The following is a 72089-nucleotide window of genomic DNA, read 5'->3' as shown; positions in this document are numbered from 1 at the left end:
CCTTACTACACATAGAAGGGAATGACTTCGGTGTCCCCGGTCATTTTGGAGACACCGTAACTTTTGGTATGACAAAACCATTATGAGTATAACCAAAACCCATTACAAGTATAACAGAACCCATAACAACCACAATGAGCTATGTGCGGTGATATTTATACGAAAAATCGAGAATGTAGATAAAATATAGAGATGAAATTACTCTACACACACACACACACACACATATATATATACGGGACGGTTCAATGGACAACTATTTAGATACCTAAAAAAACACTCCAAATCTCAATCACATAGTTCCTGATCAAATTTTTATAATCCGAATCGTTCAATGTGTGTAGAATATGATTTTACGGGTGCTCGTGAGAAATTAACAAACAAAAATGACCGGAAAGTGCTTGTTTTAAGCAGTTTTTAATTGAACCGTTCATTAAAACTAAGTTAAAAACTGCTCAGATCAAGCCCTTTTCGGTCTTGTTTTTGGCTGATTTCTCGTGGGTATCCTTAAAATCACGTTCTGATCACATTGAGCGGCTCGGATCATCAAAATTTTTTTTTGAACCGTTCAATGAAAACTGCTCGGATGAAACCCTTCCCAGTCATTTTTTTTGGTGATTTCTCACGGGGACCCTTAAAATCACGTTCTGATCACTTTGAGCGGCTCGGATCATCGAAATTCAATCGGGAAGGGAAGTCCTGTATTTTAATAAAATGAAGGATCCCTCACCGGAACCTAACTCATATATATATATATATATATATATAGAGAGAGAGAGAGAGAGAGAGAGAGAGCAATTCCACAACGTACGTCCCCAACCGACTGAAACTAGCTAGAAGATAGAAAGCACATTGGGGATTAACCAATTTTGTGTGACCTTGGGGATCGTACTTTAATTTCTTGATTTTGATTATTTAATTAGTGTCAGTTTTTCATCTCAAGATCCAAATTTATATATTATATAAAAAAAATAGATGGTCAATCGTCATTATGTATCTATTCATATATGTGCATGATGTATGTATATGCACGGGCACACATTTTTCGAGCACAAGTCCATATTTATACTGGGTTTTTTTTTTTTGTTTGCCAAATGATAGAGAATTCATTTATGCTGGTAGTTGTTTGAGAAAAATGTTGGTATGCATTCCTATGATGTAAGAGTGATGGCAAACAGAGTATAGCTAGCAAGATACTTTAATGCGTTCTGAAAAAGGATGACCGCTTTTATAAGAATCGGGGAACTAATCTAGAGTTTTTAAAATATTCACTGAACCAAACGAGTGTTAAGGCCGATACAAACACTTTAATGAGAATTGAACAATGTGAGGAGAAGTTTCTATGTGAAGTCGATGGTCTAGGTTTTACACAAATAGCATAACAGTTCAAGACTTCGTGTTTATTAGTCGATCAGTAAATAATCAGTTTGACTTTCATAGGGGAAGGTTGAAGGCCAAAATACATCTTTTTCTATACATGATTATCCATTGTTCTCCCTCTCTCTCTCTCCATGTCTGCATTGTTTTTCTGTGCTGTTTTCTACCAAATTCATTCATGTGAAATTGTTGGAGGAAAATGAATTTTCCGTAAGTTTTGTGGCATCTTTTGAAGCCAAAATTTAAGTGGGAGCCCAAACATCTTTTGAAATGGATAAAATGGGTTTGTGTACCCCTAAGGGATTTAATTTTATGGAAAGAATGATCAAAATCCATTAAGAATTGAATGAGAAATTGACATTCAAAGTGGACTCCTTCCTCCGTCCCAATTTGTTTATCCAATTGTCGAAATTTGTGTCTTTTAAAAATATACTTATATCTTACATTTTATAATATATTTTTTATGATTTTGAAGATTTTGTATAATAAAATTAATTGAGATCTATCAAATAAGATTCATATTGCATTTTAAAAATATTATGAATTGAAAATTATAGGTAATTCTTTGAGAGGTCAAACGCTCTCAAAAAATCAAAAAGGAAACAAATGAAGAGTATTTGCAAATGGACTGTGCGTTGTCGTATGAGCGCGTGCCGTGGCTGCCTGGACCTGGCTGGGGCAGGGGTCGTGGTTCGTGGTCCGAATAGTGTGATCGATCTGTCTAGGCTTGGGTTTCCGTGTGTTAGTTTTTTTTGCGTAGAAACATTTGGTGTTGGATTTGGGCAATTGGTTTACTGGGCTTCCTAAATTTTGGGCCTGTTTAGCCCAAGACCTTGACTTCAACTACAGTATATATACTCCTAGAATAGCTGTATGAATTGCTCACACCAGCAAAGGAATGATTGATTTCAATTTTAGTTGGAATCACGAGGGGGTTGGGTTTTGTCCCTAAAACCTTCATATAAATATTAGGCATACAAAACTTTTTAGGAAAGTGTTGCCAGCATAAAACTTTCTTAGAGGTCAAACCTATCTCTGGCTCTTCTTGGGGTTGGAGGAGTACTGTTTTGTGGGGGAGGGATTTATACTTAGTGAAGGGACGTTGAAATGGAAGGTGGGGAATGGGGAGAGAGAGAGAGAGAGAATTAATGTTTTTGGAGATGAGTGGATTCCGAATATGGATAATCCTTTTAGGGATCTTCGAACTGAATGTGTCTTTCTCTTCGTTTAAAGTTAAGGATCTGTTTGATCTTAATTGTCGTAGCTAGCTAGGTGGAGGGAGCCTTTGCTTTCTGTTATGTTTCCTGAGGAAATGGCCCGTTCAATGCATCAAGTCTATCTGTAGTATTTTGGAAGGTAATGTACCGAATACTGGCTGTTAAGGTGCCCAGCCCGTTAAGCCAGGTATTCAAGTGGCCTCAGAATTGTCCGATGTGTGACCAGGAGGAGGAAACCATTGAGCATTTGTTTTTTTGGTGTGATGTTGCGAAGCGGTTGTGGAGGGAGGGCTTCGCATTTGGGGATTGACTTAGATGAAGGGAGTCCAGTGAGTTTTGTGGAGTGGTTTTCAGTTTGGTTGAGATCGAGAAGCTCCTAGTGCAGAAGTCATTGAGGAGTCGATTTTAATAATGTGGACCATTTGGTGTATGGGTAACAATGCTCTGTTCAATAATGTTGTGGAATCTGTGGATAATGCCTTGCATCATTTTTCATGAACATCTAGTCTTTGCAGGTGAAGAAGAGCTAAGAAAAGGCAGGAAGGTGGTTGATGATGGTGGGGTTTATGGTGCGGACCGTGCGGTTGATGGAGATGTCTTCAGAGGGGAGAATGAGGGGCAGAAGGATATCTGATGTTGGATCTCCAAGAGTGCTGCGATCGTCGACACGAGATATACTTTGCTCATTTGTTCAAGGCTTGGCCAAACCAAACAAGGCGTGTTTGTCTTTGCAATCAGCCTTGTCTGATTTTGCCCTTTTGTGTTCTTTCTTTAATATTGTCAAAATTGTTAAGGTTTTCAGGACTGTTGTTAAGGCTGCGCTGCTCACGAAAAAGCTCGGAGTGCCTTAAAATTATCTTACTCCACTGATTACTGTAATTAATTAATGGGATGATCTTAGTTTCGGGGGGAAAAAAATACCGCAAGAGCTAGCAACTCCTCCACTCGTAAAAATCATTTTCTTCCTTCTAAGTTTTCGAGTTCTTTTATGAGTTTATTTTCCTATGAGTAGGCTTGTCAATGGGTTGGATCCAATAGATCCGAATCTGATAAGACTCGAATTCGATAGTGGTAATTCGAATCCGAAAAATCCGGATCCGATCCGAAAATCTGAATCCGATCTGAAAACTTTTGTACTCAAAAAATTTTAGCAAAAAAAAAAAAATATTTTTCAAAAAATTACAATAATTTCCAATAAAAATTAAAATAATTTAAAATTAAAAAATTAAAATACAACTTCTTAAACATGTTTTTTCAAAATAAAAAATTTACTGTTTTTTTTTTTAAAAAATTAAAAAAATAAAGTTCTGATTCGAATTGATATGGATTTAATCCGATCCGATCTGTATTTGCATTACCGGATTCGGATTATCAGATCGACGTTATCGAATTAGGATTGGATATTTCGGATCGGATCCGGTCCATTGACAGACCTACCTGCGAGGGAGTCTAACAACTCAACAACGTAGTTTAGTTCATCTATACTGCTACACCATGGTGCAAACGCCATTGTTCAACCGTTTTTATCTTGGGAGCAAACGCCACCTAAATCCTTAAGCACATTCAGTGAAAGGGTGAAATTGTTTTAAAAGAAACTGTGTGAAACACGAGACTTGAGATTTGGGGGCTTTAAAGTCACTATGTACGGTTCTCAATACATTTTTTTCTATCTATTTCTTTCTACTCAAGCCTCCTTCAAAATTCAAAACGAACAATTTTTTCCTACTCTGTTAACCTTGTACTATTATTTTCCGGTTGTAGAGTTAAATAATTCTCTCTCAAACTCAGTGTTGTCATAGTCCTGCGACTAACAGTTAACTTAATTACGCGCAACATTTGACATGCAGTCGTTTGAAGTAAAAAATGATTAAATTTCCGTCTAGAAAAACTATCGAGCACCAATAATACCGATGATCTCTTCTTTTTTTTTTTATGACTACTGGAAAAATGCATTCTTCAAGAATTCACTCCACAACCCCTTGCCAAACACGTTCTATAATCTATACAGTAATTAGAATCCATAATTAAACCCATCGACCGAGCACCATAATACGCGCGAATAATCTCTGCCAGACAGGCACTTTAATCACCATTATGGAAATGAGAAGCGAAAATAATCTGATCCAGGCCTTTGTTAAATATTTTGTTTTCTTAATTAAATCCTTCGGTCTGTTGTTGATGCATCATAAATTTGAAACCTCAATCACTTGAACTTCACAATTTTTACACTATTAGCATTAGATATCAAAATGCCCAGATTAGTGAATTTGTTATTTGTGAATTTTTCTTGAAGATAATGAATATTATTGACGGTTATTTAGATTTTCGGTCAAATTTTGGGGCTAACCATTTACCTCAACAAGTGGATCTAAAAAATAGGAGTATGAAATTATGGACCGAAGTGGAAAAAAATTCAGCTAAAACGATCCTAAAACCATTAAAGATAGTGAAAAATCATCATTTTAGAACATTTTTGCTAGTTAGTTAATTTTTTAAATTCTTTTCGTCAAGATAATTTATTAATCGTAATTCAAAAGATGTGACACTAATTTGACAAAGTTTTTGTACAAAAGACAAACAGAAAATACAGCGATATTATACCATAAATTTTTGTCAATTACACACACCCTTGGTTCTGTGACCCTTTTTTTAAAAAAAAAATTGTAGTGGCATTTGACTTTTTCGAGCATTTTCAACCATGATGTCAAATTTGAAGATGCCAAAATTACGTAGAGCAAACTGACATCTCCAAATTTAGCACCAACAAACCTTCACCTCGAGAATACAAAAAATCTCTATTTTCAATCTCTATGTCAAATTTCAAGTAATTAAAGTATAAAACACATACTTTTTGAATTCTAGAAGGCCAAAAGTAAGATTTTGCATGATTAGTTAGATTCGAAGCAAAATGGTGTGAACCCAAATCTGCGTTGGATTTGACATTCCATTCGGCATAAAGGTTGAATCAAAGTAGAATGCCAAAAGTTACCATTTCTATAGTAAGTAGGATTTGAAGCCATGGGTCGTTGGGCATGCTCCGGCGTTCCAAATTAAAATTAATAAGGTGGTTGGATAGTAAAAAAAGGCAGAGCTTATTTTTTTGAACTGAAAATACATAAACCATTGACTTTTATAATTATAATAACAAGATCTAAAACATGTCCGGAGAGTTCTGATTACTAAAATGGGATCGAGCCATCGAGGAGAGACCACAAAATGCCGAACAGTAGGAACATGGGTACAGGATCCCATCCAATGAGAAACAAGATGTAATTTGGTTCCGGCGATTAGGCGAAAATTCAGAACAAACGACAAATCAATAACTCGTGTAATAAAAACTCGGAGAATTATTAATCAAACCCATTTACAGTAATAGTACTATCCTTTCATGGAAACGTTTACCTCAAAATCTCATACAGTAGTAATTGGTTGAAGAACACAACGCTTATTAGGTAACTGAATGTGTTGAAGCTGTAAACTTTCCAATTCACACCCACCGGATCTCCTCTTCCACAGATTTCCGTCGGCGGCGGCCGGTTGTTGCCGCCGTTTGACCACGGGCAACGGCGGATCCAACTCCGCCACGTTCACGGCCACATAACTCTCGCTAAGATCTCTGTAACCCATCTGTCGTTCTGATAATGACCTGCCCACGATCATCTTCTCTGCTGATCTGCCAGTGGTTGTAGTGGCAGTGGGGGTTTTCCCTGAAAAGAGCCTTATGAGCTTGTGGTACTTGATGGGTGTGGCGGCGGCGGTGGCAGCGATGGCGGTGGTGGTGGTGGTTGGGTATCCAGTGACTCGGTTGGATCGGTTGACCTGGCCCATACAGGTGACTTTTGGGGAGGAAGGGTGGCTGGAGGAGGAGGAGGGGTTGGGCGGCCGACGGCGGTGGACGTCTTTGATGGAGGTTCTTGAGCACAGCATTGGCAAGAAAGTAGTTCTTTGATGGAGATGTTGGCGATGCATATGGTTATTGTATCTGTTACCCATTTCTTCTCCTGATCTACTTGTCTGCGTGGTTGTATGCCACAAGGAGAGAGAGAGAGAGAGAGAGAGAGAGAGAGAGAGAGAGAGATGTTGGGGAAGGAGAGTGGAGTATGGGAATTGGGCGTTAATACGGACGGAGAGGGGTTGAGGTTGTCGAGGACTCAAGAAGACGCATCGCTTTGGTGATGTTTTAGAGAGAGAGAGAGAGAGTGATTTTCCAAGGAAACCACCGGAGTACTATAAAAACTACGCCTCGGAAAAATTGGACAAGGTTAAGTTACGGTTGTGTTTTTTTCTGTCAAGGTGTCGTACTACTAGACTCGGGTCTCGAAATATCTATATCTATATCTATAATAAACATTAAAAGAATCAAGGAAAAAAATCGAAATGGTCCTTGTAGTTTAGTATATGTGTCATCTTGATTCCTTCAGTTTGAATTGGCTCGATTTATACTTTATAGTTTTTATTTTGTTCTAACTTGGTCTAGTTGCTAACTGCTGTTAGCCTCCGTTAACCATAGACACAAATGAATCACTTTTTTAGTGAATTACCGAACCCTTTCTTCTATAACCTCGCAGACCTAAAGCCTTTTTCTAAAAAGAAAAACAGAGTCATTTTTTTTTCTAAAAATCGGGTTCTCTGGCCGGTGTTTTTTTTCTCTAAAATACTTGAATTATTCTTCAGATATGCAAGAGATGGTCAAACACACCTAAACTCTATGCTTGGTGAAGACTCTAAGTTTTTTTCTAAATCCCTTTTGTGGCCCGAACATGGCCGGACCTGATTCTCCTTTACACGGAGATATGTAGGTAGCTTGATAAAAGCTCGGTCTCTTTTTAAAATAAAACCCACTTCATTTTCTAAAATTCAAACATTTTTCAAAAATATCCGAACTCTTTTTATAGAACACAAAACTCCTTATTTTTTCTTTCTTTTCAAGAACCACGTCACAATCCATAGGAATCAGATAACTTATTCAGGCCCTAATCCCTCTCACTCCTTTCCCCCGAAGGCGAACGAGACACGTTTCAGTCGAAGGTAAAATCCCGGATGTGACAAATGAATAATGGAAATCGTGAAAAAATGGAGAAGGGAACAATGAGGCTCTGTGTTATGGTTCAGAGATATATTAGGGTAAGAAGAGAATGATAGATTACGATTTTAACCCTAGAAAAGGGGCCCATTTGTGTCTGTGGTTAACGGAGTTTAACGGCAGTTAGTAATTGGACCAAGTTGGAACAAAATAAAAACTACAGAGTATAAATCAAACCAATTCAAACTGCAAAGACCAAGTTGATACAAACACTAAACTACAAAAGACCATTTCTGTGTTTTTTCTCAAGAGTCAACACATGCGGTTCTTCTGCCAAATGTATTCAAGAAGGGGTTGAGGACTGGATTACAAAGTATTAGAGCATTTACACGTAGACTTGACAAAATTCCGGTGAGTTGAGTTGGGTGATGAAAGCACTATTCATATGGTAAATGGTTGTGAACAGGCGAATTTGGCTGCAGGTGTTTTTAGACTTGGAAGCCCCTTCTGCTTGATTGAAAGACATGACAGTTTTTAATTCCACACTCAAACACACACCTATTTACACACCCTTACTCACAATAGAAGTGTAGCCCGCACACATTTCACATCCAGTGTGTGTGGGTCCCACCTCCATTATGAATGGGAGTGTGTAAATAGGTGTGTGTTTAGGTGTGGAGTTAGAATTTTTGTTTTAAAATTTCTAATGAATCGCCTGTAAAATGAAGCTGATCACCTATGAAAGCTCCAAACATCCATAATTCGGATAGCTTCCCAAACGGAGAGTGTATCGTAGCCTTTATCTTTTTCGGTGTCCTACTATCATTTTTATATATCTACGTTCTCATTTGCTTATGATTTTGTATGTATATACTTTTTTTTTTCCATCCTATGCATCCTACGGTCTTACCCCTGTGTATCATTTATATTAGTTAATTATTATTCTAATGAAAAGCAACCACTGCCCATTTGGAGTTGATTAGCCTCGAATTTTATGTCCATTGTCCCACTACTGTAAATATGGGGGTATGTGTAAAATTCTCATTAAATGTATGGCAAATGCATTTGGAAATAAGTTAAGCTTTAAATTATTGTAATGTAATTGGTCAATGCTCAATAACAAACGGGAGAATCCAAAACGTCTTTCTCTCTCTAAAAAAATGGGAGCGCCTCGGACTCGGGGATCCAGCGGCTAAGGCATCACTGTTGGAACTGCAGGGCGCCAAAACGACGTCGTTTTGGCGCCAAAGGGAATGTCACCAAATTAAAGCCAAACTGAGCCAAGTAATAAATCAACCCTAGTGATGAGAAAAAAAATTATGTGTTCCAAATTTCAATCCGTTTGAATCGGTGGAAAAATTTTATTTTTCTAATCATTTTATTATAAAGGGTCATAATTAAATTTTGACTCTAGAGCTCTCGTTGATTAGCCCTAAGAAAGTCGTAGAATCAAATATCTCTTAAGGCTAATCAACGAGAGCCATAGAGTCAAAATTTAATTATGACCATTTAGGATAAAATGATTAGAAAACTAAAATCTTTCCATCGGTTCAAACGGATTGAAATTTGGAACACTTAATTTTTTAACCTCTTTATACGGTTTATATATTAAAAAATATGATTAAAAAATTAAGTGTTCCAAATTTCAATCCGTTTGAACCGGTGGAAAGATTTTAGTTTTTTGATCATTTTATCCTAAATGGTCATAATTAAATTTTGACTCTAGGGCTCTCTTTGATTAGCCCTAAGAGATATTTGATTCTGTGACTTTCTTAGGGCTAATCAACGAGAGCCCTAGAGTCAAAATTTAATTATGACCATTTAGGATAAAATGATAAAAAAACTAAAATCTTTCCACCGGTTCAAACGGATTGAAATTTGGAACACTTAATTTTTTAACCTCTTTACACAGTTTATATATTAAAAAATATGGTTAAAAATTAAGTGTTCCAAATTTCAATCCGTTTGAACCGGTGGAAAGATTTTAGTTTTTTGATCATTTTATCTTAAATGGTCGTAATTAAATTTTGACTCTAGAGCTCTCGTTGATTAGCCCTAAGAGATATTTGATTTTACAACTTTCTTAGGGCTAATCAACGAGAGCTCTAGAGTCAAAATTTAATTATGACCCTTTATAATAAAATGATTAGAAAAATAAAATCTTCCCGCCGATTCAAATGGATTGAAATTTGGAACACTTAATTTTTTAACCATATTTTTTAATATATAAACTGTGTAAAGAGGTTAAAAAATTAAGTATTCCAAATTTCAATCCGTTTGAACCGGTGGAAAGATTTTAGTTTTCTAATCATTTTATCCTAAATGGTCATAATTAAATTTTGACTCTATGGCTCTCGTTGATTAGCCCTAAGAGATATTTGATTCTACGACTTTCTTAGGGCTAATCAACGAGAGCTCTAGAGTCAAAATTTAATTATGACCATTTATAATAAAATGATTAGAAAAATAAAATCTTTCCACCGATTCAAACGGATTGAAATTTGGAACACATAATTTTTTTTCTCACCACTAAGGTTGGTTTATTACTTGGCTCAGTTCGGCTTTAATTTGGTGACATCCCCTTTGGCGCCAAAACGACGTCGTTTTGGCGCCCTGCAGTTCCAGCAGCGAGGCCTTAGCCGCTGGATCCCCGAGTCCGGAGCGCCTCTCTCTAACACTAAAATAGCCGCCACACTTTCTCTTCTCTTTCCCCTCATTCTTCTTTGGGCGGTGGGAGGGGAGGGACTAATACATGCCTTTAGATATGGTTTCTCTTTCCCCTTCTCCACCAAATCACTTGCCGTTCACCGCCGATCTGCTAGCTGCCACACCGCTTCTGGGTTTGAAGCCACGTGGTCGCCGGCTTGGGAGCTTGATCAGTAGGGGGCTAGGCAAGAGAAGGGATGCTCAATAATAGAGGGGAGTGTATTTTTTGATTTATTTCGATTTCGTCCGGTAGTTTGTTGGTCATGTGCTTGGTATTGGTTTTATTTTTTGCGAACCTAATCTCGCTAGGCGAATTTGAAATAGGGCTGCACATACTGTGTTTTGATTGCTCTCTAATAGTTTGTCCGGTCTGTGAACGCCCATTTATTCTCATGGAATTTCTTTCTGTTGTGTAGACTTTCGCCTCAAAAATTGAATACAACTTCTCACATTTGCCACAAAATAACAAACGGAAGGAGACTATTACTAAAGATTGATAGGCACATGACAAGGAACATTTACATTCAAGTCAAATGGGCAGCTGTCTATTAAAAATAGCCACTGAATTGGAATTGCTTAAACTAATGGTTACAAAGAACAGAATCAATTCCTCACCAGAAATCATACGTTACCTATCAATTTTCATCAGGAAATGATAAGAAGAAGAAGAAATGAAATGAAATGAAATTAAGCACAATTGAAGGAGGAGATAGATACGTACAAATAATTGTGAAAAAATAAATAAATTGATAGCAAAAAAAAAGTGGGATCAATTAAGTGACCCCACTTGTCTCTTAGTGGTTTCGCCCTTAATTTTTTTGGGCCCTTCCCAAGCCTTTTTTGATAATCAAAATCGTCCATTGTTTAGAACTTGTTGAAACCATCTACCACGCTAAGAATCATATTTATCACATATTTATTGATATTCTATGTTGAAAAATAAGATAAATAAATATTTAGACACTAAATCAAAACTCATTTTTTGCAACATAAATATGCTTTGAAAACATATCAGCCGTTATCTTATTAACATGATTTTTAGAGTGGTTGATCGTCTCCATCGATTAGTTTTAAAAAATGAACAATTTGATTATTGAAATGAATGTGAAAAGAAAGCCATAAAAGACCTTTGTACAGGACAGGACAGGACCATCCCCTTGCGGGGTGCGGGACTAGAGTCTAGAGAGAGGATCTCATTCAACTTTTTTGGTTTGGAGTTTGTTGGAGACTGTTGACTTTAGTGGAGAGAGGAAGGAACCGACTTTTGGATTCTTCTGCATTTTTTTAAAAATTTTTTATCAGCGATTCTTCAGCATTCGAAATGCATAAAAATATAGAGGTGTATTTAAAATTCATGAAATGCAGGGCAAAAGCATTTGGAATTAAGCAATAGCTTTAAATTACAAGAGATGCTAGAGACACATCACTCTGTATGTGAGAGGAGTGTGACAAAATGATGTGTCACTAGCATTTTGTCTTAATTACTTAACCATGATCACCAGTAATAAATGGACGGGAGGATCGAAACACTTGTTAAAGCTGGATATATATGCACATGACAAGGAACATTTTCATTTTCAAATCAAATGTTAAATTGTCTTTCCAAAATAGCCACTTCACTCATGAATTGGAAGATTAGAAGCTTAAACTAATGGTTTCAAAGAACAAAACTAAATTTCTCACCAGAAATTACACGTTAAATGTCAATTTTCACCAGGAAATTGATACGAAGAGAAGATTTTTTTTTTTTTTTTTTCACGGAAGAAGCAAATTCATTAATCAAGCCATACGGCATCTACAGATAATTGCGAATAGAGAATAGGACATACGGCAAGTACAGATTTCCACCAAAATACAGAGAAACAGAGACACAATACAAAAAAAGATTAAGAGACAAAAGTAATTTCTAGCGCCTATGCAAGAGCCAAACGCTCACTTCTTCACACCGGCAACATGGCCGGCTAACGTGGAGCTAGTACCCAGACACCACCGTCTCGGGATGGCGGAGCTCCGAATCAAAGATAACATTAAACCTGTGGAAATCAGTCACCCGATCTGGAAAAACCAGATCAGAACAAAACCACCCGGGAAGACCCACCGGGACAAAAAACCGGACCAACATCCGGACAGAAACCGGCCTCATCATCCGGACATAACCAGACAAGAGTCCGGACAAAACAAAAACGAAACACAAAATCAAAACCCTAACCTGCCGAAACACTCAAAACAACCACCGCATCACCGCTGCTACAACCACCACACCAACCACAGGAATCACGACAGCCCCTTCTGCCGCCATGCCCAATCCCAACACACCATATCCACTCACAGCATCGCCACCAACAACCCAGCAAAATCGCACCATCCACCACCCGAAACGGCCAAAGCGCCGCTAAGCAAGAGACCGGCTATCTCCAACAAGGTAGAAAGGCGGTTCACAACGGGATCCAGAAAGCCGGCGGAACAGGATACACCCAGCAGAGTATCCGGCGGGATCTTACCGGAGGGGGGAGGGGGTGGAAATGAGGAAGGTGGAGGGAAGGGGAAAAGGGAGGGGGGAACAACAGCCCACAGAGGAGAGGAGCGGCGGCAAGGGAAGGGGAGAAGAAAAATGAAGACAAAAAGAGGCGCCCGGGGGAGGAGGCAGCGCCTTCCCCCCAAGCAAGCAAACAACGGCGGCTAGGGTTTCTCTAGAAAAAGTTTAGAGAGAGAAAGAAGAGAGAAGGGAGGGTTTATTACGAAGAGAAGATCAACTAGCTATATATTCCTTGTCTGACTCATAAATGTTGGCTTCAATTCGAAACTAGGGATGACTAACAGTGCAATTTGGTTCGAGTTTTGACAATTCCAAAACTAAAAAGCAAAATTTATGACTGAAATAAAGTCGTAATTAATCTAAATCGTTGAGGCGCCGTTTCAGATGCACAATAAAAAGAACTTTAGGAAAATTAAGGTTTTTCGAACTCACATATTATGAAAATGAAAAAATAAATTTTCAATTTTTTTTGCATTGTTTAAAAGATCTCAATGAGATCTATCAAACAAGATCTATATTGGTAGGAAAATTATTTGTATAAACACGTAATTTTTGAGCTTAAAAAACCTTTATTTTCCTAAAGTTCCTTTTACTGTTCATCCGGAACACCCCCTGATTTGTTTTTATCTAAATTGGAAGTAAGCTATACAGTAGTACAAAAAACTTTTTATCTCTCCAAACTTTTTCCTCCCCCTTCCCTCCACCTCTTTCAGCGGCTAGGATTTTTCCCGGGGGTGGTGGCTGCCCCGCCTGATCATCCATATGTCAGTTTCCTCCACCCTCATCCATGTAGCTTGTGTTTCCGTTTTTCTTGACCTAGTGGTGGTCGGGTGAATGGCGGCCGATAATGCAGCTAATAAAGGGAGACGTGGTTTTTTAGGGTACTTAGTGACTAGTGAGTGTCTTTTTTCCCTATCTTTTGTTTTTCTCCCTGCTGGTTTACCTTGTTCGGTGGCTATCCCGGTCTGATTTCCCCAGATCTGGTGGGTAATGGTGGTGGGTAATAAGTTTCTTTGTTTTCGGCTGCATTTATGGTTGATCGGATTGCATCTTGCCTGCCATAGTCGTAAGGATTTGCCGATTTGGCTGTATGAAAAGCTTGCTGATATTTTGCTTCTCACAGCCATAACTTGCCGTGGCAGCGGAGGTTTGACTTGGTGTGGCGTGCTGTGTTTGTGGTTGCGAGCCAATGTCTTGGGACAGGAGCACACCGATGTGGCTCTTTGGGATGACAGATCTGTATTCTGGATTTTATCTATGCTTATTCTAGGGTTGGAGCTGAGTGTTCTTATAAGATCCTATACTACTTTTTCTGCTACTGATTCTTACGTCTAACGTTCTCGTCGGCTTGCTTTTGCAGTAGGTGTCTGCGTTTAGATTTTGATAATTTTTGTTCACTCCTTTATTTAGTGATGAAATTTGTATTGCTTTCGGGCTTTTGGTATGATATGGAATTGACCAGTTCCAAAAAGAAACTGGAAGTAAGATGTAATTATGCAAACCTAATTTGAAACAAAAACTGCAATCTTTTGTTGTTTAAGAGTTTGTTGGTGACTGTTGACTTTGGAGGAGAGAGGAAGGAACATACTGTTGGATTCTTCTGCATTCCATATGCGTGGAAACCGGAAAATACATGTTCCGTTCGGGTTGATTTGATTGGTAGTAGCTAGGAAATGAGGGCTTCAATTGCAATTATCATTGTAATGCAAATACACTAAAGGTCCCTATCCGTCTATTGAATGAAAGTCTCAAAATTTTACTGCTCCATATTTTACCCTCGCAGATGCATGGTTGGCTGCACTGGTGGTTTTTTTTTTTTCTTTTTAATTTTCTGCTGTGATGTCCCATTTGCAAATGTTTCTCCTTTTCTGGGTCTTTCTAACCCTTTTAGGTGTAGTGTATTTTTCTTTCTTTGATGTTGGTGATGTGAGTTTTGTGTAAAGTATTATACCTTGGTGGCCTTCGTAAAGAATTTGGAGTATAGGTCTTTCCTTGTAGCAGCTTATCTTCCTGATTGGCTATCTTCTCCTTGTCCAAGAATATGCTCTTTAATTGATGTACTCTCTTGATTATCAACGAAATTCCTAAACTTTTGGCAAGAAAAGAAAAGAAAAAAAATGCATGGTTGGCCGAGTGATGGCACATCAACTATATATACGTGGATGTACTTGTTTTCTTTTGATATTAATGGATTATGTTTGTGTTTTGATAAAAAAAAATTATATATAAATTCTTCTTCCGTTTTTAGGAAACTATTTCCGACTACCGGCTTATAAGTCGGAATTTTAATTGCGGAACACGATTTGGAACCCAACTTCCGAATTCATTTGATCAATTCGGCAAATTAACTTTCAAATTATTTGGTGTGGGTTGTTGGAACTGGATATTTCTGGAAATTTGAATTAGATTATATTTATATGCCAAATGGGTTGAGGTTGTGTTTGTCGCCGGGGATTGGGCTTTTGATGAATTTAACGGTGTTTGATGCAAGTTATAATGAGTTTGGATCTACCCTATATAGTAGGAAAAAAAGGGGAGATTCTTCGGTAAATTATTTTTCGAAATAAACCTGTTACTTTCTATTGCAATTCTAACTGTTCAGTTTTCTTGATCATCAGTCCGTACCCACGTTTAAGCGCCGATTTTTGAAAATATTTTTAATATGTCAATCAAACATTGGAAAATAAAAGTTTGAAACTTGTTTTCTGAAAAAATATTTTACATTGTAAAATATTTTAAATCAAAACAAACGGAGCCAAAATCTTTTTCGCCGTTAAAAAAAAAAAAAGGTTCGAACAATTCTATACACAATAGTATTCAGCAAAAGTTTGATTTTCTATTAAAATCTTTATCCAAAAAGTCCAAACCAAAATCTAATCTATATTATATAGGAATTTTAAAAATTGAAATCAGGGCTGAAGTGGGATGAATGGAGTGAGACTAAAATTTGCTCGGGAATTAAAACAAAGAGCAACAAGAGAAGAGTATTAGGAGTCTTATCTCTCAGCTTCGATTACTTCTTGCTCTCTCCTAGTAGTGCAGGGTCAGTTTAAGTTTCTGGTTGGTTTTTTCTTTCTAGAAACTTGGGTTTATGCACTGGCCGGCACTACCAGTTTATGTTATGGGTCTTAAAAAAAAAATAAAATAAAATAATAATAATAATAATAATAATAAATAATATATATATATATATATATATATATATATATATATATATATATATATATATATATATATATATATATATTGATTTTTCTATGTAATCGTGTAGGTAGGATTACTACTATTAGAGGATGTTGGAAGTGAATTATGATGCCATAGTAGCATCATAATTGAGTTCTTACTAGAGTATAGAGGTTTATAGGCACGCAGACTTTGTAGAGAGAGAGAGAAAATATTGAATTCTTTGCATGATGTCACAATTAAAGAGGGTAATATTGAATTCTTTGCATGGTGTCACAATTAAAGAGGACAAGAATTGTAAATTCCGTGAGATTTTCATGGCAAGAATATTCACTCCGTTTGGTTCTCATTTTTTAGAGTAATTTTTTACTCTCTGCACAGTTTTCAATAAATTTCTCTCTTTATTTTTCTCCACTCATTACATCAAAAATAATTTTCTAAGATGTAAATCAAACAAAGTGATTATCTTGTGGAGGCAAAATTACAAAATACTCCTCAAAACTATACCTTCTGTAGAGATATTTTTAAACTTAGCGGAATCAAGTGACCCCGCTTGCCATAGTATGGGTCCGCCCATCATGATGGTAGTTGTTATACTATGAGCCCGTTCCAGAACACCTTCTTAAAAAGTAAATATTTATTTTACATTTTTAAACTAAAAAATAATGTAAATGAAAAATAATTTTTTGATTTTTTTGGTATCATATTAAAGATCTCAATGAGATCTTTCAAACAAGATCCATATTGGATATTTTTAGATTTTAATAAATCCATCATTTTTAAGCTTAAAATTGCCTTCTTAAAAAATAAGTACTTATTTCACATTCCGGAACGTTGCCTAATTACAAAGATTTTCTTCGGTATTCAAAATGGTAAAAGTATTTGAAGAGCTTGAAAAACTAAAAACTTTATTAGAAGTAGTTGATGAAATTCAGTAAAAGTAAAGTACTATAAATATAGTACGTGGGCCATTCTAGAAACCATATGAGGCACAGTTAGTTCTACTCGAGACATGTGTTCCATAGTAGTACTACTACTACTACTACTATTTAAAGAAGAGTCAGAAGTAGTAGTCAATTATAGTAGTACTCTATATGGTTCGTTCGTATTGGGTAGCTAGGATTTGCGTATTGCAACAAACAACAAAGTACATATTGCTTTAATATTTATATAAGTATATAGACATTACTCATATTTTGAGCACACGAGATTTTTAATTTTGTATGTTATGTGTTATATTATAAGTAGTAAAATTAATGGTGGCTCATTATTATTATTACTATTATTATATATAACCAAGTATGCTTTGACCGTGAAGACAAACGTACGTTTGTGGATCGAGTAATAAATCCTTCCTTTTTCAATAACCAGTATATATATAGATTACGATTAGTAAAGTTGAGAAGAGAGCAAGTTTACTACAATCACTAGAGAGATAATAGTCTCCCCAATCCAGTCCAGTCCAGTCCAGTCCAGCTCTCTCGTTGTCGTTATCGGGAAAACAGGGATTTCCAAGATAATAATGCAAATAATTTAGGACTACCCTAGCATGGGAGGCATACCTTTCTTTTCCGGAAAGATTGTCAGGAAGCAGCCAATACACACACCAGGCTGTACGATATTATTAATGATAGAAGAGACACATGCAATGCATGTGCGTCTATGTACAATCGAGTATTTTTTTTTATTTTTTTATATCCGGATGTCCAGACGAACTTGCGTGCACCTCGACTAATTCTCGAGTTCTGCGCTTATTACTTTCTTACAAGCACTTGGCCAAACCCATGGGGTTATGTACGATCCTCTGTAGTTATTTTACTCTTTCCTGGCACGGAAATTCCAATAAAGATTTGCAGGGAACTACGCAAAGAAAAAAGCGTTTGGACCCATTCCGGGTCTCTAAAAAATTTAGAAAAATGATGTAAAAGTAATACTTACCGATGTCTGTTGAAACTGATTTTTTACAGGGCACCATAAAATAATATTCAAAAATTTATGAATATTTTTCTAAATTTTTTTAGGACCCGGAATGGGTCTAAACACATTTTTTCTTGCGTGGTTCCCTGTAAATCTTCCTTGCGAATACCATAACTCCTATTTCAGTGTATACTGTACACACGCGATCGTAACTAACCAAAATAGTACTCCGTAATACATAGCAACCATCGTCGTAAAAATGGACCAAAATATACGTAAGAAATGAAACCATTTAAAAATGCACAACACATGAACCGTAAAATTTGAAACTAACATAAAATTTTTATCTCACCTTAACCTCACTCTTCTACCGTACACACACACATATTCGTAATTAGAGGAGAAAAATATGTAACATAAATTAAGAAATACGTTGCATAAATTAAATTATAGGTGACCGTGTTATGATACCTATTCATAACTACAGCAAAATATACATGAAGTAAATTAAATAAATTGTTACATAAATAAAAGTTATGCAGTAAGGTACACAGCATCAACTTTGAGCCAACTCGTGCATTCAATAGTTCGGATCTCATTTCGGCAACCAATGATCTAGAGCCGTTCATTATCGAGATTCGATTCGAGCTGTCAGATGCATAATCCGACAGCTCAGACGTGTGTAGCACGATACTACGCACACCACTGCACAACATTGTCCTCCAATTCTCCACACATGTACCTTCTTCTTCTTCATTGATTTAATTTTCAAGGGCTTCAATCTAAACTAGAAGAGCTGTAAAAAAAAAACCCCCCCACTAAAATAGAAAGAAGAAAAGTCTTCACATGGGCAAATTTTCCCAAAGTTTTTATTTTATTTTATTTTATTGACTCACGTATCAGCTAACGTGCGCGTAAGAAATTAAAAGTATACGGTCCATATGCAGCTTTACATGTCTAAGGAAATGTGGTCAATTAAGCGCTCTTATTACTATAACACATGTAGTAATTTTATTTTAGGTTTTGTTTGAACATTCAATTCTATACCATGAACACCCATCAATTCAGGTAATTCACAATTGAACACATAACGCTACAGTGCACACTCTTATCGACATATTTAATATATATATATATATATATATATAGAGAGAGAGAGAGAGAGAGAGAGAGAGAGAGAGAGAGAGAGAGAGAGAGAGAGAGAGAGAGAGAGAGAGAGAGAGAGAGAGAGAGGTATTTATTGGTATCAATCAACCCTATATCTCTAAAAACAAGAACATATGTTTAAAAAAATCAATGCGAACTTATTATCCACATAATTTTTTGCAAATATCAGTCTACTTATTCGCCAGTTTAATCTTTCTTGTTTCACACTATAAAAATTCACTAAGAACAATTGTAATTTTATGTATTTTTGTATCTATTGGTCGTATTATTCACATTAGTACATGAAATTTTGTAAACATATGACATGACTGTTTAGAGCATCTCTTACACCATGCTATATATTTGTTGCTATAGCCATATTACAACATATATATATATTTTTTTGGATCAGATAGCCATATTACAACATGAAGTTCCAAATTCTCTTCTTTAATGGCAAGGTAAAACACATGCTCTATTACCTATTGCTATATGTTGTGCCAAATGTAGCACTCGATATAGCAAGCTATAATTTAGCATGCTCCTTTGTTTCTATCTCTCATCATGGACCCACAAATGACAAATTAAATTGATATTATGTGAAAAATTAGAAGAAATAACATATGCACCATTAGAGCAACATTGATATACTATAGCATTTTGCATGGCACTATTCATGACTATATTATAGCACCAATTATTATTCAACCACAAACACACACACAAACACTTTACACACATACTCACATTTTTGGTGGGCCCCACACACACTGGAGGTGTAGTATGTGTGGGCCCCCAATGTGAATGTGAGTGAGTTTGGGTAGATGTTTGTAGTTGTAGAATGATTCATTATAGCATTAGCTATCCTTATAGCATGCCAATCATTGAAGATGTTAAGCAATTGGGCACCCTGGTAAATTTTTTTGGAACACTCTAATAAAAATAGCTATCCTTAGAGCATCCACAAGAAAATAAGCAAAATTTTTACATCAAATATGTACGTTGGTAACCCATGTGACAAGAGTTATGCATTCCAAGGTACTATTTAAAATCTATTTTTTTAAAACTTTAAAGGACCCACTTTGCTCAAGAAATCAACAATTTTCCAATAATAAGCAATTTGAATAGTTATTTTACCAACTACATTTGGTAACCCATGTGGCAAGTTGACGAGGTAGCAATTTGAATAGTGATTTTTCTCTCTCCAAAGTTGGAGAGTGCTGCACGAAAATAGTGTAACAAGTTTGCTTTCTCTCTTGGAGAATTTTTGTTTATGTGGCTCATCAAATGTAGTTTGGTTTTGGTTTTGCTATTTCTCTTGGAGTTGCTTTTATAGCACGCCAATCATTAGAAGAGTCAAGGTAATATATTCTTGAACGCCCTGGTAAAATTTTTTGGAGCCGCCATTACTACTGTCCCACAAGAGCTAATATCAATTAGAAGATTTCGAACTTAATATATATTTTAGGAGGCAGCAAATCCCTAACAAATAAGTCTTGGCCACCAGATCATGACCAATCCTGTTTTAGGAAGGAAAAAGAAGAAGTAATCCTAGGATCGAAGATCCCAAATGAATAAATTGAAGAACTATACTGATGCGTGTTTGGTGGTTCCTATAGCTTTACTTATTTATGTACTTTTGTTTTGAAATTAAGACGTAAAAATGAAGAAGCAAACATTAAGAAATAAAATACACCAATAATCCAAAACGAAAGAAGAAGCAAAGATTCAGGAAGAAAATAAGTTAATAATAAAAAACAAAATAAGAATGTGACTAAAAACAAATTAAGGTTTACTGGACCGCCGCTAAATTGAAGGAAAAATCATTGCAAGTTCACTAATTCCATGAAATCCAATTAATTAAGAATGTGGCTAAGGTGTTTAGCATGGGAATTTGATGTTCCCAGGTGATAAATACTACTGTAGTTGCTTTTTAAAACTGTTTTTTTAGAAGTACGTACGCGCAGTCGAAATTAGGGACAATAACATTTTTCTTGTTACCACTCTTTAACCTTATGGTAAATTGATGTTTCAAAGAACCACAAAACTCAAGCCCTCCAAATCTCATATGCTATCTTCATTACAACAGCGATGGTAAAAAATGGAAACAGCACAGTGATACATAGTAAAAACTGTAGGAGAAATTTATAATGTACTACGAATTCCAAAATCCACGCTAACGAAGTTTATTAATTTGGAAGAACAAAACTGAAAACGAAAACAAAATGATAAATACGCACAGTGGCGGATGCAGGATTTTTTATGTGAGGGGACCGAATCACCCTGCCTCTGGATACGCAAGAGATCGAGGCTTGTGTTTGGCACAAGCTCTTTAGCACAAAATTCACCCATCCTGTGGTGGTTTGGATAGACAAGGAAGTGACTGTTTAGAAATCGGCGCAACTATTCGGTAGCAAACAGATTTGACTGAAGAGATAGAACAGTTCTGTAGTAAACTGGTCTGACCGGAAACGGATGTGACTGTTTAGACTGAAGCGAACATTTCCCGCAAAGGGAGGCTACTGTTTGGAGCCATCCGACAAAAACAAAAAGTTTTTCTGGAAGAGAATGCAAAAAAACTAATTAAATTTTCTCCAAAAATAATAATCCATCCATCTAATGGCCAAATGCAAATATACGAAGCAATGCGCTTTCAGGCCTGGGTAAAAGACTAGGAATATATTTGTACAATAGTTACTGCAATTAAACAGAAAGTAGAGACGATCCAGAAATTGAAAGCATATCTAAAATATTCAACCTACTCTGTGGATAAGACTTCACCTCGAGGGCGCAAATTCACAAGAAATACATCCTCTTTATAATTTCCCCAAATTACATTGTCATCTCCAGTTTGAAGGAATCACTTTGTGCATAAGTTACTTTCGATCTGATAAAAAAACATTTAGTATTCAATAAACACTTCTGCTGTTGCCTGTAAATTTGAAGGTTACCATGCAGAGGCAGTCTTTGGAAATCTGAATGTATATGTATGGATTGTACAATCTCAACTATTGGAAACTGTCTCCTTCATTCCAGTTGGCTGAAGAATATGTCGCTCCATTGATTTTTGACAAGAATCTCAGTCAGAAAAGGATTACGTTAGAATAGAGTGCTCCAAACAGCTGCCTCCTCTTCACCGCACCTTTCATGAACAAATTTCATTTTCTCCACGGATTTGCAAATTCCACTACAGCTCCAGTCAAACGATGCAATGCATACATTACCGGCCTGTGCCTTCCACTCGCATTCTTGCAATATAGAAAATAATATGTGAGATACCAAAGATGTGAATTGGGGAGGAAAAAAGTGGAAACAAGTGCAAAGGGATTCAATTACATAGATGGAGCCCCAAAGCTAAAAGGCATTCTAAGGCACATAAAAGAACTATGTAAGTTCGAGTTCTTATAGGTGTCAGGAAACATTTTGAAAGAAGATCATAAGACTCCATTAGAACAAAACCAGATCATTTCTGGTTTATGGATTACAAAAACGTCCTGATAACTTCATGATGGAACCAAGTGTGCAACTCATTTTGAGGACCAAGGTTTGTTTTTGTTTTTGTTTCTTTTTGGGTCAAAGCTTTTCAAGACACTATCTTCCTAAATATACTACTTTAAAGAAAGGGTACCTGGTGGAGTACCGCAGCACATATTGCGCTCATCAATGTGCTCAACTTCAAGACCAATAAACCATGAACCAAGGGACACGTCTTCATTGGCATACTTGTGCAATATGGGCCTGCAAACAACGAATACCTTAAGTGTGAAAAGATATCAAAACTTTAGTCACCAACTCATAGAGTCTCCACGCTCCCAAATATGGAACCATTAAGAAAACATACTTGAATGACATCAGCAGTCAGTTCTATGAAGAAACGTCACTGGATACTAGTATAAATGCGTTTTAAGTAATTTTGATTTTGGTAGTTTTGAAGGTTTTATGTCATAGTACCCATTTCTCACCTGTATTATTACTTAAATTGTAAATAACTATGGCTGATGTAATGGGTGGTTAGATGATCAAAAGTTCTCTCCACAGCCACCTCTGTGCATTGGGGATGGTTCTCCACAAAGTGGGTGTGGACCGTGGAGAGAACTGTTGAGTGAGTATTTACCCTGATGCAGCCAACAAGACCGATAAGCTTGTCTCATCGTAAAAGAAAAGGCCCATTATGGCCATGAACCTTTCAACCTGTTAATTAAGTACTTATTAGAAAATACGGCTTTAAGGAGCTCACAATTCCTTACTGATTGATTGATATATATGTGGCCAAATCCTTTGAGATAGCATAAATCTGCCCAGTTGCATGTCTGAAGTATTTGTTCCCTTCCTCTCCAAATTTCCAGTGCTCAGGTTCATGGTACTTGACATTCCTAGAGATCAGTAAAGCAGTTTTGAAAAGATTAACATCGTACTACTGCGAAAAGTGGAAGAAGAAATATTCACATTAATCAATATCAAAAGTCCAGGATTACTTTTGAGAAAGAACAGGCCCAGATTTCATACACCCAATGTACACCCTGGGCTTTGATCGGTGACGGGCAAGAGTTGCAGCCAGCATGCCTACAAAATCCATATATTTTATAGAGTTGACTTTGATAGTTGCCAAATTTTCAATAAAGGACAAACAGTGAAATGGGAAGGAAGAAAAGGCAAAGGTGAAGCTCACACCCAAATTGACATGGACATCATCGTCCAATTTAATGTAGAAATCGGCATCCCATTTTGCAACAGCAGTGGAGAAGAAAGTTTTGGTTTTTGCGGACAATTCGTGGTATCCTTCTACATGTTCCTGCAGGATGCCATGAAGTTGGAAAAAACACTTATGGAAAAACATTTACGATAACTTTGGATATATAAGCAGTAACCTAATGTGTGGATCCTTACCAGCCTAAGAAAGTCCTTATGCTGAGCATCTTCTGAATCAATAGCTCGATCTAATATGCTGTTGGACGTTGCACTGCACAAATCAAAACAATTGGCATTCAATGTAGTTCCCGACATCCATTACATGCACACAGGAACCTTATAACACAACTGTTCTATAGCATGACCAAATGTCTTTCATCATCTAATATATCCAAAGGATCTATCTTGACCTTCGAGTTAGGAACACTTTACCTACTCTCCACTATAATAATAGTATTTCTGTTTACTAAACCAAAGATTTTGATACAACCCGAACAAACGCATTCATAAGTAACAAGTAGACCTTAGCGAAAGAAATAGAAAACCATTAAACACACTAAGGTGAAAAATGAAAATACGAATGGAGCCACTCTTGAAGCAAGTGGAAACTGCCATAGAACATTAAAGAAGCAATAAAAGCATGATACAAAATAACTGCTTGCATGCCTTATCTCCTTCGTAGAGTATTAAACTATTAGTCATTATGGCAAATTCCTTCAGCTCAATAAAGTCAATAAAGTCATGACAATACCACTAGAGTTTCCTGCATGAAACCTTCACGTCAAGTTACCAAACTAATCAAAGCATTCCTACAGCCCTAGAAGTTCCAACTCTATAAATTTGGCACACCTATTTACTTGGAACTCGAAAACTTGTCTGAATTCAATAGGTAAAACCTTCAGCACACGCGCTATCTTAGAAAGAGGTGTATATTTGTCCATCCAACCAAATATGGAATATGATATCCAAGACCCTACTGTCCTGGCCACAATCAACATTTCTCCTCAAAGATGCAAACTATGTCACATGTTTCTTTCCGATGCATGTAGGTACTAATGTCGGATACTCACAACTTGGGCAAGGGTATCATATTCGACTTGTGTAGATGACACAAATCAGACAGTGGAACCTAGAAATCTATGTTTGCGAGGCACTCCTGATAAAACTCTCACATTATGGGTCATAAGTTGTTATTATTGGGTTATGCATGAATTAAGTGGGATTTATGACCCATAATCTTCAAGGCAGCAGAACTAGGAAAGTTGTAGAGTCAGTATGAGCCAAGACCTGCAGGCCGGGGGTCAAAAAATTGCCAACAGAATAAGGGAATCTGATATATTGAGGTCCCTCCATCCAAATGAGAACAGTAGATCCACCTGTGATTGGTAGCAAGCCAGCAGGCATATCCAAAGAATCAAAGGTTGGATAACCCCATCATATGCAGAAAAGGACCCAAGACAAAGAGACATGGCCATAAAACCACATGCTAGCAGACTCCAGAGACTCTTCAAAATACAACAGACACAAAGATACACCCCACATACTGACGGACTCCAAAGACACCTCAAGAATACCCAGACACAAGAAAAAAAAGATAAAAACCCACCTCAACCAAACCAAAGAATAACACCCCAATAACACCCCACATATTGAGTCACTAACAGACTCCAAAGACACCTCGAAAATACCCAGACACAAAGATACACCCCAAATACTGACAGACTCCAAAGACACCTCAAAAATACCCAGACACAAAGACACACCCCACATACTGCCATACTCCAAAGATACCTCAAAAATACCCAGACACAAGAAAAAAAGAGAAAAACCCACCTCAACCAAACCAAAGAATAACACCCAAATACAGCAGCCCAAGAGAAAAAAGAAAACCCAACAAACAAGACCAAACTCAAATACAAGACAGATTCCCAACAGACAAAGTAAAGGAAACCACTCCCAAACCAATACATAGTAACACAGACAAAAAAGCAATACACCTTTGTTCAGGATACAAACACCCAAAGACCCACCCCCAAAAGAAAGACCCAGTCTAAACAACCCATCTTACAAAACCCTTAAACCCCTATGATTCCCAGACTACCATAGCATAAAAACCAATATTCAAAGAAGCACCCTTCTTCCCTTCAAAGATCTTATACCATGCAAGCATCTTTTAAAGTCTTCAATGGTATACACTTTTAGGTCAAAGTGGGATTGTACCCAAAAAGCTATATTAGTTTTAATGGATTCTTTATTAACAGTAAGGGGATATCCCTTACACACCAGAGCATTTCTACTCAACCATATCGACCATGAGCAAGCAAAAAAACATGCCTCCCAGCAACATTTTTCCTCATCATGGTATACATTCACCATCCACCAACACGACAACTCATAGAGTGAAGAACGGCAGACCCATACTACACCCCACCATTGGAGAACCAAATTTTCCAGGATAGTACAGTGTAATAAGAGATACTCAGCAGTCAAAAATCTTCGTGCTATTTTACTTTATCTTTGTATAGTTTTATCACCTAACATGACAGCATATGCAAGTTAAGAAACCGGTAGCGCATATTCATATTTTGGCAAACAAGAAACCATGTGAATTTGATTGTAGTAAGCACATGGTAGAGGATATTCCAGCTATAACTTTGGTTATTGGATAACAATGGTGAAGAAGTAACAGTGGTAAACCCCTTTATGCAGATGATTTGACAGAGAAAGGGCAAAGACTCAGCTTTGCAAAGATTTTTGTGGAAATTACTGTTGATTCTCCTCTCTTGGATGTGGTTGAAGTGGAATATGCCAATGGTGCCTCTTCCTTAGTGAAAGTTAAATATCCATGGACCCCCTTGCGGTGCTCTGAATGTCGTGTCTTTGGTCACACTGAGGCTCGTCATAAGATGCCTTCTGCTGAGGCCCGTAGGCCCCGTACTACAGTTCTTCCTTCTACTTACCACCTTTGGGGCAGGAAGCTAGTCTCCCTTCTGAAGAAGCTATTGAACAGGCTATGGTGCGCCCTAGTCTCCCTGCTGATGAAGCTATTGAACAGGCTCTGGTGCGCCCTGTTGGACCTGTGCTGAATGCTTCTGACACTCTTGGGCATATCCCCTCTTCTAAAAAGGCATCTGGGTCTCCTTCTTTTGATGTTTTGTTGTCCCCTAGGGCTAATACAGTTGTAATGACTAATGGGGTTGCTTCTGATCTGGTTGTTAACAGCAGAGGTTTGGTTATTAATGAGGGTGTGGGGTGTCCTGTTGATAAGGGCTCTCCTACTACTCAAGGGTTGGGTAAGTACAGATGCAAGAATAAATGCTCTAATGTTTTCTCCATTCTGGAGTCTACCTTGCCTGAGGATTCTGCTCTCCAAGAGGAACTCTTGCAACAAGGAGCTGTTCTGGTTGTTGGTGAGGGTTCCGGAAGTGATGGCCAGGCTTCTGAAGTCCTTGATTCAGCTGGGCTCCCAAAGGCCAGTGGTTTGGTTGTTGATCCTCCTCCTCAGGCTACTAAGAAGAAGGGCAGAGGTAAGGGTGGTGGGGGTGGGCCTCCTAAGAAGCTTTAGAAGGTTGTTCTTTCCCATTTAGTTTTGATGTTGAAACTTGCTTTGTGGAATATTCGAGGGCTTAATAACCCTTTGAAACAAAAAGAGGTGTACTCTTTTATTTCTTCCCAGAAACTTCAGTTGATGGGTATTCTTGAAACCAAAGTCAGAGCCAATAATATTAGCACTACCTTTGGTAAGTGTTTTCCTGCTTATTGGTCCTACTTTCATAATTTGGGTTCCTCCTCTGTCGCTAGGATTGTGGTTGCTTGGGACCCTCAGTGTTTAGTTGTTGATGTTCTTCTGACTTCTGATCAAATGGTTTGTACTAAAGTCCAGATTGTTGCTTCTTCAAAATTCTTTTACTTGTCCATTGTGTATGGTTCCAACAGTTTTGTTGAGCGAAGGAGGCTTTGGGCAGAAATGAGGGTTTTTAATTCTGTTTGTGGGGATTCTCCCTGGATAATGGTTGGTGATTATAATATAGTCGGGGCTAGGGCTGAAAGACTAGAAGGTTTTGATAGTAATGCTGTTGGTGATTTTAATAACTGCCTAGAAGATCTGGAAATGGAGGATTTACCTACTAAAGGGTTTTGGTTTTCTTGGTCAAACAAAAGGGGAGGTCTGGGGGATAATAAGAGCAAGCTTGATAGGGCTTTGATAAACCCCTCTTGGCTGGATGAGTTCCCTAACTCAGAGGCCATATTGCTTGCTCCAGGAGTGTCAGATCATTGTTCTTTGATAGTTACCATTATGCCTGAACTGAGGTGTAAAAAGCCATTTAAGTTCTTTAATTTTTGGATGAAGCATTCTTCTTTCAAAGACTCACTTGCTCAATCTTGGGCTGAACCTGTGGAAGGGTCATCCATGATGCTATGTTTTAGTCTCAAGTTAAGGAGATTGAAGTTTGTTCTTAAAGATCTAAATTTAAGATGCTTTTCTAATATCTGTTCAAGGGTAGCTCAGGCTAGAGAGGAGTTGTCTCAGGTTCAGTCTTTGTGTTTCTCCAATCCTTTTGATGCTGCTCTCTGTGCTAAGGAGAAGGAAGTTTTAAGGACCTTTATGGACCTTAGTCTAGCAGAGGAGGAGTTTAAGAAGCAAAAGTCAAGAGTTCAATGGCTCTCTCTGGGTGACCACAATACAAGATTTTTTCATCAGAAAATGGCATCTAACAGGATTAGAAATAAGATTCTGAGCATTACAGATTCGAGGGGGGTGCGACTTAAGGACCCTAAAGAAGTTAAGCAGGAGATATTGGGCTATTTCCAGGGCTTGTTGGGTACTGCTTTCCCCTCTACTGGGAATTTCTCTTCAGAACTGAGGAGTGCTATTCGGAATAAAGTCTCAACTGATATACAGGGGTCTCTTATTCAAGCTGTTACTGCTTTAGAGATAAGGAATGCTCTGTTTTCTATCAATGGTGACAAGGCCCCTGGGCCGGATGGGTACAATGCTAAATTCTATCAGTCTAATTGGGAGGTGATTGGTTCTGATCTTGTCTGGGCTGTTCAGCAATTCTTTAGGACTGGATTTATGCTGAGAGAATGGAATTCTACTGCCATCTTCCTTGTTCCCAAGGTTAGTGCCCCTTGCACTGTTAAAGATTTCCGGCCTATATCTTGTTGCAATGTTGTGTACAAGTGTGTGTCCAAAGTTTTGGTCTCTAGACTGCAGCCCCTCCTTCCTTCTCTTATTCATCCTAATCAGTCTGCTTTTATAAAAGGACGATCCATTGTTGACAATATTCTTCTTATGCAAGAATTGGTTCATAATTACCATAAGGATGATAGCACTCTTAGATGTGCCATGAAACTAGACTTGATGAAGGCTTATGACTCAGTTTCTTGGGCTTTTCTATTTGAAGTCGTGACTATTATGGAGTTTCCCTCTCAGTTTATTCGTTGGATTAGCCAATGTGTCTCTACAGCTATGTACTCAGTGGTGCTTCATCGGGGTTTAGAGGGCTACTTCCCAGGGAAGAGAGGGTTGAGACAAGGCGATCCCCTCTCTCCCTACTTATTTCTTCTTGTTATGGAAGCTTTTTCAGCTCTGTTGGATCACAGGATTGCTAGTGGCTCCTTTTCTTACCATCCAAATGCCAGAGTCTTGGCATCTCTCACCTAATTTTTGCGGATGATCTGTTTCTTCTATGTGGGGCTGATGTTCAGTCCTTCAAATTAGTCCATGATTTGTTGAGGGATTTCCATTTATATTCTGGGCTCCAGCCTAACCTTATGAAAAGCACTGTTTTCTTTGCTGGGGTATCTACTGATCTGAAGAATCATTTGCAAAGCATTCTCTCTATCTCTGAGGGTACTTTACCTGTCAAGTACCTTGGTGTTCCTCTTATTACTTCTAGACTTCTTGCATCTGATTGCCAGGTTTTAGTCACAAAGATTTTGGACAGAGTTTTGTCTTGGTCCAATAAGCTCCTTTCTTATGGTGGTCGAGCTGAACTTGTTTCCTCTGTTTTATTCAGTATCCAATGCTATTGGAGTTCTATCTTTGTCCTTCCTAAAAAAGTTCTGAACGATGTGGAGAGAATTCTTAGGTCTTTCTTTTGGACAGGACCTGATATGAAATCTTCTGGAGCTAAAGTCAGTTGGGACTCTGTTTGCCTTCCAAAACCTAAAGGAGGCCTTCGATTTAGGAGATTAAAGGATTGGAATGTTGCTGCCATGACTAAACACATATGGGCTCTTGCAAAAAAAAGCTGATACTCTTTGGATCAAGTGGGTCCATATGTTTGTGATTAAAACTAAATGCATGTGGACTATGAAGGTTCCAGTCTCTTCTTCTTGGACAATCAAGAAGATTTTTAAACTTAGGGTCATGGTCCAGCCTTGGATTAAATGTATTGTGGGTAATGGCTCTAACACATTTCTTTGGTGGGATAATTGGCACCCAGTTGGCCCTTTATTTCAAAGATTTGGTGAAAGATTAGGTGACATTTTACGTAGAGCCTCCTCTGCTGAAGTATCCTCTGTTATTGCTGGGAACAATTGGAATTGGCCAAATGGTAGATCTGCTGTTGTCAGGGCTATTGAGAGGGATACTCCCAGTTCCTTTTTGCCTAATGTGTTGTGTGAAGATTCAGTTCGTTGGTGCTTGTCTCCCACTGGGGTTTTCTCTATCAAAACAGCTTGGAATGCCTTCCGCCTTACTGCCCCTGAAGTTGAATGGCATAATAGTGTTTGGTTCAAGCATCATGTTCCTCGGTGGGCTATAATTCAGTGGCTATGTGTCTTGGGGAGGTTGGCCACTAGGGATTGTTTGCATAGCTGGGGAGTTATTGATTGTGCTACTTGTGTGCTTTGTAATAATGCTGATGAATCCCATGTGCACTTGTTCTTTAGTTGTCCTTTTTCCAATTCTGTGTGGCAGCATTTTGTGGCAAAAAATGGAATCTACAGGCCCTGCCTCCTTCTGCATCAAGAGATCCAATGGATCAATGTTCATAGGGGTGGTACTCATTTGCGAAGCCTTCTGGTCAAGCTGTCTTGTGCTGCAGTTGTGTACCATTTATGGAGGGAGAGAAACATGCGCATTTTCCAAGCCATACGGTCTAATCCAAACCAGATCATACGTGCTGTGGATTCGGATATTCGTGGATATGTAAGCTCTTGGAGGAACATTAGGCGGTCTGATGACAATAGATTGCTGTGTAGGGATTGGAACATTTCAAGCAGGGTCTTCTCTTAATTCCCGGTTGTTTGTTTTGTTTTCTTGTTTCTGTTGAGATAGGGGGTTGGCCTTGTGCCATGTTGTCTCTTCCTGGGGAATGCCCCTTTGTTTTGTTGTTTTGGGGTATGCCCTGTATTGTGTAATGTGGGTTTTCTATCAAAATTTTGCCTTACCCAAAAAAAAAAAGTAACAGTGGTATTGAAAATTGAACTTGCATGTTCTGAGAACCAGTGAACATCTCATAATTTTTTGCGTATCTCGTATTGACTAGGAAAATGCGAATGCCATCCCAAGCAGTGGTACACTTCAATTGGTGCGAGAAAAATGCTTGGGAAATGGATGAAAATTACTTTGGAATATGCACAAATCTGACACTGCATGGAAAGTGCCATGGGACTCTCCTTATTTTGGCATTAAGCTCAACCTAGAACAGTCCCGCAGACTGTCATTAGCATGACCATTAACGAATAAACTACTTATCCAACCTTTATATGGTGGGACACAATTGTTTTGCTGAATAATATTGTCTCAAAACAATTTGTGGTCTAATACTTTTTCTGTTGTGCTACTGACTTATGAATTACGATAGATCCATAACCAGGAAAAACAAAGGATCCAACTCTCAAAATGTGTAGTACGAAAATATTGCCCAGAATGCGCTAATCAATTTGTGAGAACTGCTAAAGTGATTTACCTGTGGCCAATCATGAATCGGATGATGATTCCCTTCTCTTTTTCTAATTGAAGAAGCTTCTCACCTATCCGAACCGAAAATCCAGTCAGGAGAATTCAAATCAAACCAGAAAGGTCTGCAAACATATACACGACTAGCCTCAAAAAATAACCTTGAGGCATCCAAGTTTGTCGAACGGAATCACGCCTCTTCCTACTACTAAAAGCAGTATTTATTCCAATAACTATGAAAGCTTTCTTCCTTTGTGAGTCCTCATGAGACAGGGTGGACTCATCAGTCCTCCTCACCTCATGAGAACTTTGAGTGGTAGCTAACTCCATTTGAAGGGTTGAAATTGACTTGTCTAGTGATCTGGCAGACCTCCGAAAAATTGACAGAAGAAACTAAATTTTCAATACAAGCCAGATTGATCATGAAATATCCAACCAACCAATAAAGAACCTTTAAACACACCCACACAGTATAGAAAGATACGAAAGGAAGTGAGTATGAGTGTATGAGAAGACCAAACTCACTGAATTGCTTGATGGGTTTTGTGAACCTCCTCCATTACATCCTTATCCTGTCCAGGCTTCTGCCACAATTAATTTCAACTCATTAAAAGCACAAAATATTGTTGGAAAAATTATATGATTAGGATATTTCTGCTAGAATTAAATGCCAAAACAAGAACAAATAATCAACCAAGAAAGGCAATTCAATATTATTAGAGAAAAGATAAGAATAGCCTGTGGGGTGGTCGAGGCACGTGATGACGCCCTCCTAAGGAATGATACACCCCCTCCTGCACGGGGTTGGATGGCGTTCTTTCCCCAAGATACAACGACCTTCAAGTTCTCTTCTGTGCAGCGAATTGAACTCACGAACCGTATAGTTTCCCGACACTCAAAATCCAAATATAATACCGAACCAAATATGTATATATGAACCGAATATGATCAGTCACTGTTTATAATTTCTAAAGCAGGAGAGAGAATAAGATGTAGATAGAGTTTTTTCCTTCTTCTACAGCCGAAACAATAAACACTGTTTTATAGTAAACAATAGTTTGTTGGGCAAGTGAAAAGTGGCAGATCTTTAGGAAAAGAATTAGGAGATTATCAAGGATAGGGTTTATTCTGCCGTTAGTATGCAACACATGCTACTAATAATTAGGAGTAAAACAAGGAGACCACTTCAAAGGTATTTACACTCCTTTATCTTTAGCTACATATATTACCTCTTTTATAAATAAACCCATGACATTAATATTAACATTAAAGTAAAATATTTAATTAAAACCAACAATCCCCCACATAATTTAAAAATTTTACAAGAGTGCTTTCACTGTGCAATGGGCATAGGTGTCTTCCAGACTTGAACCTACACTTAGTGTTAGCAGGTTTCAATTTGAAGAACCATAGTGAACTAAGTCTTGAACTAGGTCCTTGAAATCAAACTTACGCCTACCACACACACAGTACGGGAAACAATTACGGTTCTAGAACGGTTTGGCGCGATAGACGGTCATGCGCACGTATCTTGTTTCATGAGTGTCTTTAGAGAGTAGCCTAATTTCTCACAGCAGCGACCCCACTGCCACACTCATATAGGTGTATCCTCCAAGGGTGATTTGTGACCAACACCCTGTAGAAATCCTACCTTGGACACATTCAGAGCTAAGCTCTTCCTATCGTCACATAATTAACTTGAGCACTATCACCATAGGAATAGGACCAGGGATTCCCCTCTAATATTTTTAGTGCTCCTCCTAGTCACCATTCAGCTTCGTTGTTACCTATTGAACCTGATTCATGGGATCTCCAATCACAAAGGTTAGGTGTCCGCCGAGGTGACTAACTTATAGGCTTCAGTCCCATTCCCCTCGATGATTCAAAGACTAGCCTTCGCGCTAAGCCTTTATTATAAGACTAACAAGAATTAGCCTACACGCTAATCTTTTTGTCTCTTGAGGCTGATCAGGCCCCCACATTTTTAGAAGTTTATAAGAGCCCCATTATTGCTTCACATCAAGCTCACCAACATCCACAGCCTGAAAAATATTTAAATACCATTCTCCAACACAAAACTAGTGGAGTTAAATATCAATCAGCAACTAGCACAACAAAGTAACGCCTAGATGCATATCAGGCCCAATAGTTACCAACATCCATTGAGAAAAGATTTTGACCACCACAATTGACAAATCAAATCGCTCTATAACAATGTGGCCATATAGCTTTTCTCCTCTTTTTTTTTCAGAGGTAAATGTATCTATCAGAACACTTCACCAGCAGCATAACATCAATGATAACAAGCTAAATAACACAAATAATGACAACAACAAATGCCCCCACATTCTATGCTGATTATCCTCACACTCACACCATCTATAACATCATAAAGTAACAACCACCTAAAAATTGTTTCAACCTTAATGCTCACTTTCATGTGTATAATCTCAAAGCATAGAGAGCACTCGAATGAAACCCCCACAATATCACATTACACCTTAAGTTGTGAAAATAAGATAAAAATGTTAGAGATAATGCAACCACTTCACATTGTTCTGTCTTTATTGGCAATCACCAATGTAGGTACATTCTAGGTTAAATGCTTGAGTTCTTACTATCTGTGAATCCCTTTTTTTTTTTTCCTGTATTCTTAATTTGTTAACCAAAAAAGATCTGATCCAAAGTGGTGAAGTCAAATTTTTTTTTAATCATCACAAACATGAGTTTAAGGAATTGAAGTCTACAACTCAATTCAGATTACTACATTTAAGAACTGAGAAGTTTAAAAACAAGCACTAGCCAGCTTTCAGTTCTTACATTCACAGTGAACCTGAGTAAGGTAGAAATGTAGTAATAGTTGCTCCACACAAAAAAATGACTTTTGTTAAATCCAGATATAGAAGTGCCACTCACGGTTGTGAATAAATACTAATTAAGTGTATCCCATACAAAATTCCTACTGCATAAAGTAAGACTTGTATTGTTCTTTGGAAAAGCTTTATACTCCAAAAATAATGAACACAACAAACTCTATCTTGCATTTGAGACTCTAATATACCACTGGGATTATTTTAATTTTATACGAAAAACATCACTAGATATACTCTTGGATTTCCATTAGCTTGAGTCATACTTGGTTTCAACTTTGTACCGTTCGTGAAGTCTTAATCTCTCTCATCCCAATGTTTTATCTTTCACCAACGTTATGACCATAATCATACATATATACATCAGTATAAACAATTACGGCCAATTCACCAAGTTCAAGAGATATATGCAAACAAGTTTGTCCTTCCAAAATCAAGAGATACCATATTTCATAACATTAATTATATGCAAGATCGAGTGATAACAGTTAACCAATCGCTACACAAGAATGATTAACCCAATTCCATGTTGCATAGCAAAGTGCAGAAAATCTTATTAGTAAGTTGATACGCGTAATTACAGTGGCCATAGTTTACAATCTATAAACAATTAGAGTTCTCTTCATTCATACACAATCTTATTATTCCTTCATAGAATAAGAATGACCAGTTGGAATATGAAGTGTCGTCTTACAATTTTGTAATCCCCATGGACACGTTGCAAAGGCCAGTTTCATAAGCATATCGATTTACCCATGCTATAAAATATTCTATCAGAAAATCCTATAATTATCATTCCTTAGATTGTTGGAAAAATTATATGATTAGGATATTTCTGCTAGAATTAAATGCCAAAACAAGAACAAATAATCAACCAAGAAAGGCAATTCAATATTATTAGAGAAAAGATAAGAATAGCCTGTGGGGTGGTCGAGGCACGTGATGACGCCCTCCTAAGGAATGATACACCCCCTCCTGCACGGGGTTGGATGGCGTTCTTTCCCCAAGATACAACGACCTTCAAGTTCTCTTCTGTGCAGCGAATTGAACTCACGAACCGTATAGTTTCCCGACACTCAAAATCCAAATATAATACCGAACCAAATATGTATATATGAACCGAATATGATCAGTCACTGTTTATAATTTCTAAAGCAGGAGAGAGAATAAGATGTAGATAGAGTTTTTTCCTTCTTCTACAGCCGAAACAATAAACACTGTTTTATAGTAAACAATAGTTTGTTGGGCAAGTGAAAAGTGGCAGATCTTTAGGAAAAGAATTAGGAGATTATCAAGGATAGGGTTTATTCTGCCGTTAGTATGCAACACATGCTACTAATAATTAGGAGTAAAACAAGGAGACCACTTCAAAGGTATTTACACTCCTTTATCTTTAGCTACATATATTACCTCTTTTATAAATAAACCCATGACATTAATATTAACATTAAAGTAAAATATTTAATTAAAACCAACAAATATATCACCCAGTTTGGTTATCATTTCCAGAATATGTATTGTGGACTCATTTTTCTGGAGACTGTAAACCACTTTCGAAACTTGTTATCTGAGGATCTCTTAGGAAAGGACCCATCTTTGAGAGAACAAAGAAGACACCCATATTCTCAAAAACTAGTTTATCTGTATTCTCAAAAACTAGTTTACTAAATAGTGAGTAGCTACAATATAACCGTTATGAGCGGTACGTTTCAACAAATGTTACAAATGATAACAAGAAGCGTTTAAATCTTTTCTGAAAAGTGTTATGTTGAACTGATTCTGGAAACTGCAACGAAACACAACAGTCTCAAACCAAATTCGGATCGAAAAAATGTAGAAACTTTATATCCAACCAAAAGCTATCAGACAGAGAGGCCCCAATATTATATTATTGACCGCCCATTCCATACCCAAGCAATGCGATTGTATTTCCCTAACAAAAAATGGAATCAGAAACTGAAAAAAATTCGATGGTTAACACACACAAACACACACCTTCTTCTTAGTTGTGCAGTCCTCGGATATGATCTGCAACTCTTGCTCCTGCCGACGCCGTGATACGAGCTGACTGTCAGATTCATGTGGAGCCGACAATCTGGTAAAACGATCCAAATATCAAACCCACATCAGCCCACCAACCACTAATCATATTCTCAAACAGGGGCAGGACCCCTCCCATTTTTTTGGGACTAGTTTAATCCATTTTCAAGTACGGTGGAGGGAACCCACAAAACTGTGAGACCCACATATGACAACACACCGCTCTGAACTGGACAAAACTGATCCGTAGAAACTGGAGGAGAGGATCACATCTGATCAATTACACACATGCATGCATATATACACATACAGTGATACAGATAATACGCGATGAGCACATATTTGACCAAAAAGAAAATAAACAACCCTAGATAGATTTCTGAATGGATCGGGTTCAAGAATCCAAAATTCTGCAGAGAGAGAGAGAGAGAGAGAGAGAGAGAGAGAGAGACCTGTTTGTGAAGAGCATGCCGAGGAAGAAAAAAGAGAGGGAGAGAATGGGAATCCATTTAACAGAGACTTTCCCGCTATTTCGGGTCTTCATTGTTTATTTATTCAGATAGAGAAGGTGAGAATTTGATAGAAATATACTAGTACTACAATATAGAGAGACGGAGACGAAGACGATAAAGGAGCTCCGCGAAGAGAGAGAGAGAGAGAGAGGGGGATGGTGTACTGTAGACGTTTTGAAATTATGGAATTTTGGGGGCGCAACATTGAACATACACATATACTTGGGTAGTAATTAAATGAAGAGAGACATTAGTTTAGTAAAACGCCGTGTTATTAGTGGTCGGGGGGAGGGTGGGTCCATTAGTTTAGAAAAACGCCGGCGGGTGAAGGGTCGATTATCATTAAATGTGACGCTGACCACCTGGAATGCTTTGACGCGGTTTGCCTTGGTATTCTCTGTCGCTCTCTCGGTTACGGAAAATCTACGAATAAGGCTGCAAATGAAGTGATCGAATCCTCGCTCGGTATTAGCTTGACTCGGGTTGGTTTGTGAGCTACACGAACAAGCTCGAGCTGTGGTTTTCAACTCGTTCGATTAATGAGTGAGCTCTAGTGAACTCGAGAGCCAAGCTTAATTATATACTCTCTTCATTCTAAATTACTGGTCATTCTTTTTTTAATGGATGTCTTAAAATATATGTCTATTTTGAAAAGTCAACATAAAAAATTGTACAACATTATTCTTTCATCATTTCTTTTTCACATTAAATTTTATGTCAACAAAGCATAAAGTATAGACAAATTGGAAAAGTCAATATCAATTAAATTTTCTATCATTCAACCCCTAAAAACTCATGTCCCGAAAAGAAAAGCAAATTGGGATGGAGTGAGCAGTTATTTGTAACTTTATATACTCCGTATTGTTTTCCTACTATTATTGTCCCCGGTCATTTTGGGGACACCGTAACTTTTGGTATAACAAAACCATTATGAGTATAACCAAAACTCATTACAAGCATAACAAAACCATAGAAAGGCATAACCAAAACCATAGCAAGGCATAACTTATTTGTTATGCCTTGGTTGGGTTTAGTTACGCATTGATTGATTTTTAGAATATTCCTTAGTTATACCTTGTTTGGGTTCTGTTATGCTTGTAATTGATTTTAGTTATGCTCCTAATGGTAAAATTATGCCAAAAATTACGGTGTCCCAAAAATAATCGGAGACACCATAGCATTATCCCTTATATCATTATTCAGCCTTAAACTTCCTCGAAATGAGTGATGGGTGGGGGATGAACCCAAGGTCCCTACCCTTGGTACGGACAACATGAGTGTTGTCCCAATCTGGATCATTCAATTTCGGTAATGAACTGTTCAAATTATATCTCAACATAGAACAGATGGACGACTGAGATCTATTCGACTGAGATGAAATATGAGTTATCCGCTGAATTGGATTGCCCAGATAGGGACTACACCTATATTGTCTCCACCACAGCTTTTATAGAGTTTTGAATGCTTCTCACTTATTTTTGTTGATCAATGTGAGACAACAACAAATGAGAAAGTTTCCCATTTATATCCGCATGAGAGTCCCCTTCAATTATAACCTTCGCGATTACTATTTTAGTAAATGATGCGGAAAAGAGTAGTGAAATTAATCTACAAGAAGCTTAGCAAACTCTTGAAATGGCATAAGCTAATTTGAAGATATCCCAACCTTCTCCATGCACCTACATGGATGCCAATCTCGTTGCCTCAACTTTTGCAGTCGGGAGAAAGGAGAGGATCCTGTAGACACTCTATTTTGGACTGTCTAGATTAATTTACTTATGATTTTTGATTCTCCGATGATGAATAAGATCAAGAGAACCCCGGGAATGTTAGTGTGTTTGAGTTTTGAGCGTTCCGGAACTCTTTCAAACCCTTCAAGCCAAAACCAAAAAGGCTCAGCCAAACCCGACTTGCATACGCTGGTACCTGTCACGCCCCAATCTCACACGACCCAAGCACGTGAGTTCTAAAAAAAAAAAAAACTCCATACAACGATAAAAGAATATTTTTATGTAAAGGTCCAAGTCAAATGCCATAATACCAAATCAAATCGCGCCTAAAGATGACCTGATTTTTATAAAAAAAAAAATTGGAAGGGAGTGTTAGTTTCAAGGGCTTTTTCAAAATGGTCAACACCAAAAAAAGAAAAACCTGAAAGTTTTACCATGAAGACCAATGAGGCTTCTCACCTCTCCAACAATAGAAAAATTACCTATAAGTGTATTTCATGTTTCAAGTTTTTGAGAGAGTCAAAATATGTGATTAAATTTATTACAACCCAAAAGAATACCAAGTCACAGGACTTCCAAAATCTTACTATCAAATTAATGGAATACAAGTATATCAACTAAGCTCAAAAAAAAAAAAAAAAAAAACAAATCAAACACTGTCATGCCTCCGGATCCACCGTCTTACCTGAAAAAGGTTGGATTATACAACGTGAGTCGACACTCAATAGGAAACGTGCTAAAGGCGAAGATAAGAAAACGCAAGCAAGATGCACGATACACAAAATAATTTGTTCTTGTCTACTTCTTTTTGAATACATCAATTCGTGAGTATATGCAATATTGTAAGAAAACTTGCATTTTATTAAGCCTCAAAAGATAACCATTGGATATATCGTAACTTAGAACAAATGAATACATAATAACTTTTACTTCTCAAGTATCCAACAGAAATAATGATAAAAATAATCCGTTCAGATAATAATCCAAATCTCCAAATACCAAGTTATAACCAAACCACGTAAGCTCATCTCATCTCATATATCCAAAATCCTTCAAACATAAAACACATCAAATTATAAGTCAATAGGAGAAAATAAGAGCACATAAGACCTATGGAATACTTTATCCCGCGCGGGTTTGCGGACTATAAACCGACTGATAAACTCGTTATCCATATGTTTCCGGCTACACAACAAGAATAAAATGGTCAAGTCAACATCCAATACGTGGCTCATTAGCCCAAATAACAAGTATCAATTCCAAATCATCCAAAACTACGAGAAAGATCGTACAATCTAATCATAATCTCGAATCCGATTAGACATTAGTGAAAACTTTCATCGTCGCAATATATATAATGAAGCAAATATAAGTGCTATCATTTATTATGTGTGGTGTCTAATTACAAGAATTGGTTTAAATTTTCTCTCTGTCATTTTATCAAACATCTTATAGGAATGTATCAAATAATCACATATTAGATCATCATTTATTCAAACCACACGATCCTTAAACAGGTCTAACATACTAAAATTTACATAATCTAGTAAATAATCATCAAGGTCTTTAATCAATCGAGAAAATTCAAAACTCATGAATAACACACGCCACACATAGTCCACCTATACTTTGAACAAGACATTACGCATAAATCACCTCTACTTGGAACATATTAGGGTTAACTTAAAATTGAAACAAAAAAAATACTATAATCACAGATTTTTAGGTGTATCTCACTATATTTTCCCATATCTAAGCATTTAGCAAGATTCCTACGTTAAAAGAGCCGAATCCCGAAATGCTAGGAACACCAAAGTTGGCCGAATGCGACATTGTTGGGATAGATGCGTAGCCCTTTGTCCATAGATCACATTCTCTTCTTGCATTTTTGCGAGATTCTTGAATCTTGACATCCAATTTTGGGGTTGAAGTCTAGGGTTTGGGTAGAGTTGAGAGAAGGAGAAAGAGAGAGAAAACGGAAAAGAAAAAAAAAAGAAAAGCAGAGAAGTTCTCGGCTGTTCTCAGTCATTTTAAGTGCAAAATTGCACTATAGCCCTCCAAGAATCAAGCTATTGCTCTATCTTCTAAAATGTTTTAAATCAATACACTAAAGCCCCTAAAGCTAACAAATCTATAATAATTAGTAACTCTCAAGTTCTTTTTTTTTTTTTTCCAGAAAAGTCCATAACGCGGATCCCAACAACTCATCCTTGGCGCACAAAATTGAATCTGATCAATCACGCATACTGTACATTCACACATATATACATAAAAAAAAAAATCCATGGTTCACAAAATTATTAAAATAGTTACACATATCCGCATTATTAAATTTAAAGTAAATTAAAATTAAGAACGGGTATCTACAGTACCAAACTGGCGTGCGTTGGTCCTCTGCCACGTGTCAATCATCGATCAGCTTTGACCGTTGACCAGGCTATGACTAGCGCACGCAGGTCCACTACTGGTGTACGCCGGTCAAAGATAGTTCCATCACCTTTATTCAGCCACGTTCATAGGACTTTTGTGCCATCCAGTACACTGTTTGATCAGCTGAGATGTGATCTCGGACAAGGGATGTTCCCTCTCTCTCATAGAGCGATCATGTGTGATCCAAAGGGTGAAGATCACAAGTTAGTTTTTTGCTTGCCACACGGTTGTGGATTTAGAATTTTCTAATCGTACATGAAAGAAAATGATCGTATGACTTTATTATATCATAATAATAAAGTTAAGGTTACAAGTAAAAGATAGCCCGAAGGCCGATGAATACAAGGTACTATGCTCTTTTTTTTTTGGGGGGGGGGGGGGGGGGGGGGCTATTTAAGAAAATTAAAATTGGCTTGCACATGAACCTATCCTTAATGAGGGATTCATAGATTTTCTACGATTGTTGATAGCTTCCAAAGTAAGCAAGAATTATAGTAGATGCAAATGCTCCATATTTTGCTGTTGGAATTTGATTTTCGCGCTCCATTTTTTATTGATAGCGTTTTACTTTGTTCATGAAGTTACTAGTAAATCAGTAAAAAATAGAGCGCCAAAATCAGTTCCTTTGCTGTTAGGCCCTTTATATTAGTTGTTTTTTTTTTTTTTTGTTAAACTTTATATTAGTTGTTTGTCTAACGAAAAGTCACTGTACTCTTTTCTTTTTTTGGGAACAGCCCCCCTTCTAAAAACAATACCGGTTCTGTTCTGAGCAAAGGGGAGCAAAATCTTCGTCTTGTCTCCGAAATCCGATAGAACAGGGCCTAAAAAGAGTACATAGAATTACTATAGAATTAATACAGTCCGTCTCCCGTAAGGACTACCTCATTTTAATAAAATGCGAACCTCCTTTTTCCGATTGAATTTCGATGATCCGAGCCGCTCAATGTGTTCAGAACGTGATTTTAAGGGTACCCGCAAGAAATCAGCAAAAAAAATGACCGGGAAGGGCTTCATCCGAGCAGTTTTTGTTTGTTTTTTATCGAACAGTTCAACAAAAACTGCTCGAATGAAGCTCTTCCCGGTCATTTTTATTGCCGATTTCTCGCGGGTACCCTTAAAATCACGTTCTGAACACATTGAGCGGCTCGGATCATTAAAATTCGATCGGAAAATGGGAGAAATGAGAAGGTCTGCATTTTAACTAAAATAAAAACTCCCTCATTTGAGACTAACTGAGAATTAATATTCCATAAGTCTGTGAGATTAAACAGCTCCAAGTAGAATTCCTTTTTTTTTTTTGAAATACTCGTGGTATAATTCTCATCGGGGGTTTCTTTTGCTAACATTGAGCTAGGCTCACATCTATTTGCCCCTTCTAACTCATTCATTCCTTGATCTACACGTGTGTAATAGTTAAATTGGTTTTGAGTATAATCATATGCTTGGCTATACGAAATTTTTTCTTGCTATAGTTTGTTGTCTGGTTTCTAGCACTTGTAAGTAATAGTGTCACGACTCACGTGTACCGGAGACTAATCAGGAAGAAATGCATTTCGTAGGTGGGAAATCACAAAATCACTTTGGTTTTGATAACTGAGTTTTTTTTTTGGTAATGCATAGTGTCCCCGGGTCAGCTTTCTCGCACCACGGGACTAAATCTCTACGGCCTCACCAGACTTTGCTAACCCAAATGGCTTTTACGCATAGGTGGCCTCAAAGATTTTTTCGCAATACAAGTGAGTTAAACCTGGAATCTCGAGATGGTAACCAACATGCTCATGACTTGTATGATCACTTTACTTTTGCTTCTCTTGTGTCTCCATACTTTTCCGCTTCAATATAATTGCTCCCATCACTATATGGCATCTAAGATAGGGTCATGCTTCTTCAGGGAAATTTAAGCACGGCTTCCAAGTTTCATTTTCGTTTTACTCACATGTCTAGTCTGATTAAAACTCTGTGTGGCTAAATTTTATGTACTATCATTTTCTCTGTCTACTTATGCTGTTTACGCTCCTCTTGGTTTTATAAATAGTGATATTTGGAGCCTATTTGCTTCTTCTACATGACTTCGTTATTATGTTGTGTTTTTTTTTTTTTGATGGTGGGATTCACCCAGTTCACAGTTTCCTCCTTATCTTACCACACATGGTATTAAACATGAATTTTCTTGTCCTCGCACTTCACCTCAAAATGGTGTGGTAGAGAGAAAACATAGACATCTTATTAAGACGACTATAGCTCTTATGCACCAGTCTTGTTCGCCTTTATCTTTCTGGTTGATGCTTGTGGGCACCTCGCCACCTCTGCTTCACAGCCCTTGCGCTTCATGCAGGCTTCTATCTACATTCACTCTTCTTCTGCGCAGGTTTCCAATTGTCATCCTTTCTCCTTAGAGGATTGCAATAGTCAAACTTGTTAGCAGATTTCAATAGTCACGCTTGTTCATTGGATTCTCATTTATGCATCCCGAGCGTCGATGGGACTCATCATACGGCTAAGACCGGTTTATCACATCACATAGAGTTGCCACCCAAGTTTGTGGTTAACTTGAGAAACCACCGTTTAGAATAGCTAGATGCGGGGCAATTGGTTTGCTTCAACCAGAGTTCATGTTGGGCTAGGGAGCTAAGTTACAAAATTAGAAGGCGTTAGACACCTATCTCGCCTAACCTTTTGGTTAGTCTCTATTCATTATTCATTAGAATTCAGGAATTGATTATATGTTGGCCACATAAGTAGTAAAGAATTCGGGAACAGTAGCACATATGCACTAAAACAACAGGATACCCCATAAGTACTTTCAAAAAGCATTTTTGTTTGTTTACAACAAAGTGGCGTATGCTCACATTTAAGGAGCATCGTATGAATGGTGAAGTACGCCGTGCCTAAGTAGCATACGCCAACACCTTTTCAGTTACTTACTCGAGACAGACAAAATACCAAATAGATGGGTTTATGGGGGTTATTATAAGGGTAGTCCTATGGTACACACCCCTTATTAGGGGGTGTACCGTACGCATCATGATTTTAAACCCTTAGATTTCAAAGTAAATAATCCGGACCACCCATATATTAAATCAATTTATAAAATAAAAAAAAGGGCTTAGCAGGTAACAGGTTGTTCTCTCCTCCTTGACTTTCTCTCCCTCTCCCTCATGTGTAAAATACTACAAATTATATAACATAACCACAATTGTTATGACAACACAAAAAAATTGACACTTTCTTATCACAATGTGTCGTACCAAAAGAAATCGATCAAAAGATACTAGATACAAGACTAAAATATATCGTAGCACAATCAATAATTATTATACCCAAGCAAGATGCATGTCTAAAATATCACAAATTAAATATTGTATAACTTAACATCCTAACAGTCTTGATCGATCATTTTAAAAATACACTCACTAACGACATTTAGACTATACAGTCAATTTATAGTATTTGGTATGAAACCTAGTCCTCCGTTGTAGTTGAATGTAATGTAGCCATGCGACTGTGACACAATAATGACGATCAAATCCGTTGAATTTTTTATGTTTGTTGATTAAGTCACCTACGTAAATTTTTGTCTCAATCAGGTTTAGAAAGGTCCATCATCGGCATGCAAATTGAATAATATAATGATATTTTTCATCCAATTAAGTGTCTAGCTATAAGCCATCAACTTCATTCTTGGTACGAATGACCTAATTAATATTATGTAAAAGATAGACGATTTTGATAAAATAAAAATAAAATAAAATAAACACTTTACGTCGGGCTCAAATGGTGCATTATTATATTTTAATGTTGTATTGAAATTGAACGACGAGATTTGTTGAAGTATGAAACTTTAAGGACTAACTATGTAATTTATCCTAAAAAATAACAACATTCTTTTTAAAAAAAATAGAAACAAAGGGTGTAAGACATGAACCCCAGATCTTTTAGATAAATGTCCAAATTCCAACACTTTATCACTATGGTACACAATTGAGAATTTGTAATTCTAAAAACTATTAATTATATAATATTTTCTTATATGTAGAGGCTTTATTTTCAGGCTAAAAATTTGAAAAGACAGAGACTTCAAATGCCTTCGTGCTAAAAATTTGAAAAGACAGAGACTTCAAATGCCTTCGTCCTAGTGCTGGGCCTACACTTGTAAATCATATTATAGCCTATGTTATTGGTGTAAATCAATATGTCGACTATAATAATTTTTTTTGAAAGAAAGTACAATGACAATAAATTTACAAAATTATTTAGATTTTACTTCCACGACCTAATTCCAAGAACCACCATTAAATTTTTATTGGTATGCATAGGGTGAAGGTTTGACACCGATCCATGTGTCAAATATATAGTGCCAATTGTTAAGTGCACCGCCCTGAATATTAATAAGATTGGATATTAATATAATTAATTTCACCAATTACAAAAAGGGGAGTAATTTTCACACTCTATTTTTTGATATTCACACTTATTTTTTCACACTCTATTTTTTGATTTTTTGAAATAAATTTTGTAGAGAAAGAATTTGATTTAGACAATATTTTGAGAGGAAATTGTAGTTGTATTCAAAAATTTGGGTATAGTACTTACTTTTGGTGAATTTCTTGGATGAAAATTTTGTGCGAGAACTTTATTTTTAGTTTAAATTATTGAGGTATTGTGTAGGGACAAATAAGAATTTGAAAAAATAGTATGGAGGGAATCGAAAATTAAGATAAAATGGTGAAAATTTTAAAATTTTAAAAAATAATGTGGCGGGAATTGAAAATAATTAGTGGTATTGTATTTTGCCAATTATAACTATCGTTTACTGAACATTCCGATTGAATTTTTTTTATACGACACGTTGTGGGTATGAAAGCGCCAATTTATGGTGTTGTCATAACAAATTTGGTTATATTACTGAATTTGTGGTATGATATTTTGTTGATTATAACTATCGTTAATTGAACATTCTGATTGAATTTTTTTATACGACACGTTGTGGGTATGAAAACGTCAATTTATGGTATTGTCATAACAAATTTGGTTATATTACTGAATTTGTGGTATTTTAGACATGTGTTATTACGGAATATTTTAATTGATTTCCTTTGGTACAACACATTGTGGTAAGAAAACGTCAATTTATGATATTGTCATAATAATTATGGTTTGTTATATAATTTGTGGTATTTAAATATATTTTCTTTTGATGCGACACCTTGTGTTAAGAAAATGACAATTTTAGGTGTTGTCATAATAATTGTGGTTATTTTATAAAATTTGTGGCATTTTACAAATATTTTTGGCTTGAGTATAACAATTGTTGATTCTGGTACGACATATTTTGATTTTGTTACGGAATATCATACGAGTCAAAAAAAATTTGGTATGATTCATTGTGATAAGATAATGCCAATTTATGGTGTTGTTATAACATTTGTGGGTAACATTATTTAATTTTTGATATTGTACGCATATATTTGGTTATGGTACAAGTATTATGAATTTCGGTACGAATAATTATGGTTACATAATAATAATATTTTTTAATTATGGGTAACCTGCTAATGACCTGTTCAACAGGTAAATTTTAATGTACAAGTCATAACTAGAATCATAAATATGCATTAAAAAATCAAAAATCGGCATAATGAAAATCACAAATTGTCATAATTTAAGCGTACCGTATGCCCTGTGTACCATATCTTCCTCCTTATTATAAATTGGAAAACAAGTAATGAACACATAGCTAGGAAAACACAAATCTGCAATTTTAGCAAAACTTGACCGATTCTGGAAGAAATTGCGTACGTCAGACATTACCTACGCAAGGTTCAATATTGTGTATGCTAGGTCCTGCTAGGTTACAGCTTCGACTTTCGGTCGGTTGGATCACAGGTTGTTTGGGCTTCGAAACAATATAATTGATTACTGCCCTGGCCCTCAGAGATATTTTGCCTTAGAGATTACATTGACTGGAAGTAGGAACTCCCCTATTATTGTAGGCTATGAAAAGCAACAGGATATCCCGTAAATACTTTCGAAAAGCATTTTGTTTGTTTACAACAGAGTGGCGTACACTCACATTTAAGTAGCACACGCATGAAACATACTGACATATGCTGTGCCTAAGTAGCGTACGTAGGCTAACATTTCAGTTTCTCGAGACAGACAAAATACCAATCAGATCGGTTTATTGGGGTTATTGTAAATCGGAAAACAAATAATATGCACATAGGAAAACACATAAATCTGCACTTTTAGTAAAACTTGACGTATTACGGAACAAATAGCATACACCAGACCTTAGCTAGCGTTCAAAAGGTTCAATATTGTGTACGCTAGGTTCTGCTAGGTTACAGCTTGGGCTCAGAAACAGTAATGCTTACTGCCCTATCCCGGACATTTCACTCAAAGACTATATTGGCTAGGAAGTAGGAACCTCATATAGAGCTAATCATGTCAAGGATATAAAGGTCTGGACTCTGGATTATATACACCCTTGATAACCCTTACACCAAAAAAAAAAAAAAAAAACCCATATATAGGCATACTAGCTAAAACAAAGAGCAATTCATGCAGCCGATGAGTAGATCAATTCACTTGAAGAGAGGGGGTTTGTCGAAAGCCCTAAAGAAAAATCGAAAAAGCCGGTAAATTTAATGGTTGCCAAATGGGAGATGAGAGAACTTGCAAATAGTATGATCCAATTGTATCTCGGAAATATAGAGCGCGCACTCTCGGGGAAGTCATCAATGAAACGGATCCGGCAGAACTTTGGGCAAAATTGTAGAGTAGGTACAAGTCTAAGTCTTTGACGAATTGGCTGCCGTTAAAGAAAAAATGTATGCATTACATATGTCCGAAGGAGCAAACTTTAATGAGCATTTGGATGAGTTCAATCGGCTACTAAAGGAGTTGGAACCATTGGCTCTATTGATGTAACTAATCATATTCATAAATCGGTACTATTAAATTAAAAACCATGGTCGTTCAAATCGTTTTACCAAGGAACCAGATTGGCTTGTCAAGAAACTTCTAAATGACCACCCGATTCCAATAATTATGTTATGCATAGCCATGAATTTTTATTTTTTTGATAGGCAAAAAATTTTTTTATTAAGAAAACTTGATAAAGGTTACATCAAGTTGGGGGAAGGGGAGGGAAATCCAAGTAAATGTTGGATTAAAAAAAACCAATGGACCAAGCCCAAAATACCTCAAGGGCAAACCCAAACACCCAAAAGGGCAAGGCTCAAAAGAGTCAAGTCCAGCTCAAGAACCAAAACCTAAATCTATAAAAAACAAGCCATCACCAGAGCTTTGATGATTTATTTTACCGCAGAATGGTGGTTCTGGGATCTTCAACAACAATCGCTAAGCTTTCAACACTTGAGACTATAGTTTCTTCTTCTTCTACAATTTTTGAGGCATTTTGATGAACATTTTCAACCCCAATTATACTAGTATTTTGAACTTTAGCGATTGGATTTCGAGTTGGCGAGTCAATAATAGGTTTTACTAGGCCAGGCATTTTGGAGCTGTGAAAATGATACTTCGGCCAAATTACTAACGAAAATTATAAAAATGCATCCTCCATAAGATGACTAACAAAATGAGAGTGAGTTTTAAGCCTCTAATAAATGTTTGACCCGTGATGTAATTTAATTAGCAATCCAAAATCACTCGATGGTTTGTCGAATTGGATAACAAAAGAAATGGGAAATAACTTCTTGACATGGCCGGTCCTAGGCCTCCAAATTTGGGCCCAAAACAGGGGCCGCCTTCTAAAAAAAAAGTGTGTATATATATACACAAAACTTCAAGTAAGGGCATCCTTTCCTTACCGTATTAAGTTAAGGACGTCTCTTTTCCGACCAATTTGCGATGATCTTGCTGCTCAATATGTTCAGAACGTGATTTTAAGAGTACTCGCGAAAAATCAGCAAAAAAGAAGACCGAAAAGAGTTTGATCCAAGCAGTTTTTGTTTGTATTTTATCGAACGGTTCAAATAAAAACTGCTCAAATCAAGCATTTCCCGTTCATTTTTTTTTTGCTGATTTCTCGCGGGTACTCTTAAAATCACATTTTGAAAACATTGAACGGCTTGGATCATCGAAATTTGATCGGAAAATGGGAGAAAAGGGGACGTCCGCATTTTATTTAAAATGAGAACGCCCTTACCTGAAAGGGACTAATATACACAAAACTTCAAGTAAGGGCGCCTTTACCGTATTAAGTTAAGCACGTCCCTTTCCCGTATGTATGTATGTATATGTGTGTGTGTGTGTGTGTGTGTGTGTGTGTGTGTATATTGTTGGTAGTTAAAGACAAGTGCCTTTCTTGTAGTTCAGCGGTAAGGCGATCAGAAGCCTCACTCAATGCTTGAGTTCTAAACCTGGCAGATTACTTTCTCTTTATATGTTTTTATGCCAAAAACAAATACACAAGCTACACAATTGTAGGCTGTGGCTGTTGTGTTTCGAACCCAGCTCGAGGAGGATGCAAGACAGCCATTTGTGTAATGGTCAGAATTTTTGAACACTGTGTTTTATAAAAACAAAATTTATCTTATGTAGTAGCGCATCTTTTTTATGATATCTCATTAAATTTGCATGTGTACGATTATGTGGGTACATGGGCGAACGTTTGGTGTACATTGTACCTTAGTAATTTTATGTCTACGTTTTATATTTAAACCCATAGATACACACAGATATTTGTTGTCCTATATATTAATTTACTCTATTAGTAAACACTCTATTTTCTACATACTCATTAATTCCTACAAACCCTCAGCCCTTCCTCCCAGCCTTGCTCCTTGTCTCCCTAAACGTGGCCTTACCCTCATCCAAAAACTCTACCAACCAAATACTTTCTTTCAATGCCAAAACCCATGTCTCCCTTTGGTCTTTCCATTTTTCGGCAGAGAACATGAGAGAGAGAGAGAGAGAGACATTCATACCTTCTTCTTCTTCCCCTTCAAAACCCATTCCTCTTATTCTCCTCACCACTTCGGCCACAAACACAGCTGGAATAACAGTCTCCAAATAGCCCTGTTTTCTCTTCAAAACAACTCGGAAAGCAGCCCCATTTCAACTCCCAGAAACCGCCCCAACCCAGCTGCAACTCGACCCTGTTCAAGCTCCAAAACTGCCCGAAAAGTCAGTCCCAAACCAGTTGCATTTCAGCTCTAAGCACAGCCGTTTTTCCCCCAGAAAAACAGTCACAAACTGCGGTCGACAGAGCTCCATTGCCACGTGATCGATTCACCACCAAGCCGCCGTACCACCGCTTAGTCTTCAGGAGAGAGGTAGTTAGAACTTATCTCCATAAGTATATATAAATGTACAAATTTCTTGTTAATGTTGAGTTTGAATATTGTGTGTACGTGTTTATCGGAATAAATGGCATGAAACGGACTATGAATGATTGGAGCTTAAGCTTAAAGAAAAAAAGAGAGAAGGGATATGAGTACATCTCACTGTTTCATTGTGTTCGGATCAGTACGTTAATGGAGTTGGGGAATTTGAATTAAGCTTACCTTGTTTCTTCCATGATTATGCTGTCATAGGTTTTCAGCAGTAACTGAAGATTGATAAATTGGTGGATAATGTAGTGCACCGGATGATATTGGTTTAGCTATCAAAATGTCAGTGGTGATGTGAAAAGAAACAAACCAGATAAATGGAATTAATAGCTTAAGATTGTTGGTATTATGTTAGATGCTGTGACCTAGCTTGAAAATGATATGTGAACGTGGTTATTAATCCTTGCGAAGCATGATTTGTTTTGTCGTTATGTTTAATTCATGTTAACTGTGGACATGCATTAATGTCTCCAAGATCTTAGATTGGACATTAGGGCCCGGGTTGGTTATGGGTTGTGAGGAATTCACCGTAGATACGATGATTAGAGATTAATGGGAAAAGGAAATGTGTGAATTGATGTTGAGACGAGTTGTGATGCCCCATAGTTAGGTTGAGTCTAGGCTCTGGAGGCTCCCGGAGGCGAGTCCCGGTAGAGACATATGGATGGGTGGTCACGGTGATTGATTTGGATTTGATTACTGAGATTTCGTAACCCTGAGTATGGCATGGCTATGATTAACTTTTGAGAAACGGAATTGAAGCGAAAGGGGTGGTGTAGAGCAAGGGGTGGAATTTACGGTGTTCGTTCTCCTTGTGTTAGTGCAAGGGGTGGAATTTACCGTGATGAATTCTTCTAAGTAGAAAACTTAGGGTCTTTAATCCGGGCACAAGGAGGGAGTTGAATCATGCCATGGCCATAGCTTAGTGGTTAAGGGTAGGACGGATCTCAAGGTGGAGATCCTAGATTTCACATAGGTTAAAGATTAGTAACAAAAATCAAGCGCCGTTATTTGCATTGCACTCTTAATCTTGTTATGTGTAAGTTATGGGTTTTGGGTAGGTTTTAGCTATTGAGCGTCAATCGCTCATAGTACTACGTTGCCTTGGTCTTTCAAACGCTAGGTATTGAAGACAGAACAGAAGAGCCGTACGATTTGATCGAGTTCAACAATGCTGTGGACGAATGCGAGGAGCCTTGGTTGATGTACGCTTAGCTGCTCTGACTAATTTAAATCAACTTTATTTGGAGAGCTTCATGATTTATTGGGAATTGTAATATTTTTTCAAATTCAAAAACTTAAACTAAATTCGATATGGTTGTAATATGTTGACGTACGCTTTCGGAATGATGACGTAGTAAATCTATGAACTTCTTTTGGGAAAATTGCCTTTTTAATGTTTTATTAATGTTCTGAAAATCGGGGCGTTACAACTTGGGCCACCTAACCAAAGGATTTTGTGTGTTCTATATAGACCAAAATAATTATATAAATACACGGCCTTTTACTAAGGGTGCCCGCATGTTAGAAATATACAGGCTTTTGATCTCAGCCGTTGGATTATGTTTTCAATGGTCCAGATCTGCGATTTTCTTACCAGTAAGAATATATTGATACCAAAGCTGAGAACGTTCTGAAAGGATTTGCAGCTATGAGAACGTTCGAAGTACACACCTATATCTCAGCACATAATATCAGAGCTGAAAATGTTCTCAACACACGTCTAGACTTGGTGGTAATTCATTCTCAGACGTTCTTTATTCTGAGAAACATTCTCATACGTTCTCAGTACTAAGAACATTCTCAGCACACACCTAGACTTAGTGGTAATTCATTCTCAGACGTTCTCAGTTCTGAGAACATTCTAAGGCGTTCTCAGAACTGAGATATTTTCAGCACACACCTAGACTTAGTGGTAATTTGTTCTCTGACGTTCTCAGCTCTTAGAACATTCTCAGTACATGCCTAGAGGCTAAACTTCATGGTAATTAAAAAGTGTTATACCTGAATGGGAATTAAGGTGCAATTTTCTATACCTAATGGTAAAAAGCTCTTAAAAAAACAATACAAAAATACACTAAGAGAGCAATTACAAAGAACGTACAAAAGGGATCTCAAATCATACCTGGGAAAAAATTCTAAATTTAGAAGAACTTTCGAGAGTGAAATGAGAGCTTTCCAGTGGCAACATAGCCTTGGAAGAAAGATCAGTTGCGTTACGACCCATCCTATACCAAAAGTAGTATCCCTCATCCTTCGCAATGCTGCTTGCTCAACCATATTTGATAGCTAGGGTTTAACGGTTGTTACTGTGCCATAGCATAGAAAAAGAGAAACACAGGCATTCCATAAATAATCGGACTCAAGAAAAACAAAACATAGGATAACACGAAGAAAAGAAGAGAACAATGATATCTATATACAGCTTTAAACTCTTTAAGTCTAGAACATTTTATGTTGCATATTTCCAACACAAAATGCAAAATCCAGCATCAATGTACTTTCACAGTATCAACACAGTTTGATAATGCACTTGGCAAACTTGTCTTTTCTTACTTAGTCAACCTTCCAACCATGGCAATGGTTATCGAGAAAGTAAACCAGCTACGATAAGCAACTAAATTCTTATACTAAAGACAGACTTGATTGAACCCATGTTTGGTAATATTTTAGGACAATGAAGATGGTTCGGACCCGTGTCTTTAGAACCATGGCTTTTGATGAAAATACTGGTAGAGATTAAGTGTGAGAGAGAGAGAGAGAGAGAATGCAGGATAGTTGTGGAAAGGGAAAAAGACATGGGCTTGTTGGGAGCATGAGAGAGAGTTGCGACTGAAGGGAAAGGAGGTAATAACTGATAATGAAAAAGACCTAGCTATGTGTGTGTGTGTGTGTGTGTGAGAGAGAGAGAGAGAGAGAGAGAGAGAGAATCTGTGGGTTAGTTGTGGAAAGGGAAGAAGACATGGGCTTGTTGAGAGCGTGAGAGGGAGTTGCGACTGAGGGGAAGGACGTAATAACTAATAATGAAAAAGACCTAGCTATGAGGCACGCCCAAAAGCGATTTAACAACTAAGAACATTCACACAAATGAACCATAGATGGTTAAAATGGGATTAGCCTAAGTAACATTAATAGTAAAGAAATATGGATTAATCGAGGAAGCATACTCACTCAAAAATGGCAATGCCCAAATATGAAGACGACACGTGAAGTAGTAAACTATTTTAAAGATAAGAAGATGAACAACTAATATCAGTACATATGCGGCACAAAAACAAAAAAATTCGCACCATTTATAACAAAGAGTCATTTGATGAAACAAGAAAAAAATATCAACAACAAAAGTTAAAACTCTTAAGGAAGAATGAATCTCACCAGAATTTCGCCACCTCGACTATGGAGGTAATCATTCCAAATCTGAAATCAAAACAGAAGACGGGAGAAAGATATATTTTACTCTCAAAGTCAACATGTGTTACTTTGTATAGATATCGAAATTAGTAATGACATGTCGGTGGCACTAACATTGATCTATGAAATTATGAAAAATTAAACCACCACATCCCAAACTGCCTTTTATTTAACAGAATATCCAAACGGAAGCCCCATAAATGTCCAACAAAAAGGCCCTAAACTACACCCATGTTAGCTACCAAGATCTCCACATTTACCACCCCACCTACAGTAATTTCACTATTTGTTAAATGAAAAATTCTAACCACTTGTGACCATATAGATAGACATACTGAAGAAGAAATAAAATAGGGGAATGGTTTGAGGATCATATAGACATATCGAAGTATTCAATCATGGTCAAAATTCAACCACTTGTGACTCATGGCCATTAAAAAATGTGATCAACAAAAAGAAAAATTTCAACAAAATTGCCCACGTATTTCTTTAGAGAAAAGCCTTAATGTTGCTCTAACTTCCAAAAAGAAGGGAAAGTGGTATTTTCCCACTTTTAATCATGAGTCAATGAGGATCTGGGCATGAATCAATAAGCTTTTTGGCTCATTGCGAATGACACAATAAGGACCAGAGAGCCTTCTCATGTCTAAGTAAAAAACTAGGGTGTTGGATTTGTTGATTCCAATAGAGGAAAATCATCAAACAGGTTAAGTGCAATAAGTTTTTGTAGGGGCAACCTCTGTTAGTGTCCATGCCTGTTATGCTCTAAAGTTCTGCATTATATTTAGACGTTGAGTCATGCTTACCATGTGAAACGATGAACGTTGCGGCAAGAAGAGTTTTTGGGTGGCGGGCAATGGCGAACAACAATAGAGGCTGCCGCAGGAAAAGATTTTGGGTTGTGGGAATGGTGGAAAAAGAATTTTTTTGCCTTGGCGAGAAGGTCATTAGTAGGAGTGGGTGAGGAAAAGCTGGCAGATTTGATGGTCGTTGACTCGTTGGTGTGAGGCGTGTGCCCTGCTTCAATTTGGAGGCGCGAGTCTGGGTGTTGTTTGGGGTTTGTCATTTGGGAACGCTGCGCGGAAGTTGCTAAGGAAGCGTTGATCTGAGGTAGGCAATCATTAAGGGTATTTTCGGAATCAAAAAAGTAGACAAACACTTGCCTCTTTTAATTTGTATATAAATAAATAAATAAATAGATTGATATAGATATAGATATCAACTAAAATCATAATGGATATCTAAAACTTCATGTTCTTCATGCAAGAATAGGTAAACTTATAGGTAATAATCAAGAAAAAAACCTCTACATTTGTCAATTATCCCAAACAAGTTCTCTGCCATACTGACGATCTATGATGCACGGACACGGATACAGAAACTGACACGAATAAGGGAACACAAGAATTCTAAAAAAATGGGGACATGGACACGGCGGGAGACACGCCATGTGTATATTTATTTATAAAAATAAATAAATAATTTTAGTTTGACACCCAGAATTTTTTTTAAAATTACAATTTGGCCCCAAATTTAAAAAAAAATTACAGTTTGCCCCCGCCTTCCCCCCCCCCCCCGAAGCTGTGTCCCCGTAAAGAAATTAAATTAAATTATGGGACACGCCTCGTGTCCCATACGTGTTCCCGCGTCCCAACATTGCTATACTTCAACCTCTAGAGGTATCGGTGCTTCATAGCTGACAATCAAGGCAGCAGAATGGACGATCTGCTCTTTCCTTACAAACCAGAAACACAATTTGAAATCAGTGATCGCAATGATCGACTTCCATTAAAATTAGTAACAACAGAATTGCTTAATCATTCTCGCAAGAATGGAACTTATAGGACGGAAACTATCATTATTTGAAAAGTGTTGAAAGATCCTTATCCTTGGCTTCTCGCAAGTTGAAATATAACAATGATTTACTAAACAAGGAAAGATAGAAGACTAGGCAAACAAAAAACTAGAGGTACACACATGATAATGAATACGACCAAATACACAAGGACCTTCAAACTAAAAAAAATCCTAGTTCTTCATCATTGATTAATCTACAAGGAAACATGGAAAGATAAGACTCGTGATAAACCTGAGAACTTGGACTTGAGCTTTAATACTGAACTAAATAGAACCAGAAACTCCATCACAACAAAATTCCCAACATGTAGCCAACTAACCAAAATATTTAGATTTCTTCGGATCTTTATTCACCACTGCAATACTGAACTGTGCAACATGACTCCATCCTATCTGAACCCAAGAGAAAAGAAAAACGAAAAAAGATAAAAGGGACCAATGGTCCCCAAACCGACGAGGTACAGACGGCCACGCGGAGCCCACTACGAGTCCCGCATGAAAAATTTGAGCCGTTCAATAATTTAAATAAAAAAAACCGAGTGGGTATTGCGAAAAATCAGCTCAATCCAATGTGTAGGTGATCCAATCTTCCCTTAAAAAATCGGAAAAAATGCAAAGATTGGATGAAAATTGGGAAGCTTGGATCGAACACCTACACATATCGGATTGAGTTGATTTTTAGTGCTACCCACTCGGTTTTTTGTTTTAAAATTATTGAACGGCTAGGATTTTTTGTGCGGGACCCGTAATGGGCCCCGCTTGGTTGTCGGTAAGGTACCATCGATACCCCGTCGGTAGCAGTGTTCAAAGAAAAAGAGATCAGCAATAAAGCAAGAAAATAGATTATCAACGACCATCGTAATTCAATAACTTACAAGCATACAGAGAACAAAGAGATATGATTGCAGACATCACAACCTTGAGGATAGATTAAAATATACCTCCCACAATAAGAAGCTTACATTAGACCAAACGAAGTGCAACATTTTCAACATGATAACAATTCACCGACACCTCTTCTATGCCCAACCAAACCAAACCCAACTGAGCCTTAAGTCCCAATCAGATTGGGAATCGGCTAACACCTCTCCTATGCCTCCTGAAGAAAAACATAGTAAATTTTTCAAGCTTCTAACTACAAAGATTTTTATTTTTTAATAACTAATAGATTTATAGAAAAGACATCAAAAGGATGCCTGCCATTTACAAAAGAAGGCCAACGATAAAAAGGCCCAGGCCCACTACATCAATAGCCTAAAAACCAATCAAAGGAAAAAACCCATGTACTCTATACTCTACTCTAAATGCAAAAAAAAAAATCTGATCATATCAAGGAATAGGTTGGGGATCCGATTGCACAGCCTTAACTCCCTCCCAACTAAAAAAAAATACTCTTCAAGCTAAACATAGTCCTCTCCACCCCATCTAAATATCTACTATTCCACTCTCTTCGAATTAGCCACATCAAGTAAAGGAGGACCAAATCTAGTACTACCGTCTTAGTCTGCCCACAATAGCCCTAAACATTCTTGAATCAGCTTCTCCCACCATGGATGGAGGAAAATGTAACAATAGGGAACTAGATAGTTGGTACAATTAATGAACAGTATGATTATTGTTTACTATGATTGTTAAGATGCCAATCTTTAGTACTTAGAAGAATGAAATAATGTTTAAGAATTTAGAAATGAATTTGGAATAAATATCATGATCATAATCATAATCATAGATTCGTAAGATTTAAAAGCACAACTTTAGGATCACCTAATTAAACTTTAGCCGTACAATCAATTTAGTGGTGGCATATGACGTCATAGATTTAGTTGTGCCTCCAAAGTCCTCTCCCCCACGTTGGAGGCAGAGTACGAGGCTTTTTTTAACGTCACTGCAATCTATGTTTCTCAAACCAAAAATTCAGAAACTAATGTCTCCATATTAAAAAACACACAAGTAGAGAAAAACTTGAGGACTCGAATTCTGAATATAACCCTTTTGAAGTACCAAAAGATAGGACTCAAGCTAAAATCCTGGGATTATACTTTGTACCATTCCCTTGTTCTGTGATACCGTATAAAAAGTAGAAACTCTTAACTGGCTTACATCAATAGATACGTTACCACTTTGGGGCCAGCTCAAGTGGCAAGGACCAGGAACGTCTCTTAGAGAGGTCTATGGTCCGAATCTCAAAGGTGGACCACTGATACATTTACTTTGTCTCTCCCTAGAGGTTGCTACCTTTAGGTAGCCCTAGTAATTACCAGGGATATGTAGGAAAGGAGGACTACATGTACCAACAGATTATAGGCGGAACAAAGTCCCAAACACAATCGTAAGCTTAAAAAACTAGTTTAGATAGAAGGACAGAACACTGTAACATAGCAATAACTTTTTAACAATATGTTCGCATAGCTCACCTTCATTCGGTTCTAAGGACCCTTATCATCCTTTAGAGGTGAGGGTTCCAAGGTGGCTCCCTCAAGTAGTAGTAATACATCATCCACCAAAATAAACATATCCTCCTCTATATGAACAATCAGAATTGGCCTTCAAGGGCTCTTGGCCTAGCCTTCAAGGGCTTTCAGTTCACTGTACAAGGAATCCATTAACAATGTAGATGTGACTTCCTTTTCAATAGAGAAATGTTTTACAACAACTCACAAAATTGAATCTGTTTTCTCTCTGAACATACGACACCAAGAATTTGGTCAATCCCAGCCAGAAAGCACAAAAGCTATGGCCACCACAAGTAATTTGTAATTTTGGAAGTAAAGTATATTGACTGGAAATGTTATGAACCAGACCATCGATGAAACCAAAGGATAATGCATAAATTAACCGACAGTAAGAAAAATAGCCTAGGAATTTTCAGGTTTTTAGAGAATCTAAACTCCAAGCAACAAACATTTAATTTAAGGCCAAAAACTATATGGTGTCACTTCACTTGAGCAGTTTTCAAGGGTGAAAATAAAAGACAACTCTTGATTGATTAAACCCCTTACAAAGAGAGAGAAGAATGTTAAACTTTTACAGCCATACCAACTAACATCATAATGGATGTCTAAAACTACCAATCATTTCAAAGCACCTAAAAGACATAATGGTACTAACAGACTTATCAGATATCCCAAATGTAAGGCAGTTATCACCGACTCACAGCACATGAGGCTAAACTTGTACGAGTTACACGGAACCAATTGCTAAATTATTTTTCTAGTAAACTTCATCCCTATGCAAAATCAAGGTTTCAATCAACACCCAGAAAATAACCCTTTCTCAACCAGTACAATAAGGAAATCATATAATCGCGTCATTTATAAATTAGACCAATCCATAGGTTAAGAACTTCAAACCATGGCAGGTTCAAGCCAAGCCAAGAGGCTCATACATGCTCACGTCAAGTGTGCATCAACATGAATCTACATTAAGAAAAATGAATTGTGCAGCCAAAGTAACACTGCATTTCAAGAATCGGTCCCAAATAATGAGGAACCACCATAACAGTAAAAGTGGACTAAACGATTAGATTAAAAATGCTGCTATCGGAAAGAACAAAAACCAAATGCAGGTTCTACATACCATTTGTAGCCGCCAACCTCAAATGCATTACTGCGAAGTTCTTTCTTGTTAATCTGGAAAAAATTGTCTATCTTCCACGTATAACTCGCAAGGTTTTGGTCCAACAATGTCATAAAATAGCTAAAACTGAAGTTAACCGCATAATGGATGCATAGTATGACAAAGCAGGTAACACGGATTGGTTAACAACTTGATACTGATAGGAAAAGCTGAAAATTGTTATTACAATGAAGACCCAAAACTAGATTTCACAAGAATGCGCACCACCTCAATAACGGTTTCCATAGTATTTCACTCCATCTTTTGTACTATCAAATTTGTTGACATTACCTCCTCGGAACTAATGAACAAGAGTGGTTCTACTTGAACCCATGCAAGTCCTTTCAAGTCCTGTGTTTGTGCTACACCCATTAACTTTTCAATTTATTTATTTGTTTTTTCTCTATACCTAACAATAGTCTGAGCATACCCTCATCATCCACGTAAACCTAAAGCCAACTTTATCAAATCTACACGAACCCGCCATCCACGACAACAACCACCATCCCTTCCAGGCTTCCAGCCCTTAACCACCCCCTTGTCCACCACCATGCTTGACATAATTAATCGATTCCTCAAAATAAATAATTGCAATGGTGGTGAATAACTTAATAGGTGATCTGCAGCTAACTGCGCATGAAACATGTCTATCTTTTGCTTTATGTAGGTGAATAATATGTTATTTTGGAAGTAAGAATATATTGACTGAAAATGTTATGAACCAGATTATAGATGAAACCATAGAATAAGTGTTAAAGCATCCAACTCCAAACCAATTGGCAAAGAGTGGAGAGGCTGCTCAGGCTCATATATTAGTTTTGGAGGAGATAATTAACCGATGTGGGACAAATCCCAACACTCCCCCGCACATGCGACCCCCGATTCGCACGTGGAGAGGTTAACAAATGATCCGGAACACACGGATCACAATGAAACAAAGTGCAACTATGGCACAAACAAAGGGGAAAAGCCTCCGAAAGTCTAGCTCTGATACCATGTTAAATTGAGACCTAGAAATTTGGGTTATATTTTTCTGTCCCATAAACTGAATACAACGTAAGTACTTATACAACACATTAGGCTAATTATACTATGGTCCTAGAGAATGAACTAGTTACATAATAGAACACCTAATAAACTAATTACAAATAAACCCATAATAATCTAACAAACAGGAACCTTAAGTAGGGAGCATATACTTCCTAATATAAGATACGTTCTAATTCTGAACCAATTCTCCACAAAAAAAAAAAATCAATAGCAACAAAACATGCCTTGTTTACAAGCTGCATTACTGGATCTGGTGGCTAAACAGCTAGATAACAAGACGAGTTTTGAACCATAAATGCTGACGGATTTCAGGAATGGTTATCTGTTTCATAGGGTCAACCACAAGCATCTTAAGAATCAAATCCCTTGCTCCATGTGACAAATGGCTGGGAAGAGTATAAACTCCACCCTGAAGAACATTATTTAGAGTAAGTGATCAACAACGCAACTGTGAATTGTTTTGAGGTTAGAGACACTGAATTGCAAGTTTGATATATAGGCCTGAAAACCAAGTTCTGCTATGATCCACAATGCACCACATACACCTAATCCAAATTAGATCATAAGCAATACCTTTATTTTCTTGAAGAGGTAGGAAATATTCTCATCATCAAAAGGAAGGGTGCCACAAAGAAGAGCGTACAAGATAACTCCACAACTCCAAACATCCATCTCAAGTGCAGCATATAGCTTACCAGAGACGACCTGCACAAAAATCATGTGTTCCACTTCTTAAGTCAACGACTCTCTTCTTTTTTTCTCTTATTCTGATAAGTAGTCTTGTATAACATATTATAACCTATTGTGAATCCCATAACATAAACAACTGAATGAAAGCTCAATTTAAACCTCAGGGGCGGCATAATTAGGGCTTCCGCAAATTGTGTTCAGAAAATGAACATCCCGCATGACATTGCTCAAGCCAAAATCATCTAATCTGCATGTTGCCTCTGGAATGTAGAAGAAGGTTCTCAGGCTTTAGGTCTCTATGAACCACCATGTTTCTGTGGCAGTACTCCGCACCAGAAATAATCTTCCAAAGAGACAATCATACCATTATTTAGAACCTCAATTATGACAACCATCGTTACCTAGAGATAACTGATCCAGTAGGGAGGAATCTCACCCACAAAAAGAGGAGGAAAAAAAAAGGAATAACACCAAAAGAAACAAGGTATTTACCTGTTAGAAAAAGCTCCTAGCTTCATCCTCCTGTAATCTTCTCTTCTCCACAATGTAATCAAATAGCTCTCCAGACTTAACATACTCCATAACCACATATATGTCTGTCGATGTCTCGATCACCTCATAAAGTAGTATAATATGTGGATGTACATATTTTAATTTCTCTTCTCACTGCATCAGAGCAAGTATATTTTCTCAACACAGTGATTTGCATTTCCCATGAATTAAAAACACAAGTGAAATTGAACCAACAATACAGAGAAGAGAATAGCCATAAACTCGTATAATGCTGGGTCACAATCCAGAAAATTGAGATAGAGCCTATCAATCAAATATAACTTGATAAGTGAACTGAATCAACCAGATAAACATATAGTCATATGATTCATACCTTTCTCCTCCATGTTATGGCTCTTCATTTTCCAACGGTTAAGAATTTTGATGGCCACTTTGTACCGTCGGTTGATGCTCTACGATTTTCACTTTCCCAAATGAAACATGGCCAAGTGTTTTTCCCATTGTGTAATTTTGCAAAGGCGTTTCTGCACCAGTTCCTCTGCCTGTTGGTCCATCCATATTCCTGTCAACAAAGATGAGTTACATCAAACACAGGGGCTTGAATATTCTATTTTGGCGGAAGTACTCAGGCATGCAGATGCATATTGAACTTCATTCAGGGTAGCCAATATATCTTCCTTCAAAAAGAACAGTTCTAGTTGTATATGAATTGTCCAATCAGGGCAGATCATATTCTTCGTTCCTGCTCATTTCCTTTGTCAAACTCACTATTCAATACACGTACCAATGAGCTCAAGACACGAACAAACATCCCATAGGGGGGTTATCAAGAGTTTCTGCACCATGTCCAGAGCGGATACACGAGCCTTTACCAACTTAATTTGCAATTTTATATCGTGTATTTAGGGAACCGTAACAAGTACTTTAGAGGAGAGGAGCGGTTGAACTGATTTTGCAAGCTATATTTCGGTATGTAAGTTTCAAAACATGGTACAACTACACTTGAAGGAAGAGAGCTCTGTTCAGTTAACTATGGGAGGCCTACCCTATTCAGTTCTATAAACTTTGGATGTTTGTTATCAGGTGATTCAATGGAACTCTGGCTGTATTTAAATGCAGATTAAAATTTTGTGGTTGTGATGAAGGTTGAATATATTATTGTAACAACAATGATGTTACCTTTGAGACAGTGGTCGGCAACTGATGAACCTTGATGATGTTTCTTTTTGTGGTGTGAGAGAGCAAGATGGTGCGCCTGCTATATTTGTGCCCGCAATTGGTAACTTGGTAGTTACATTGGAGTTTTCGATACACCTGCATTGAATAATGTGTATTAGTCTTTGTGGCCTTTTCTTATTTGTATTGTGATTGGATGTTCTTACCAATTGTGCAGTGCGTTAGCTTCACGCATTGGCGGATTGAAGGTGAAAATGGACGATCCTCTGGTTGAAAGTTTGATACCTGTTAATTTAGCAACAGAAGTTAACTCAAGCATAAACACTATAATTTTTTAATGTTTTTTCCATTAAATATAATGAATACGTTACCATTTTAAGTATTAACTTCCATTGTTGTGCAAAGCACAACTGGAAATGGTCCTTCAAGTCCAGCCAGTATTTTCCCCTCACGTTCAGTGAATTGATCTCACAACAACAGCATAGTTGGTGCCATCCTCCACATTGGATTTTAGTTTTAAACTGAGGATAAAATCTAGAACCTAGAGTAAAGTATTGTAATTTTCAGAGAAGAATGCAATGATTATTCTATCTTATTCATAGGATCAGAGTCACGTGTAGCACAAAGGCATCATTTGCTGGTCGTTTAGAACCGACATTGATCCCAGCATAGAGCACATCTGTTACAGAGAATACCGTGTTAGAATTTGTTACCCTTGCATCATAAATAGATGAAAACTTCAGGCTTCAAGCGTGTACCAAATCCTTGAGTATCCTTGCAGTAATCCTTCAATTTTATAAGTGGGACAAACTTATATTTGAGACCTCTAACAGTGAGTGTTGGCACAGAGATTCCCTCAATTGGTATTCGTGCAGAAAGAGACCATTGCAACTCATCGTCAATGACACGATAATCGCCAGGAGTGGTATTGATATTGGTGATTGAATATGTGTGGAAGACTTTGAGAGTATCTTTCAGTACTTCCATATCACCACCAAAGATTGTGCATTGTATTTTTTTGCCCTGTATATAAGGTAAGGTGTGATGTTAGTGTATATTTCAATAAATATTGCGTAGTAGCTAATTATGGTAAGACCAAAGGGACCTCAGCATCCATGAGCACAACTTTTGGGTAAGCCTTTTCATTCGATGTAACCCTAGGGATTACCCTTTTCAACCACCATTCCCAAAAGGCCTATCGAAAAAAAGAGAAAATTAAATTAACATTATAGAATAAAATCTAGGTAAATCCATCTTTGGGCAGCCTTGGCGTCAATCTTTATGAGGTCACGCCAGAGGAAATAGACTATGCAACCTTAGACCAAATGTATCAGTCCCTAACAATGTCTCCGTTCACCTTCTAAATGTCCACTTTGTAAGGTATCCAAAACAGAATCAGGTAACCGAAGAAAAGGAGAAAATAGTTTTGAAATCATGAGCAGCTCTGAGTAAAGCTCTTCCTTGGAAACCCTCCTGGCCCATTCTTCCTCACCAGCCATGCTATTCATGCTATTAAGAGCTGAGATGCCCAAGCACAGCCAATAACAACCAGGATCTTGGAGGCTATTTCTTTGACTATGTAAACTCTCCAATTAAAGGGGACTATTGAGTCACTAATTGAATAAGATAGTTTGTTCTTGATTACAAACTAAACAAGATTACATGAAAGCAGTGTATGGGCTTTCGATTAACTAAAAGAAACAAGGTTCAAAATAGCATAGAATAATATGCTGTATGTATTCACAGCATGAGATTCGTAAAAATGTTACAAATGCAAGGACTATTCCGATAATGCAAGGGATGGTGAATTCGTCCTCGAATTGACTATCGAAAGGAATAGAAAGATAACTTCAAAATCTTCAAAGAGCAACACATCACAACATCTAAGAGATTACAAAGTGTCTTAAAGGATCAATTCATTTCTTTCATTTGAGAAACAGGTGTTAAAGAATAAAACCAGTTAACTACATAAAATAAGAAGGCTAATAAAAATTGCTGAAAGTATGGTAGCTTTAAATATACTAATGAGCGATAACCGAAAGCGAAGAGCAAACAGAGATCACTATCTACCCTGCAATTTCAGAATTTAGAAACAAAAGATGTACTGTATGTCAATGAACCAAAATCTAAATGACAATTAGTTTGTCAAAGTACAAAAATAGATTTTTTGAAAGAATTGGTATCTCTTTTTCGGTCTGACTGCAGTTCTAGAAGACCTGTTATGGTTCTTTTCTCATTACAGACTTTGAAGTGAAGATTGCGGTTGTGATAAAGAGATTCTACCGACAGGGTACAAAGTGATTCTAGCGTATTAGATCAAGCCATGCCCAAAACCTTCAATTTCCTTTTCAAGTATACGCTAGCATTCGTATAGATGATGCAGACTGCCTTCATTTATATTACAGGAATTCTTATAGCCGTCCGATGTATGCGTACATGAAGACCTTTTAAGCGGTCAACCCTCAATTGTAATCTGAGCAAGATTAATAAATTTTTTAAATGATATTCTAATGAAGTTTGACACTAAATATTGATCTTAGGCATCACTCCAACTGGTTATTCCCTTCATGTATAATTGGTTATGTATTTGTTGATGGAATTTTTGGGATAAGTCTTTCAGAACCTCAAAGCTCCTTATGGGTTAGCCGGCCCCAAAAGGAGTTGATAATAACCACCTCTTCTTAGGACTCAATTAAGAAAAACTTATCCCAAAAATTTCAAAGCAGAATTGGTAAAAGGAAATACAGAAAGTGGCAGCTCATTACAGGGAGGGTTGACCGCTTTGAAACTCTAGATAGATATCGGCTGCTTTTGAGGTTCTGAATCTCGTTAATTGAATCCCACTTAGGGTATTGTTTCCCGACACGTGGTTAACTTGTGCTTTCTGTATCTAAATGGCACAAAAAATACATCATCTATACGACAATAGGCATTTAACGACGAATAAATTGCATTCATAAGTAAAGGGTAATCCCAACAATCAGGAGACTACTTATTAAAGAACGGGGAAAATTTCACTTAGGCACCCGATCTTTCACACAAATCACACATAAACACCTGACCTTTCTTAAATTTCATATAAACACCTGAGCTTTCTAAAAACTCATCAATTCAACACCTGACCTTTCTTAAATTTCATATAAACACCTGAGCTCTCTAAAAACTCATCAATTTAACACCTGACGTCACCCTTCGTCTAAAACCAAATGGAAAAAAAGTTAAGTGCTCCAATTTTTTATTTGTTTGAGCCTGTGCGAAGATCTTATTTTTCTGATCATTTTATCCTAAAGAATCATAATTAATTTTTAACTCTAAAGTTCTCGTTAGTTAGTCCTAAGAAAGTCATAGAATCAAATATGTCTTAGGGCTAATTAACGAGAGCCTTAGAATCAAAAATTAATTATGATTCTTTATGATAAAATGATTAGAGAAATAAGATCTTCATACCGGTTTAAACGGATTGAAAATTAGAGCACTTAATTTTTTAACCTTATTTTTTAATATATAAACGATCTATACATGGTTGAAAAATTAATTGTTCCAATTTTCAATTCGTTTGAACCGATGTGAAGATCTTATTTCTCTGATAATTTTATTCTAAAGGGTAATAATTAATTTTTGACTCTAAGGCTTTCGTTAGTTAGCTCTAAGAGATATTTGATTCTACGACTTTTTTAGGGTTGACTAACGAGAGCTTTAGAGTCAAAAATTAATTATGATTTTTTAGGATAAAATGATAAGAGAAATAAGATCTTCGCACTGGTTTAAACGGATTGAAAATTGGAGCACCTCATTTTTTAACCATATTTTTTAATATATAAACGGTCTATACATAGTTGAAAAATTAATTACTCCAATTTTCAATCCGTTTAAATCAATGCGAAGATTTTATTTTTCTGATAATTTTATCCTAAAGAATCATAATTAATTTTTGACTCTAAGGCTCTCGTTAGTTAGCCCTAAGAGATATTTGATTCTACGATTTTCTTCGGGCTGACTAACGAGAGCTTTAGAGTCAAAAATTAATTATGATTCTTTAGGATAAAATGATTAGAAAAATAAGATCTTAGCACTGGTTCAAACAAATAAAAAATTGGAGTACTTAACTTTTTTTCCGTTTTGTTTTAGACAGAGGAGTGACGGCAGGTGTTGAATTGATGAGTTTTTAGAAAGCTCAGGTGTTTATATGAAATTTAAGAAAGGTCAAGCGTTGAATTGATGAGTTTTTAGAAAGTTCAGGTGTTTATATGAAATTTAAGAAATGTCAGGTGTTTATGTGTGATTTGTGTGAAAGGTCAGGTGCCTACGTGAAATTTAACAAAGAACACTGCATTCCAAGATAGTAAAATGTCAGGCCACGCACTCCCAAGCAAGGGAATGTCGCCTGTGCCCTGATTAATTCACAATAAATATTTCTCTTTTCATTGTTGCTAAAACTCTTCAAATAGCCACACAAGAACAATTTTGTCAAACAGGTGGTGTTCATGCAAGTGAGAAAGCTTTGATATCGAAGTTTGTTGCTCCCATTCTTTTTATTTTTTGAATTTTTACATCAACTGTTCCGTTGAGGCCTTTTGTCAAAAACAGGTGGTGTTCATTCAAATTGCAAGGTGACATTGAGGAAGAAAAAATTCCCAATAAAGAGTATAAGAACTGTATTGTTCCCCGAAACTGTGAGATAGCAAACTCACCACGAATTGAAGACGAAGACATAAAGCTGCAGCAAGGCGACGATGAGGATGAAATCGAGTAGCATCTGGCTCCAAAACCCAGTCACCACATGCCCACGTTGAAGCACAGTAACAATCACATCCACCCTGCAAATCCAAGCAAACCAAAATCAGAGGAGAACACACACAGAGAGAGAGAGAGAGAGAGAGAGAGAGAGAGAGAGAGAGAGAGAGAGAGAGAGAGAGAGAGAGAGTTTCTGTAAAAACTTGCAAGTAAGCGAAAGAACAAGACTTCAACGGAGAGAAAAAAATGAGAGAAAGAACAAGCTTTATATGACCTATATTGGCTATTCTTGGTGCACAAGGAAGAAGTACACTATTTTAATCACTCTCATCAATTCTTAGTGCACAAGAAACAAGTACACTATTCCAACCACTCTCATCAACTTCTCACAGTACGGTATTGAAAGCAACCACTTGCTTGTCCCATGAGAAATTCCAGAAACACCCTCCCGCATGTGGATAAAACCAAAGACAAAAAAGGGTCGTGGACGGAAAACCTCAAAAGTCTGGAAAGGCAGTAAGGTAATTATGCCAAACTTCCAGATGACCTTAATACCCCTCCAATTAGGGGACTCAACGGGAAGACAAACCACAAAACTTTATGCAACCAGGGGCATTGTTGGAAGTACAGGCCAAAAAGTGGATGAGTAAGCCACCGAATTCTCTTATTGTATAGTGTATAGATAAGGATATAAATTTAGGAACACTAAACCTATTATCCTAACAGAAACTACATCTACAAATCATCTAATCTAATCTAATTTAGAAAAGCAATCAAGTCTGAAAATCCAAGAAGACCTATATTGCATAATAATATACATTGAGAGAAATAGGCAATTGAAAATTGCACGTGAAACCGTATAGGACCAAGAATTTGGGACGGAGGGAGTATATGAAAGCAACATAATATGGTCTAGGTTCAAATCCTCAAGCACTGGTTTTACAAGCAAAGGGACAACCTCTTCCCTGACCATCTAGTTTTATCTTCAATTTGAATCGATTTCCCGAGCTTGCTTCTTCTGTCTTCCACAAAGCGGCGACAAATTTGCTCTACATTTGTCAAACTAGGTTACGTGCGCATGCCAGCACGTGGAATGTCGTGCCTGTGAATTTTGTGCCCGTGATGTGGCAATATGTTTCATGAGGAAGTTTTAGTTGTGTACATTAAGGTAACATAAGTCAGCTCTTTCAACACAGTGATCTTAACTCACAAAGTCAGCTACCTATTTCAGTCAATAACCAGGAATTTGTAAATATAAGCAATTTATAGTAAAATACGGTTTGGAAGCAGTCTGCAAGCACATCATTTTTCTTGAGCTGACAGCATTTTTGCTGCCTTAATGATGGACTAGGCAGAAGAAAAAACCAGAGACTCATCAAACAACCTAACATAACATCTGTGAGATACAACAACATAACATAACCCATCTAGTCCCCAATCATTGGGGGTATGGGCAGGGAATGATTGGAGACAAACCTAACATTTGGCAATATATGCACAAAGTGGCTGCTCTCAGAATACCACTAAAACAGTGGCCCCCCTAAACCTCCAAGAACCGAGGAGCTACAAGGGCGTTTTGTTGTAAAACCATGCCCCCAAATCAAAGCCATATGGCATCAGAGAGGGCAGGCCTAGAGACCCAAATCAATTTATGTGTACATTGCCATGCTTCCTTCATTGATAGTCCAGAGCATCGGTATGCACAATGAACATAACATCTGTGAGATAATAGAGTAAAAAACTCAAGCAAGAACTGCCCATGTCCATGTCATTAATTACTGCACATCCACAAGCAAAGCTTTTGCGAAGTATTTTAGAGACCAAACTCTATTTCAGCATCAATCAGTACATATTCCCGAAACAAAGAACAATTTCATGGGTTTCAAGGAGAGAGTCAGAGACAGTTTTTGGTACATTCTACAACAAAGATGGAAAGAGATAATTTACGCATTCTTAAACAAGTTCCTGAAGTGAAGACCAACACCATTACTTTCCAAAATATACAAACTGAGATAGGTTTCATCACAATAAATCCAAATAAGCAGATGCTACACGTAAGTCAAAGCCATTCATACTATTTGAGCTCCAAAGCAGCAACAAACTCATTAAATGCGGCATCATGCACATGGAGGTTGTTCAGGGGTATAGTCCAAGTTCTATTTCCCATTCGTATCATGATATGGTCTAGGTTCAAATCCTCAAGCACTGATTCCAGCCTATCATCAAGTTCCTATGACATAAGTTCATCTTTAAACAAACTAAAGTCACAAAAGCATTAATTTCTTTTTAACAAAACAGAGTCAACGTACAAATAAGGTTAATACTTGGTACACATCAGTATGCTGTTTTCATGCGGGGGAATTCATTTTCAATGACTGGATGGCAAGTAAGCAGTGTGCAGATTTTCTAATAAAGAAGAAAGTTATTAGATAAGATCAGTTAATAAACTCTACGAAAAGCTCATTGAGTTATCCTCAGATCAAGGAATCAAAGATAATTTTTCTAACCTTGTGCAGGATTACCGTTTTTGCCAGTATGCATTGAACAAAAATGACCAATTATACATAATTTCTACATCATCTTCATTCAGTATAATAGCATTAAAAATCCACCTGCATTCACACAAAAGAAAGAGTTCATAATTTGTATCGAGGCCGTGACCTTGACAGAAATCATGTAACCATCTTGCAAGAAATTATTCACAACTCGGACAGGCCAAACTTTCGATCCATGCCTGATTAAAATCCAAATGGTCCTACCCTTTTCTTGGGAATGACGCTCATATCCAACCAGCAATGACTACAAAACACAAGAAATGCTATAAAGAGCAAGTACTCAAATGAAAGTGTACCTAAAATAAATCTTTAAATATAACAAATATAAGAACTAAACCATTGAGCCATGTAAATCAAGTTCCCAAATGCATTTCAGATACCAGTAGGCGCTAGGAGCCAACACCTACAGCAATTTAAAACGGCAACATTGAAAATAAAACACAACATTTTTGCTAAAGTTCATAAGAAAATAAAGACGAATGATTATTCAATCATCATCAGATAGATCGTAAGAAATGAATGGAAATTATCATCAATGCAAATTATCATTTCTAAAATTAGCATGAAGTTGTATTTATTTTTGTTCAATTCATGAACACAGTGATGAGTAAAAGTATTAAATTTCGAGTTTTTATGTTCCCATACTAATGGAATTCATTTGTTATTATGGAAGTAAAAAGGAAAAATTTATCAAAGGAGCCAGCACAATATGTGTAAAAAATACAGCAAAGAACTCTAGCAACAACTGCCAATGTCATTACAACACTGCACATGCACAAGCAAACCCTTTCAAAGTATTTAACATCTGAAACTATAGGCTATCATTAATTAGCACATACTGCCAAAACAAAAACCAATTTCATGGTTTTTTGAGAACTAAGTCAAAAGCACAGTTTTGTTACTTTCTACTACAAGTATGCTATTACTATAATTCACACATTGTCAAATAAGTTTCCAAAGACCAGGACCATGACTTTACACATATTGACTGAGATTTCATCAAAATAAACAGAAAGCAGCAGATGCTACGCTGAAGTTAAAGCCTTCCATACTGCCTTTTACTATTGTCGCCTGTGTCAAACCCGAAACAGCATTACCAAACCTTCATAACCATTCAAATATTATCTCACTATCTTCTATTGCATCAAACACCACAACCCTAACTTCATGCAAGAGAAGTAAGGTTAGATGAGAAGTCATTCATGCTCTTGTCAGGCTGAACTGGAACCCAATTCCAACACTGATGTACACTCAGGAACATAACCCACTGTTAAGAGGGTAGCTACAATGATTCCCAATCCAACAGCTGTCATCGTAGCTCCGGTAGCTGGTATCTCTAGTGTGTTAAAGGGTGGTTGATTCTCGAGCAATACTCCTATGTTCTTGGATACATTTCTAGCTTCAAATAATTGCAGCTTTTCTTGTAATAGCGGGGTAGTATAATCTTGGTTAAAGAAAGGAGTTAATGTATCTAACCGTGGGAAATAATTCATTTAGTTCGGTGTATGGGTTTTGCCAGGATTGTAACAAAGATGAAATCTGTCCATTCCAGTTGTAAGGATTCAATAAACTAACGAAAGATAGGATATTTGGGAGACATGTTTGTTATTATAAGGAATGGTCCAGGTCCAGGTTCAGTTACCCATTCTGATTGAAATCTCATCCAAGTTTAAATTATCAAGAACTGGACGTAGTTTTCGAACAATTTCCCGCACGATAACGAATGGTAGCTTAAATTAGTAATTAAGAAACAAAACGTAAGTAATTTAACATTTAACAATGTCTAATATTCAAATAACGAAACAGATTAACAAATTCTATTAACTCAGACCTTGCCATTA

General features: G+C 37.1%; 2 protein-coding genes, 1 long non-coding RNA gene, 1 other non-coding gene and 1 pseudogene across 8 annotated transcripts; all 5 read right to left on the bottom strand.

Moving 5' to 3' along the window:
* Nucleotides 1-5923: 5923 nt before the first annotated feature.
* LOC131329214 (uncharacterized) lies at nt 5924-6833 on the bottom strand. The gene has a single exon (XM_058362298.1). The coding sequence runs from the start codon at nt 6585-6587 to the stop codon at nt 6006-6008; it is 582 nt and encodes a 193-aa protein (XP_058218281.1). The 5' UTR covers nt 6588-6833; the 3' UTR covers nt 5924-6005.
* A 15004-nt stretch (nt 6834-21837) lies between these two features.
* On the bottom strand, nt 21838-58501 carry LOC131329441 (beta-1,3-galactosyltransferase 7-like). 5 transcript variants are annotated; one of them, XM_058362544.1, is made up of 13 exons: nt 58330-58501; nt 54023-54064; nt 52773-52936; nt 36572-36671; nt 32232-32290; nt 31868-32076; nt 31717-31780; nt 23993-24065; nt 23777-23897; nt 23581-23668; nt 23353-23478; nt 22734-22843; nt 21838-22353 (listed from the first exon to the last, which is right to left on the bottom strand). In XM_058362544.1, exons 1-13 carry the CDS (start codon nt 58333-58335, stop codon nt 22205-22207), a joined length of 1311 nt encoding a protein of 436 aa, XP_058218527.1. In that variant the 5' UTR covers nt 58336-58501; the 3' UTR covers nt 21838-22204. The 5 variants fall into 5 exon arrangements, with proteins under 5 accessions (XP_058218527.1, XP_058218528.1, XP_058218531.1 ...); XM_058362545.1 differs by lacking the exons at nt 54023-54064; nt 58330-58501 and adding an exon at nt 54865-55237 and having other exon boundaries at nt 52773-52956; XM_058362548.1 differs by lacking the exons at nt 52773-52936; nt 54023-54064; nt 58330-58501 and adding an exon at nt 37069-37319 and having other exon boundaries at nt 32232-32278.
* On the bottom strand, nt 39375-42139 carry LOC131329444 (uncharacterized). Its single transcript, XR_009200768.1, has 2 exons — nt 40635-42139; nt 39375-39543 (listed from the first exon to the last, which is right to left on the bottom strand). It is a non-coding gene; the product is annotated as an uncharacterized LOC131329444 (long non-coding RNA).
* On the bottom strand, nt 57060-67776 carry LOC131329443 (SNF1-related protein kinase catalytic subunit alpha KIN10-like; annotated as a pseudogene).
* A 1489-nt stretch (nt 67777-69265) lies between these two features.
* LOC131331608 (small nucleolar RNA snoR100) lies at nt 69266-69373 on the bottom strand. The gene has a single exon (XR_009201420.1). It is a non-coding gene; the product is annotated as a small nucleolar RNA snoR100 (small nucleolar RNA).
* Nucleotides 69374-72089: the final 2716 nt, after the last annotated feature.

This window comes from Rhododendron vialii, chromosome 6a (genome assembly GCF_030253575.1).
Source record: "Rhododendron vialii isolate Sample 1 chromosome 6a, ASM3025357v1".
NCBI lineage: Eukaryota > Viridiplantae > Streptophyta > Magnoliopsida > Ericales > Ericaceae > Rhododendron > Rhododendron vialii.
Note: the sequence above shows the minus strand (reverse complement) of the source record. Positions and strands in the feature narration are given on the sequence as shown.

Bases quoted from the DNA above. Each gene is read 5' to 3' on its own strand.
- LOC131329214 (XM_058362298.1), bottom strand. From the start codon at position 6,587: ATGGGTAACAGATACAATAACCATATGCATCGCCAACATCTCCATCAA.
- LOC131329441 (XM_058362544.1), bottom strand. The intron at 23,669-23,776 runs GTGTGAGCTTCA...TGGATTTTGTAG, and splicing joins TGATGTCCATGTCAATTTGG to GCATGCTGGCTGCAACTCTT. The intron at 22,844-23,352 runs GTAAGGAATTGT...CGTTGTTTGCAG, and splicing joins ACATATATATCAATCAATCA to GCCCATATTGCACAAGTATG.